General features: G+C 41.0%; 1 protein-coding gene across 1 annotated transcript; it reads left to right on the top strand.

The window, feature by feature from the left end:
• Positions 1-13,579: 13,579 nt before the first annotated feature.
• Stmn2 (stathmin 2) lies at positions 13,580-61,022 on the top strand. Its single transcript, XM_034517512.1, has 5 exons — positions 13,580-14,013; positions 41,056-41,151; positions 44,639-44,811; positions 55,146-55,337; positions 59,665-61,022. The coding sequence occupies exons 1-5, from the start codon at positions 13,995-13,997 to the stop codon at positions 59,722-59,724; spliced, it is 540 nt and encodes a 179-aa protein (XP_034373403.1). The 5' UTR covers positions 13,580-13,994; the 3' UTR covers positions 59,725-61,022.
• Positions 61,023-72,089: the final 11,067 nt, after the last annotated feature.

The raw sequence follows: 72,089 nt of genomic DNA, 5'->3' as shown, positions 1-72,089 counted from the left end.
ACCAACACAATAAGGAAAATTATACCCTAGAAAAAGCAAGAAAGTAATCTTCTTCCAACAAACCCAAAAGAAGATAGCCACACAAACATAATTCCACCTCTAATAACAAAAATAACAGAAAGCAACAATCACTTTTTCTAAATATCTCTTAACATCAATGGACTTAATTCCCCAATAAAAAGACATAGAATCATGGGCTGGATGAGTAAACAGGACCCAACATTTTGTTGCATACAGGAAACGCACCTCATTGACAAAGACAAACACTACCTCGGGATAAAAGGCTGGAAAACAATTTTCCAAGCAAATGGTCCAAAGAAACAAGTTAGAGTAGCCATTCTAATATAGAATAAAATCAACTTTCAACCAGAAGTTATCAAGAAAGATAAGAATGAACACTTCATACTTGTCAAAAAAATAAACCAAGATGAAATCTCAATTCTGAACATCTATGCAACATTTTCAAGGGCACTAACATTCATAAAAGAAACGTTACTAAAGCTCAAAGCACACACTGTATCTCACACAATAATAGTGGGAGACTTCAACACCCCACTCTTGACAATAGACAGATCATAGAAACAGAAACTAAACAGAGACACAGTGAAACAAAGAGAAGTTATAAAGCAGATGGATTTAGCAGATATTTATAGAACATTTCATCCAAAAACAAAAGAATATACCTTCTTCTCAACACCTCATGGTACCTTCTTCAAAATTGACCATATAACTGGTCATGAAACCGGCCTCAACAGATACAAGAAAATTGAAATAATCCCATGCATCCTATCAGATCACCACAGACTAAGGCTGGTCTTCAATAACTACAAAATCAATGGAAAGCCCACATACAGGTGGAAACTGAATAATGTTCTACTCAATGATAAGTTGGTCAGGGAAGAAATAAAGAAAGAAATTAAAGACGTTTTAGAATTTAATGAAAATGAGGATACATCATACCAAAACTTATGGGACACAATGAAAAGAGTGCTAAGAGGAAAACTCATAGCTCTAAGTGCCTGCAAAAACAAACTGGAGAGAGCACACAATAGCAGCTTGATAGCTCACCTGAAAGCTCTAGAACAACAAGAAGCAAATGAACCCAAGAGTAGTAAACAGAACAAAATAATCAAACTTATGGCTGAAATCAAACAAGTAGAAACAAAAAGAACTACACAAAGTATCAACAAAACCAGGAACTGGTTCTTCAAGAAAATCAACAATATAGATAAACCCTTAGCCAGACTAACCAGAGAGTACAGGGACAGTATTCAAATTAATAAAATCAGTACTGAAAAGGGAGACATATCAACAGAAACTGAGGAAATTCAAAAAAATTATCAGATTATACTACAAAAGCCTATACTCAACAAAACCGGAAAATCTGGATGAGATGGACAATTTCCTAGACAGATACTAGGTACCAAAGTTAAATCAGGATCAGATAAACCATCTAAATAGTTCTATAACCCCTAAAGAATAGCAGCAGTCATTAAAAGTCTCCCTAACAAAAAATGCCCAGGACCAGATGGTTTAAGTGAGGAATTCTATCAGACCTTCTAAGAACACCTAATACCAATTCACTATAAACTGTTCCACAAAATAGAAACAGAAGAAACACTACCCAATTTGTTCTATAAAGCCACAATTATGCTCATACCTAAACCACACAAAGACCCAACAATGAAAGAGAACTTCAGATCAATCTCCCTTATAAATATTGATGAAAAAATAATCAATAAAATTCTCTCAAACCAAATACAAGAACATATCAAAATAATCACCCAACATGATCAAGTATGCTTGATCCCAGGAATGCAGGGATGGTTCAATATTCAGAAATCCATCAACTCGAAGGGAAAAAAAAAACATGATCATCTCACTAGAGGCTGAGAAAGCATTTGACAAAATTCAACACCCCTTCATGGTAACATTTGACAAAATTCAACACCCCTTCATGGTAAAAGTCTTGGAAATAACACAAATTCAATGCCCATCCCCACACAGAGTAAAAGCAATATACATCAAACTAGTAGCAAACATCAAACTAAATGGAGAGAAACTTGAAGCAATTCCACTAAAATCAGGGACTAGACGACAATGCCCACTTTCTCCCTACCTATTTGATATCTACTCGAAGTCCTAGCCAGAGCAATTAGACAACAAAAGGAGATCAAAGGGATACAAACTGGAAAGGAAGAAGTGAAATATCACTATTTGCAGATGATATGATAGTATACTTAAGTGACCCCAAAACTTCCACCAGAGAACTCTTAAACCTGATAAGCAACTTTAGCAAAGTGGCTGGATATAAAATTAACTAGAACAAATCAGTAGCCTTCCTCTACTTAACGGATAAGCAGGCTGAGCAAGAAAATAGGGAAACGATATCCTTCACAATAGTCACAAATAATATAAAATACCTCAGTGTGAATCAACTGTGAACCAAGCAAGTGACAGATTTGTATGACAAGAACTTCAAGTCCCTGAAGAAAGAAATCAAAGAAGATCTCAGAAGATGGAAAGATCTCCCATGCTCATGGATTGGCAGGCTTAATATAGCAAAAATGACCATCTTGCCAAGAGAAATCTACAGATTTAATGCAATCCCCATCAAAATTCCAACTCAATTCTTCAAAGAGACAGAAAGAGCAATTCTCAAATTTATTTGGAATAAAAAAAAAAAAAAACAGAATAGCGAAAACTATTCTCAACAATAAAAAAACTTCTGGGGAAATAACCATCCCTGACCTCAAACTGTACTACAGAGCAATAGTGATAAAAACTGCATGGTATTGGTACAGAGACAGGCAGATAGATCAACAAAACAGAACTGAAGACCCAGAAATGAACCCACACACCTATGGTCACTTGATATTTGACAAAGGAGCTAAAACCATTTGGTGGAAAAAAGACAGCATTTTCAACAAATGGTGCTGGTTCAACTAAAGTCAGCATGCAGGAAATGCAAATCGATCCATTCTAACTCTTTATACAAAACTCAAGTCCAAGTGGATCAAGGACCTCCTTATAAAACTGGACACACTGAAACTAATAGAAGAGAAAGTCAGGAAGAGCCTTGAACTCATGGGCACAGAGGAAATGTTCCTGAACAGGACACCAATGGCTTATGCTCTAAGATCAAGAATTGACAAATAGGACCTCATAAAATTTCAAAGCTTCTATAAGGCAGAGGACACTGTCAATAGGACAAAACAGCAACCAAAAGATTGGGAAAATATCTTTAACAATCCTACATCCAATAGAGGGCTAATATCCAATATATACAAAGAACTCAAAAAATTAGACTCCACAAAATCAAATAGCCCTAGTAAAAATGGGATACAGAGCTCAACAAAAAAATTTCAACTGAGGAATATTGAGTGGTCGAGAAGCACCTAAAGAAATGTTTAACATCTTTAGTCATCAGGGAAATGCAAATGAACCCTGAGATTCCACCTTATGCCAGTCAGAATGGCTAAGATTAAAAACTCAGATTACAGCAGATGCTGGCGAGGATGTGGAGAAATATGAACACTCCTCCATTATTGGTGGGATTGAAAGCTGGTACAACCACTCTGGAGTGCAGTCTGGCAGTTCCTCAGAAAACTGGACATAGTATTACCTGTAGATCTAGCAATACCACTCCTGGGCATAAACCCAAAAGATTCTCCAACATATAACAAGGACACATGCTCTACTATGTTCATAGCAGCCTTATTTATAATAGCCAGAAGCTGAAAAGAACCCAGATGTCCTTCAATAGAGGAATGGATACAGAAAATGTGATACATTTACACAATGGAGTATTACTCAGCTATTAAAAACAATGAATTCATGAAAATCTTAGGCAAATGGATGGACTAATGAATTCTCCAACTACATGAAAATCTTCCTTATTACAGAACACAGTGAAGGCTATTTTACAGGGTGCCCATCCTCGACTCTATTCTTCCTTGCACATCTTTTCACCATTCAGCTCTCCACTGTGCTTACAGGTGCTAGAGGCACTGGGTGAGCTGGATGGAGCCGCCATAGTGTCCCAGCCTCACCTGGCACACTTGACTCCTTAATCTAAAAGAAGCCTCACAACTCCTAACCAATACCCTCCACTGTTTAAGCAGCCTTATCCCCACTTCTAGCCTTTTCTGTTGCTAATAGTCAAACACTTCCCAACTTAAATGCAGCTCCCTTGGTTTCTTTTTTTTCCTCCCGATGAAGTCTGTGACAATTTAATAGTTGACTTATCCTAACTTGCCTAATGTTTTCCTACAATCCTCAATGTATCATTGGTTTATAATTCATGTCTTTAACCCACATAATGGTTGTGCCGTATGCCTATTTTCTGTAAGCCATCTTATAAAAGGTTCAAGTTGGCATGACTTGAGAATTTATCACAACAGCTTTGTTGTTGGGTCACCATGATGCAGTGCCTAAGACAGAGTTCTTTGTTGAGGTTTGCAGTGAAATACAATATCTCTAAAAGGAGAAAAATGAAGTAAGATTGCAGAGCATAGTACTGAACTGTGCCATGTCATAAAACAGGACCTCAAACCATACTGTATGGAGCTCTGGAGCTGAGCTGGCCTTTGAGAATTGGGACCCAGCAAGGCTCCAGGTATAGGATTCTCAGATGGGGTGCAGAGGATGGCACACTTTGAACAAAACAACTGGAGATGACTTTTAGAAGTACAGATAACCAGATACTAGATCCTACTATTCAGAAAGGAAATTCAGCATCCATACACAGTTCTACAGGCAAGGCATACAAACAAAGAGGTTGTCTACATTTTTAAAACCCTAAAACAAATTATGAAGAAGATGTAAATCTAATCTTATAAAGTAATAGAGGGCTTCAATGAAAAAATTAATGAAATTTTTTAAAGAAATACAAAAAATACACAATCAAACAGGTAAAAGCCTTTAAAGAGGAAACAAATCCCTTAAAGAAATATAGAAAAAATACAATTAAACAGGTGAAGGATATGAATAAAACAGCCCAAGATCTGAAAGTAGAAATAGAAGCAATAAGGAAATCCTGGAAATGGAAAACCTAGGAAAGAGAACAGGAACATCACCAACAGAATACAATTGATGGAAGAGAAAATCTCAGGCATAGAAGATACAATAGAAGAAAATAATACATCACTCAAAGAAAATGTTAAATATAAAAATTCCTGACACAAAACATCCAGGAAATATAGAATACCATGAAAAGACCTAACCTAAGAATAATAGGAAGAGAAAAAGGTGAAGAGTCCAAGCTCCAAGGACCAGAAAATATTTTTAACAAAATCAGAAGAAAATTTCCTCAACCTAAAGAGACAGAGACAGAAAGAGAGAAAGAGAGAGAGACCTATAATCATACAAGAACCTTATAGAACACCAATTAGACTGGACCAGGAAAAAAATCCTTCTGACACATTATAATGAAACACAAAATCTATAGAACAAAGAAAGAATATTAAAACTGGCAAAGGGAAAAGTCCAGGTGACTTACAAAGGTAGACCTATCAGAATCACACCAGACTTCTCAACAGAGACTTTTAAAACTAGAAGGGCCTGGCAGATGAGTTGCAACCTCTAAAAACCATAGGTGCCAACCTAGACCACTATATCCAGCTAAACTTTCAATCACCATAGATGGAGAAAATAAGATATTTAAAGACAAATTCAAATTTAAACAATATCTATCCAAAAATCCAGACCTACAGAAAATACCAAAAGGAAAACTCCAACCTAAGGAGGATAATTACATCCAAAAAAAACAAAAAACAAAACAAAAACACCATAGGAAACAAGTTATTCCATATCAGCAATAAGCAGGGAAACACACACACACACACACACACACACACACACACACACACGCACTGACACCACCAACATCAAAATGACAGGAAGTAACAATCAGTCATATCTGCCAGCATCAATGGACTCAATTTCTCAATAAAAAGACAAAGGCTCACAGAATGGATGTGTACACAGAATTCATTATTCTGCTGCATAAAAGAAACACACCTCAGCAATAAAGATAGACATTACTTCAGAGTAAAGGGCTGGAAAAAAGTTTTCCAAGCAAACAGACCCAAGAAGCAAGCTCAACTATATTCATAGCAACTTTATTCATAGTAGCCAGAAACTGGAAACAACTTAGATCTTCCTCAACTGAAGAATGGATAAAGAGTATATGATACATCTACACAATGGAGTACAATTCAGCTATTAAATGGACAGAACTTGAGAATATCTTCCTGAGTGAGGTAACCCAGATCCAAAAAGACATGCATGGTACTTATAAGTGAATATTAGCCATAAAGTATGTGATACCCATGATACACTCCATTGACACAAAGAGGATAAACAAAAAGGAAAGCCCAAGTAAAAAGGCTTGAATCTCACTTAGAAGGGCAAATAAAATAGTTGTAGGAGGCAGATGGACAGAGAGAACTGGGTGGGAGAGAGAATGGGAGTAAAGGGAAAGGTCAGGATCAAGTGTGGGGAGAGAGAGAGAGGAGATGGCCAGAAGGCCATGAGAATGAATAGAATCTGCAGTTGGTGCAGGTGAGGGGCATCTGGAGTTTGTGCCAGAGACCTACAATAAGGGAGGCTCTCAAGAATCAATGGGGGTAACCTTCACTGAGACTCCCAGTAGTGGGGGTATAGAACTTGAAGAAGTCACCTCCTGTAGCCAGGCAGGAACCCCAGTGGAGCAATTGGGACACCAACCCACACACAAAACTTTCAACCCAAAATTTATTCTGTCTGCAAGAAATTCAGGGACAGGGATGAAGCAGACTGAGGAAACAGCCAAGCAATAACAGGCCCAACTAGGCACCAGTGCTTGACAGTGCTTGCAGACAGGAGCCTAGCATAACCGTCCTCTGAGGGGCTCCACCCAGCAGCTGACTCAGTCTGATGCAGAGACCCACAAACACTGGATGGAGGTTGGAGATTCTTATAGAAGAGTTGGAGGAAGGATTGAGAGCCCTGAAGAGGATAGGAACGCCACAAAGACCAACAGAATCAACTAACCTGGACCCTTTGGGGCTCTCAGAGACTGAACCCCTAACCAACAAGCACACACGGGCTGGACCTAGGCACCCCACCCCACACATATGTAGCAGATATGCAACTTGGCCTTCAACTGGGTCCCAGAGGGAGTGAGGACTATCCATAAAGCTTTTGTCTGTGGAATCCATTCCCCTATAGTTGACTTGTTTGGCCTCAATGGGAGAAGCCCTACAAAGACTTAATGTGCCAAGATGGGGGAATATGGGAGGAGACTGGGGGAAGTGGGTGGAGGTACACTGATCAGGATGTAAAGTGAATAAATTAAAACTTAATTATTTTTTAGAAGAATCTTATGGGATAAATATATGTCAGCAAGGGCGATCTAATCATAAACTCTATTAAATACCTACAGAAACAAGAAGCTGACAGAAACACATAGACAATTGCTTAGCAGCCAACCTGTCAGCTATGGATTTTTTTATATGGCCCATGTTCTAAAAGTATTAACCTCAGCATATCTAACTCATATACCTCAGCTGGATTCTAGCCTCGCCCCACAGCCACTAATATTATTTATTGATTAAGAGTCTTAAATTCAGCAGGATTCTGTCAGGGTACAGATGGGGAAAGATGACTAATGCTGCAAAATGTGGTCACTGTGTTCCCATCAATCAATCAGTTCAGACGCATCACTTGATTCACTGAAGCTGACCTGACTGCCTGGTCTTTGTAATTAGACCAAAATGCATTCAGTTAGCAACTGATTCCAACTGATGACTGTCTTACCAGTCTCTTAACACACACACACACACACACACACACACACACACACACACACACACACACACACACACAAGTGATCACTTTTCCTACATGATTAGATGCTCTTCCAGGATACTGTCATCAAAATGTGACCTATGCTTTTGGTAAAATCACTCTGCCTTTGCAAGGATTAAAAACAAACCTTCTGTTTCTTATATCTGGAGGAAGACTGTGTGGTGATTTATCAGAAAGGTTTCAAAATACCATATATCTTCTAGAATTTCTTCTTCAGACTGAAATATGTGGTCTACAATTTATAGCAGACTATGACTAAAGACAAAATAAGCCCAGGTTTAGAAATCCAACCACATAAATGTATCAGTTAGAATAGTCTTACTTAATAAAACTGTCTCAGATTATTTATAGACCAACAATCCAATAGCTAACACCCGATCAAAACTTCAAGGAAAGTGAAATTGTTAATTAGAAAGGGAAAAGTCACACACTTATTCAAGGTTGGCCAGACCACTGGCTCTCCTAGTTAGTTCTAGGACAATTGAAAACAAGATACAAATTGGTGTTACAAAGTGTGTGTGTGTGTGTGTGTGTGTGTGTGTGTGTGTGTGTGTGTGTGTGTGTTGAATTTAGAGTTTCATACTATCTAAGGGTCTACCTTAGTGCTTATTTTGGTTTTTTGTTTGTTTTGTTTTGTTTTTGTCGTTTTGTTTTGTTTTGTTTTGTTTTGTTTTGTTTTGTTTTGTTTTAAGACAAGGTTTCTCTGTGCAGCCCTGAACTCACTCCGAAGATCAGGCTGTCCTCAAACTCACAGAGACCTGTTTGCCTCTATCTCTTGGGTGCTGGGATTAAAGGTATGTGCCATCACCACCCAGCTCATTTTACTTTTTATATTGAAAACATTATCACTAAGTTACCCAGGCTGGAGGCTGGTCTTCAGTTTGCTTTCTAGCTCAGTCAGCTCTTGAACTGGAGATCCTCCTGCAAGCCTCCCAAGAAGCTGAGATTAAAGGCTGGCACTGCCAGAGTCAGCTCAGATATTTCTTAATGTTCATATTTCTACTAGAAAATGAAGGTGCTGAAAATCAGTCCACTGCCATTATGCCATGCTGACCACAGCATGGTTTCACTGTGCTGCTATAACAAGTATACCATAAACTGACAGTCCATAAGCATTTAGAATTTGTTTACAACTGTTCTGAAAACTAAGGTGTTAAAGGCCAAGATGCAGATTTCCAGCTGTATCCTCACACATGATAGTCAGGGCAATCTCTTGGGTCTCTTTCCAGAGGCACCAATCCCATTTACAAGGTTCCATTCTCATGATCCAATTACACCCTACTGCTGTCACCTCCTAATTCTGTCAGTGTGGGACTTCATGCTGGAGATATATGTAAGCTTCATTATTCTGCCACAGCAAAAATATTAAGACATCATGGCTCAACTTGCAAACTTTGACCCAAAGAGGACCAAAATCATCATAATCCAAAAATGGTACTCTTCTATTGAGAAATATAAAGGATGTTCATCAGAGAAGCCTAACAGTTTCTGATTCAATGACAGCCACATCTTGAAATAATTCATTACTTTGAGCTGCTTTCAGTCACAATGTTTTTCAGTAAACTCCCTGGTAAATGCCAGGAAGTTTATAGCAAACACCTCCACTAATACGTTTTAACTAATTATCCTGCCCATGAACAAAACTGCATTGTTCTTATGTCTGCAGTGAGCTTTGAGTTACAATTCTTTCCTTAATACCACAATTGACCTTCAGTGCATGTGACTAAATATTGGCTGTGCTTTTAATTAAGATAATCCACCTGAGTCATTCTTTCATAAAATGATCTTGCCTCTAAAACCTCAGTAGTTGGCTCCCATTTACAGAAAACCTTGGGACAAATTAAATGAGCATCGCATTGGATGCAGACAATCACATCCAAATCCTAAGAAGTTTCACTAAAATAATTAGCCTAATTTCTGTAATAAACAAATCTGGAAAAAGCAAAAGAGCTGTATTACAGAATAAAATGATTTTAAGATGTGCAATGTATTCAGATCCTAATTCAAAGAGACTTCTAGAGAATAACACTGTTGAGATAATCACAAGAAGGTGGTTGTGGACTAGGTGTTAGATTGTATTGATAAATTATAATTTGTAGTTATTATATATAATATGTATATGTTGTCATATGTCATGGAGATCCTGAAGGTTTGGTTTTGCAGGACTGGTCCTTTCATGTGTTCTAAAAGTTTATGGATAAGCTAAATGTTGGGGTGGGCCAACTCAAAACCCTAGGTTATAAATTATATAAACCATATAAATATATAGTTTCTAAATTATAATTATGGATAAATTATAATTTGTATCAGAAATGGGGGTATTTTAAGGATACATATTAAAAATTAATTTAAATGGTGTCTGAGTTTTTTTTAAAGATGTCACAAAGAAAAATTATTTGCCATCTTGGCAGCCATTGCTGCAACATTTCCCCTCTCTTTTTGAGTTGCTTTGCAGCTTAAAATCCAAGGAGAATGTTAGCTAGACATTATTGAAGCTAAGAAGTTGGTTTCTCTAGGGATTCCACTCAGCTTTGTAGTCTATAATCCTTGAGTGAGAACACAAGTGTGATGGTTATTAAAATGCATAGAAAAAAATCTGGAAATATGAAACTCTTTTCTCTCACATAGAAGCACTGGTATGAAGATGATGATGTTTAACTAGCATTGTAGGATTTCAGGTCTCAGTTCCAACTTAAAATTGATAGAATCCCACTATACCAGGACACATTCCAGGAGGGGCACATTCCTTAGTCAGAGGACACTTGCTAGATTAACATTCAGAGGAAGAAGGAAGAGGCTGATTAACATTCCTCAGACCATGGGGAAGGAAGCCCACCTGTGGGTGAAGAAGGCCTAGAGCATGTAGACACATTCCAGGAGAGGGGCCCAGGATGGGAGGTGGTCAGGAAGCTGGGCCCTTAACATGGTAAACCTGGGCAAATGGAAGACACTCATTGTCATAAAATAATGTGTGAATCTGAGTCACCTAGAAACCGGACCTGGGAAGGTCAGCCTTTGTGGTTGCCCTCGGTGAACTCTGTATAAGAACTGCTCCCAGCTTTGGCTTGGGGTTCCTCTTGCCTGCATGTGAGGGGGCCCCAGAGCACTGGTTATTATCATTAAACCTCATGTTTTTGCAGAAAATCCCTTGTCTGTGTTTCTGCAGGAGCACATCCCCCAGTTTTGGATCTTTGGGTCCAAAAGCATTAGTCATTAGTTGCCTAAAAATTCCTCTGTGTCTTACAGGGAGAGAAGAAGGAGAACTTAAAGAGAAAAATGACCTTAACCTTAACCCTAAAAGGGTCCCATGGTACTGGCTTTCAGAGAGATTTTCCTGTGAGTCCATTATTAACTCATCCTTTGACCTTTTGAACTCACCCCACCAGGTCTTCCCTAGTCTATTATAGAATAGAATTAAGTTAACAGACATAGGTAGCATTTTGAAAAGCTTCTTGATAAAAAAAAAAAATCAACTCAATAATAACAGAATCTTGAATGAATCTGCAGACCATAGAATCTTACTCTAAACTTCTTTGACTTTTCACATCTTTTAGAACCTTTTCTATTTTTCATTTTTAAGTGTGTGTTAGTTGATTATAAAATATAGCCTATGGTAATGCAGGACACTTACATATGATGGCCTGTCAGCTCATCCAAATCCCTGCATCCCAGCACTTACTGCACAGTGGACTTTTGAGTTACCTACTCTTTAATCTGAGTGGTTACCAATAACCATGAAAAGCACTTGCTTCAGAAAAAATGACTAGAATGAATGCATCCTGTTTTATAGTTACATGAGCCAAGAAATTTCACTTCATTTTCTGAGGCAATGTGTGGTTGTTTTGTTATGGTTATCTCTCTATTATTTGCAAGCAAATGTGGCCTAACTGATTCAAAAGACAGTCATCATCTTCCAAAGTTAATTGCACTTTATTTCAGGAGAAGGTCTATGTTTTTCTTCATTTTATACTTTTTAGGCAATAAAAAGAGGCTTGGCTAAGTTTGTAGTATAAAAAGCTTAAACATCATTAAATAAGTAGCTGTTGAATAAATGAACTAGTTGGAGAAGAAGGCAATGTAATAAATATAAAATAATCTTTTAATTCCTATTTTGCCATAATTTTCCAGAACAAGAAGCACGATAACACATCATGGTGCAAAAGAAAATAAAAGGCATTGATTGCTATAGACCCAGACCTTTTAATCTATCTCATTCTCTTATCAATTGACAATAACTCTTTACTTTAAAAAAAAAAATCATACAGAGCTGTGGTGAAGTGGCTAGAACTCCCAAAAAGCCATAATCGTTTTAAAAGCCACTCATCTGATATTTACCCCTGCACACACTGACCTCCTTCTCACATTCCTGTCTCTCAGGAAGGAATACTCACTAGAGAGTAAAAAATGAGGACAGTAGAAGCTGTGTTGTGTTTTGTGTTCACAGGTGCAATAGATCTCATTGAATTGCCAATTGTAGCTGGTAAAGACATTGTGTCATGACTAAAGGTCCTGTCCTCCAAAGAGGTTGAAGAATGTATACAAATGACACACAGCCTGGGAAGAAGGGTGTGGTGGGGGGGAATATTAGTCACACAGGCGTGCTGAAGATTCCTCATCTTGTGACTGCTAACTAGCCCTACTGAGAAGAAAGAAGCTCTCACAGTTACGCTGGAAAATATCTTTTGGAAAGAAGAAAATGATCATTTATTTCCAAACCCTGCCAATTTCCATACAGTACTCTATCTGTATCATAGCCATGGGTGTGTTCAATGACAGAAACAATAATTTCTCATCTTCCTGCTCAAGGAATAATTTTATTGATCTTCCCTCTATTTTATTTTTTTATTTTTCCAGTGATTCAGCAGGTCAGGATTGCTCCCGTTCCAGTAACTTCCTGCCATTAAGCAAGTCATCCAGAGTGTGAAGATGCCTTCGCAAAGTAACCCGGAAGTGCAGATCCATTTCAGCACCACGGAGAGCTCTTCAGCTTTTCTTCTACCACAGACATTTGCAGTTCATACTGTGGAGGATAATAAAAAGAAATTTTAAAATGTAACTTAGTAACTACCAAACAATTTACCAATGGGCAAAATCTTAATTTTTGATACCTTTAAAAATAGACAGTGTTTCATACATGTTCATGACTGTGCACATGCTCAGTAAATATATGAATTGAGAAAGAATGGATATTTGCTACATGTTTTTTAAAAGTGAATGAATGAATGAATGCCTTGTTTTAATTTGTTTCAAAGTTTGTTGCACTTCATATGGCTTAATTGGACTGTGAATGCAGGAAAATCATTCCTAGTCCAGGTTCGCTTGCATCATGTCCTTAGATGGAAGGTGCCCAGGTAGCCAACAGTTCTCTCCTCTATGCTAAAGAGAGGTAAGGCCAGGCCACCCTCCCTTTGCTTATGAGACCCCCTGAGATCATGGACTCTGGAGCCCAGCTATGCTAGAAGGAAAAACCAGTAGCTCTGGCCATTTCTGAGCTGTCACCACAGCCAGACATGGGCTGGTTTGGGAATTCGATCATCTATTAGGGAGGCCAGGATCCACCAAGGACAGGGCCAAAGGTGAAAGAGAAAACAAGAAATAGTAATAACACAAGCTTTAAACAGACTTTCTGACACTCAGCACACTGGGGTGAGTTCTCAGACCCCTGAGTCTATTCATTCTCTTTGCCAATCTATGCAATGACACATGTTTGAGCAAAGTATAACCTCCTGGGTACAGGTAAGCACAGCCCAGTCCTTAGCTCCTAGGAGGCTTCCAGGCTAAGACACCACTCCACTTGGACTGTACTATCGGGCTCCAAAATGGGGGGGAGCTTCCAGGCAAGAGCTGATTTCCATTTCAAACTGCATTCTGGTACTTTGTACTCCAGCACCATTGGCCGATCAATATTTAATGCTTGGAGATTCTGACTCTGCGGGAGTCATGTCAGGGGACTCTGAGAGCCAATCTGCTTGAGCTTCTGCGTGATAATTATTCATGGGCTCCTGCCTCTTGCTCTTTCTCTAGCACGGTCCCACTCTGCAGACTCAGTGCCTTACTCAGACTCCTCTCTCGCTCTCTCCGAGGCTACAGCCGGACCCTTCTCCTTTGCCTTCGCCACCGCTCCCTGCGTGCACATCCCTACAATGGCTAAAACAGCAATGGGTAAGAATCGCGCTTCGCTCCCCACAGGCTCTATCTGGAGCCAATCTCTCCATTTCTCTCTCGGTGTTCTGAAGACACTAAAAGATATTTTATAAACGGAAAGACATTCATCACACAGGAGCTGGGAAGGTCGGAGGGAGCCCTGAGAGTAGATAAGAGACCAAAGGGGGAGAGGGGTCTTTGAAAAACTCAGGCAAACGGTTTCTTTTTAAAAGATAGACGCAGGTAAGTTTTCCTCCGATGGATAAGAATTTTATTCTGCTTCCATATTTAAAATTAAAGTGCCATCGGAGGGATGGGGGCCACCTTAACGATCTGCCTTTAGTGAGGGACATTTTGGAAAGTGGTTTGGAACGTCCTATATTTATTCTGTAGGTTAAAAAGAAAATAGGGACGGGGAAGGGGTGATGTTGGAATAAAAGAGAAAATGCCAAGTCAAAGCGGTCCCATCCGGGCGGTTTGAGAGATGGGTGGGAACGGGGGAGGGGAGTGGGCACATTTAATGGTATTGTCTATCTTGGAAAAACCGCTAGTCTTGGGGCGCGGTGCTGGGAGGTAAGGCGGCCGGAGGGGTGGGGTAGGACCTTAGCTCCTTTGTTTTAGGGAGAAGGAGGGGAAACAGGAGGAGGGCGTGGAGGGCGCGGGTGGGCAGCTGCAGGGGCGGGGAAGCCTGCTCGGCGGGGAGGGGTAGAGGGACCTGGTTTCCCAAGGCGCCTGGGTGGGGTTTCTTTGTGTGTGAAGCTATGGTGGGGGGCAGGGGGGACCTGCAGCTCTGGGCACACTATGCGGACCGCCCCACCCTGTGCGAAGTCAAGCGGTCCCCACCCGACCCAGCTCCGCACCCTTAGTAGAAAGGGGGCTGAATGGGGAACCCAGCACAACACTGAAGAACCCAACCCTGGGGGAACACCGAGCCACGCCACGCCCCACTCACTCACTAGCAGCCTGCTTGCCCGAGACTTGAGACTTGACCGTTAACCTCAGCCGCCCCACCCTGGCCTTTGTTCTTCGTAGGGCGAGCGGAGAGTGGGCTAACATATTTTTCAGACCCACGTTAAATAGGATATTTAGACATAGTAGCAAAAGAAAAAAATCAGAAAGGGGAAAGAAGCGGCGGGGGGGGGGCAGCTATTCTGAACTCCTTAGATCATTTCGGAGGGAGGGGAGGGGACGTTTAGGGAACCTAGAAGGGTATACAGAAAAATAATAAAGATAAAGATGTGTAAGGATGCTATAGCGCAAAAGAGGTCAAGGTCTTTAAGATGAGCCACGTGCAATTTCAATTTTGTGGGTCAAACGGAGCCAAATCTTTTGGGCTATGTAAAACCGCAAGAAAGTCAAGTCCAGATCCAGGGCCTTCGGTTCTGCAAAGGTCTGTCCTTCTCCTTACCCTGGAGTGGACAGACTGGGAGGGGCCTGCACTGGGGAAGAGGTTGGAAGCCCCCCTCCCCTAGACCGGGGATGCAGAGCAGGGAAAAGGATATGGACTGGCTCCACCCTGCCCTGCCCCACCCGGTCTGCGGAGCCCTGGAGACTCAGGTTCCAGGCTAGCTCCCACGAACTTGGGTGGGGCTGCTGAACAGTCTGCAGTCCCGGCACCCCTCTTTCTAGCCCCGCCTTCTAAAACAGCCCGGAACTCCTCAGGGTGTGCAGACACCTGGCCTGGCTCAGGGTCCTCTCCCAGCGGATAGATGGCTGTGCAGAAAGGCGAGCCCCGCCCGACCACACAAAGCCGCAGCCGCGCCCTGCCGGGCCCCTGGACCACAGAGATGACCCCTTCCCTGTGGTTCAGGAAGATGTGCTTACCCATGCAGAACCCAAGGACCTTTTTCCAAGCCCAAGCCCATTTTTCCGGGATAGAGAGACCTCACTAAGGGTCCTCCAATGGGGCGTGGCTCGGCCCCAACACTCACTGCTAGAACCAAAGCAGTGAGCTTAGCGAGCGCGCACGTGGCGATCGTGCGCGTGGACCAGGGCCAGCTCTGCAGCTCTAGCCTTCCTCTCAGAACTCGGCTCTCGCCCCCGCAGGAGTATCCCAGGGCCCCCGCAGAGCCCAGTGTCCTGAGCTACTCTCTTGCCACAGTTTGCTATCAATCCGCTTGTCCGGAAAGGTTCTGATGGGGGTTGGGGAGATTTTCCTGCTCTCTCTGTACTCCCACGGAGAGGTTTCAGCTGCAGTGACTGGCTAGTTACTCCTCATCACCAGAATTGTGATTCCTTGGAAATCATCGTGATTATTAGTCCAAGACTCACTTATCTCCTAAATCTCATTTGTTCAAAAAGGATGCTGGTCCCTTTTGGTACAGATTAACCCCTTGCCACTAATCTTCCTGATCATCTTCGCCAACCTCCACCTTCTTCCCATACCCAACCCAAAGACGATTCTGTCTGCGGCTATTCATTTAAACTTCTATAAAGCAAATACATTTTGACTTCCTGTCGCTGTTATGTCTGTTCGTGTGACTGGGGTGCTGGTACTTGCTAAGAGTAGCCTGCGTACCAGATGATCGCTGGAAAATTCTCCAGAGAATTGTTTTAACGGGCAAAAATTATATATAACTGAGATGTTATTCCCCTCCACAAGAAGATATATATACAGATTTTTTTATTGTTTTTCCCCAAAACTCCTCTTCCAAGTGCTTTTTGATACAGTCTCAATTCTACCCAGAAACAAGAATCGTGAAATGGTAACTGCCAACCAATGAAACTCCCACAGATGACAGGTGCAAAGGTCCCTCCTGCCGTAATTACACTGCACTTGCGAACGTTAGACCAGACATTACCTCCACAGTGAAAAGAGGGCAGTTTTGGGTTTTGGTTTTTTATAACATCCTATTGCAACGAGCAATCAATTAATCTGTCAGGGAAATGCTTTTCTCCATATTCATTAGACAATCCAGCGTGTTTGCCCTAAGTACATATTGTATTGCCCATTATCCTCTCAGATTGGGGCACAGTATAAACTGAAGCATAAACAACTAGAAATAAAAAGCTGAAGATTTTATCAGGATTTCAGGGGGAAAAATAAAGAAATAAACGGAGCTTGGTCGATCAATTGCAAATATTAAGTCATACTAGTTGGGGGTGGCAGTAAGCAAAGCTACGCCCGGGGAAGCACAATGTCAGTCGCCAGCACAATGATATGTATCAATGGATCTGTGGTGTTTGTCTGCACATGTTAAAAGTCTAGGAGGAAACGCATGTTTTAAAATGATCGTTAAGACTGAGTGCTTTGTAGCTTTAAAAAAATTAAATTCTAGACCTCTGTTTCATCAAAATTTCTAATGGTTTTGCACTGACTTACAAACAGACCTGTGGTAAATGTTTCTATGCTAGGAGGAGGAAGATGTGTTTGTTTGTTCGTTTGTTTGTTTGATTGTTTTTATGCGAGCTGTTGCTTCTTCATTAGACATTTTTTTCAGGATTTTACTTCTTGCATATAAAAGAGTTACCATTACTTTTTATTTAAATTTTTAATTGCTTATGGATAATTCGTGACTTGGAAAATTAGCATTCGGTCATTCAATCTCTGTCAGTAGCAAAAAAAAATGCTGCAAGAAGTTGAATTTTGTGTAGGCTCGGGACATGCCCTCCCAGGATGCCATAAAGCCGGTTCATTTAATAAAAGTTGTTTTCTGTAATTTAGAATCAAAATAGTTATTTAGTTCTGTAATTATTTGATATCTGTCAAGCAATATTTTTGCATAAAACCCAAATGACTAACTATAAAATGGAAGATGAATCCATATTGAATGTCTTTTCATTCGATGCAGTACATCTTTAGGGAAATTGCTGTTATTCTGTCCACTGATGTTTTTATTCTTTTAACTAAGGTGAAGTGTATGTTCTTGTCATTCCAGTAGCTAGTTGCTTGCAAGGGGCTAGATAAAATTAGTCTCAAAGCATGTGGCAGCTAACTGCACAAACCAGACCTGGGTGTGGTCAGCCCCACACGGATAGTTAATCCCCAGCTCCCACCAGTTTTCTTTAGTTTGTGGAAAAACACTCACTGTTGTTGCCATGCAATCTGTGACATTGCATGAATGAGCTGGTCCACAAGAAAACACTCAATAGTTAGTGACCCAAATGCTTCCAGAACCGAAGCTATTAGCTTCCTGGTTCTTGCAGTTGGGAGACCATGGAGTCAGCACTATCTTTTCACCCCACTAGAGGGCAATCAGTTTCTCTATGATTGATTTAAACCTGGCTTCAAACACTAACTGCTCAAAAAAAATTTTCTTTTATTGGAATTATTTTATTGTTGATTTAATGGAATAATGCCATGCTTTGCTCTCTTGAATGAGAAGGACATGCACATCTCTACAGTGGGATGAGCGATTGTAATCTACAAGTTGGCAGAACCCCAGTAATTAGTCCCTCATGATCGTTCTTTCCAGTTTTGTTATAGCATAATTATTATATCGTTAATGTTACTTCTGGGGTTGTATGGTGCATAGATGGTAGACGATGTCAGCAGTAATAATAAAATTATTTAGGAACAGATGCTTTGATTTGTAAGTAAAGGCATAAATTAAAATCATTGTTTACTGATTCATTTATTTAAATATGTCCCATGCTAGGGGCAGCTCTAATGTCAGAGGTTTCCTTAAAGGAAACTTCATGACAACAAAAAGTGAGTAAAGCAGGCAGGAAAACGTGGTCCTGAGAGGTGTGGCCAGACCAACACAACTGCTCCCCGCTTCCCCTATTCCCTAAAGATAACTTTTCAAACCAAATCTAATGGGAGTTCCACACAATTTTTGTGCATGTTCAACAATTATTATTTATGCATAATATATTTATAAATATATACACTTATACTCGAAAACTGCTAAAAATGAGAAAAAAAATAGCCTTAAAACTTTGGAATAGTTTTATTGGTCTGGTAGATAATTGATACCCATTTTTTAAAAAGAAGAAATATATGAGTATAAATTAATTTTGATGATTATCAAAGAAAATTATTTCAATGTTCAATAGAAGGAAAATTCTTTTATATATATATTTTACATAACAATAATTTACCTTTAATGTATTTAATACTATCACATCAATGTGTTTCTCAAACTTTAGTTGTCATTGCAGTATAGATTCTCTGGGGTAAGACTGAGCAAAGATGAGCCTTCGACTCTGACAACCTGCACACTGATGTCAATTCTGGCCATCAAGTCATCACTGTTAGAATAGAGTTATGATGTGCATGAGGCCCTCATAGGAAGTTCCAGTGTTATGACTTAAGATTTTTAAATCTGTGGCAATGGATTACAGAATATTTCACTCCCAAACTCATATGCGTAGGGATTTAATTCCTCTGAGGATATGAAGTCTGTGCTATCACTCTCTCTTAATTAGATTGTTTAAAATATATTTATATTACAGGACTCAACAGAAGACCTTCAAAAAAAACCGTGGGAGAAATAAGTCTGGCTCTGTGCGGGGGTGAGGAGGTATCTGTGAAAAGAATATAACTCATAGCTCAGTTAATAAGGGATAATAAATCATATTATATTACTGTTATTTACAAATAATATGCAGAAGAGAAGTTAAAACAGAACCTTTTATATGTAAGATAGTAAAACAGATTAAAACCATACTGAAGTTACTGTATGTGCATCAATATTACTTATCGAGAGATTCTAACAAAGCATTTCATCCTGGATGTTGCATGAAAAAAGTATTAAGAACTCATTGGGTGAGGCAGGCAGATTTCTGAGTTCGAGGCCAGCCTGGTCTACAGAGTGAGTTCCAGGACAGCCAGGGCTACACAGAGAAACCCTGTCTCAAAAAACCAAAAAAAAAAAAAAAAAAAAAAAAACTCATTGAATTATAAGGAATTCATTAGGTATGACCCTAATTTGGAAAACAGATTAGGTTTGGTATGGTGCTGGCTCATGCCTATAAATCCAATCACTCAGGACCTTAAGGTAAGAGGGTTTTAGATTCAAGGCCAACCTGGGCTACACTGTGAGAACCTAATTTATGCCAAATAAGTAAATAATTTTCTCTGCTTTCTTAAGTCAATAAAGAGCCTCCATTATTCAATATTACTCCTCTAAGAAAGTTTGCCTAGAAGGGGAATAAATAAGTCTTCAAGGAATATCATTAAAAAGATCATGTATCAGTTTCCCTGTGCAGTGAGTAGCAGGGCAGGGACATGCTGCACTTCTGGAAACTCTGTCCTGCAACAATGGTACTAAACACACAATGTCTCAAAGACAGCATTAAAACCATGATCCCAAATAACAGTTGTCGCAGGTGGTAGAATAGAGCCACAGCCCAGAACTGAGTAAGGTTATCTTTCATTTGTTATTGTTTTCAATGGTCTCTCCAGGCCTCTGGAAGCTTAAAAACTTTAGAGCGGTAGTTCTCAACCTTCTTAGTGCTTCCACCCTTTAATACAGTTCCTCACATTGTTGTGGGCCCCAATCATAAAATTATTTCATAGTTTTGCTACTATTATGAATCATAGCATAAATATCTGATATGCAGTATATCCAATATGTAACCTCCCCTCCAAGGGGTGGTGACCCACAGGTCGAGAATTGCTATTTTAGATTGTTGTAGTTGCTAATGTGTTGTTTGGTTTGCTTGTTGTTTTTGTTGTTGTTGTTGTTGTTGTTTTATTTTTAAGAAAGGAATGCTAAGACAGCATGACAGAGGTCGTGTGTGAATGGTTAATCTTGGCAATTTTAGAAATAACATTTGGAGATGATACAAATTTAAGTTGAACACGTGAACAAGAAAATGCTAGTCCCTTAATAACAATTTTACTGCAGTGTTGCTTTAAGAATCATTTTTATGGTACAGATAAACTGCATCTTTCAATTCTTGCATGGACCCCAGGTATTTAATTTTAACCTTTAGTTTATGAAAGAAATTTAAATCTAAAAGAAATACAGCCCAGACATCTACATTTAATAAAACTATATATTTTTTCAAGATCATCTTACCAGTTCAAAAGCAAACGGGCAGGAGAGAATTGTGGGAAGGCTCTGACTCCCTTGTGGAAATATTTTAATTATCTTTAATAAAAGAATTCAGCCCTGTCATTTTTCAAGGAGACATTTGCAGCAATAAAGCCTGTGTTTATAATATCCCATTTTCATTAGTCATGATTAAAGATAACATTTTGTGTACATTTGTTCTCACAAAACACTTTTATGTCAACATAAAGGTTAATTAATGCATCTCGGCACTCCTCATACTAGAACCTGGAAATAGCATGTCTAGGATTTGTGTCTGAGAGAAGGTTATTTTGTAATGCTATTTTGTAAAACAGAATAAAACCCTTAGTAATTTTTTTTTATTTACAATTTTGTTTACCTTAGGGAAATTATAAATTCCAAAATCTGTCTTTTGATAAGAAGTAGATAATTAACGTTCCCAAGTAACACACTGAGGCTGATTTGTTTCCATGGTACATTGTCTGGGTTTCCCTATTTGCTGGGTCATACTGCAGTGCCTTCAGGAGTCCTCACTTAGTAACTGTCCTTCTGCAACAGTTACACTTGGGGTCTGGATGTCTGTGCTGTTTTCTCTGTTGTCCAAGGATTTAGGAAACAAGAGATTGTGAGTTTGTCAGTCCATTTAATGTCCTTGTATCAAGATGAAGATAATTAGATGCAATCTCTTTGAATCTTATCCTCAAAATACATTTTACAATAAATATTCTGACATCTACAATAAATTTTGATTAGTAATCACCTTACTTTTTTTAAAAAAAAATTTCTCTATATTAACATCAACCATAAAATTTAATTTCTATCAAATAAAATTGCTCACAGTAAACCTAATTGTTTTCCAGTTGCATTCCTTAGTTAACAGAAACCTAACTTCCATGGGGGGAAAACCTAACTAGTAATATATATTGACTTAGAAATTTGAGACCAGGAAACCCCACCTCTGGTATCAGGGAGCACCAGACCTCTCCTGTAGTTGACTGGTGGCAGCCCCAGGAACCCACCTCAGGACACAGTTCAACAGGCAGCGATCTCTTTTACTCCCAACATAAATACCTATCACATCTGTAACTCTGATAGCAACATTCCAGCTGACATTCTTCCTGAGAACCACCATGCAAACGTGAAAATTACCACAGTCAATTCAAGTCTCTGTGGCAGATCACAAAACCCACACTCTGTCTCTTGAAAAATTGTCTCTCCGTTCTCCTTCAGTCAGGGAAAAATTCTTCCTTTTATAATTTTTAGAAAAAGGCAGATAAGCACAGAAGATTGGAAATTGTTTGGGTTTTGCTTGTTTTGTTTGTTTTTAACAGATGTCTCATCAGTTAAGAGCACTGGTTGCACTTCCCAGAACCCACATGAAGACTAACAACTGCAGTACCAGGGATCCAATGTCCTCTTCTGGCCTCTGCAGACACTAGACACACAGGTGGGACACAGACTAACATGCGTACAAAACACCCATACACAGAAACCAAATATCTTTTTTTTAATTAGGCAGTATAATTTCTACATGAGAAAACATTTCAAAAAACATTCACTTGTTCCAAACATCCTTTTTTAAAATCTTCATGTAATGCCTGTGCTTTGGACATAGTATAGAAGTCATCTATTAAGGACTTAGAAGAATTTACTCAGTCAAGTGTAGAGCAAGAAAGCCCAGGTACCCAAGGCAGACATACATCCATCTCATATAGATTACATGCAGATACAAAACTAATCACAATTAGCACTTAGTCTTCTGTCCTGAAATCGAACATGCATGAAGAGGAAAACTATGTGCTAGGTGTATTTGTCTGCAGTTCAAAATCATTGATAGCTAATGTCACTAAGAATGACATTTAAGAGCCCTTACATTAAAAAAAAAATACTTATTTTAAATGTTGGGAGCCGACTTTTAGCAGAAAGCGGCTAGATTATCTTTGCAGCCATCTGGAACCATATACCCTGATAAGAGATTTGGTTTTCAATAGCCTACAACAGCTGAAGCACACTCTGATATCCCACATATTTTGTTTTGCTGTTTACTGCCCCCAGCTGCAAGGCGCACGTGGTAGCCACGCCTGCAAGGCATGCAGTTCAAGTGCTGTCCACGCGCTATCCATGCCATACATGCCTGTAAGGCACACGTGGTATCCACGCCTGCAAGGCGCACGGTGCACGTGCTGTCCACGCTATAGATGCCTGTAAGGCTTACGTCATATCAACACCTACAAGGCGCGTGGCAAAAGCGTATAAATACCTCAGAATTCCCTTCAATAAAAGAGACTTAATATGAGACTTGAGACTTGAGAAAAGAGACTAGAGACTTGAGCACTTAGCCCCAAAGCGTTGAGGAAGAGTAAAGGCCGCAACATTTAAATATGTGAATGCCAACTCTGTTCAGAAGCCTGAGGTTTGTATTCTAAGAATATAAATGAATCTGCTCCTCGCTCTTGGGTAATTTGCTATTTTGAAGATACCAAGATCTTATACCTTCTAACAAAATAGAAAAGCAATAGCAAGAGTTAACTGCATAGGAGGCTTCTCCCCTTTCCCAGTTCTTTATACACCCAAACTCTCTGACCAGTTGGTGCATAATAACAACACCAGCTAGGCAGGACTGGGATTACCAACTGCTGCAAGCCGTTTGGAATCCTTTGGTTAAAATGTTTCTCAGGTCTTACTGAGCACTGGAAAGTTTCTGTCCTGAGGCTCTGAAGCTGGCCCCAGGAATTTTCATGCCTAACAAGTTCCCTAACTATCTGCCTTGTTTGAACCAGAAAGTGATTGTAAGTCAATGTGAATGGGATTGGTGTCTATCAAGTAACTGCATAAATACAAGAGCTTGTGTTCTCTTATCATTAGATATAATAGCTCACTCTGTGTGTCTGTCGCTGTGTGTATATTTCAGGTTCTGTCTCTCTCACTGTGTTTCTGTCTCTATTTCTCTCACTAAGTCTGTCTCTCTCTCTTTCTCTCTCTAGAGACTTAGAAGAATATATATTCTTCTAAGAATATATATATATATATTCTTCTAAGAATATATATATGTTCTTCTAAGAACATATATATATATATATATATATATATATATAGAGAGAGAGAGAGAGAGAGAGAGAGAGAGAGAGAGAGAGAGTTTGAGACAATGTTCTCATTCTATAGCCCAGACTGACCTCAAATGTGACCATCCTTCAAGCTTCCGTTTTCCAACTGCTGGGATTACATGTGTAGACCACTATACTTGGTTAAGGGGATGGGGGTGGGTAGGGAATTTGAGGGCGTGTCATGTGTAAATGCCAATGAGCATGTATTTAAAAGGAAAACAAGAAGCACAGCCTGAATCTTTAGTCATTCACTTTTGAAAGATACATTCAAAATAATGAAAACTGAGCTAAAATGGTGATTGAATCCCTCAGGCAACAGCAGGGACTACTTTCCGCTGAATAAAAGAACCCTGCTGAACAGCCTTGAGCCTTCTTTCTGAAAAGTAGCAATAAACTCACTCAAAGGTCCATCCCCTCTCCACCTAACCTTCCCAAACGTAAACTTCTTCAGTGGAAGGAGTGGTCAAGAGAGCACTCATCGTCTGAGGCAATCTCTGGACCCAGAGCGGTACCCCAGGAAGCAGGCAGAAACCATGAAAGGGACGAGAAGAAACAGACGGAGCTGGACTGTTTAGCCTTCTGTCTCACGGTTCCCCTGCAGGAATCAACTTGACTTGCTACCTCTGAGTCAGTCAAATCAAATCCTAATCAGAGAAAATACCCAGGCCCAATGGCTACATATACTGAAAACTTTCTTAAAATCTACTTTTCAGAGAGCTAACAGAAAGACAAAGCTCCATGTAATATAGAGAGAACAGATCAGCGCACCAGATGCCAAGCACTGCAGAAAAGGAAACGCAGCACATCAGTTCCCCAAAAGTGCTGTGGCTGGACCTACCTGTTCCAGGTGGGAAAGAGCTGGTGCCCAGTGTGGCTGGGGCGCAGATTGCACAAGTGCAGCTTTGACCCTGCTCTGCTCACAGCCTAAGAATCCCTGAGCAAATTGCTGATCAATTCTACGGTAGTAATACTGCAAACAAACATAAAGTAATTATGAATGGGGAAAGTTGTTGGGGAAAACAGTGGTTCACTAAGTAGTTCAGTGAAGGGATAATGGAAAGGAAACAATCAAAGTGCACACACCTATTTTAAAAAGTAGTAAAAGAACATTTTTTAAAGAATAGGAGTTGTAAGAATTAAATTTCCGCATACTTAGTATCCTTTTCTTCTTTTGCTGTAATAAAACACCTCTTTACAAACAATCCTGAGGAGGAAAGGGCTTGTTTAGTTTGTTCACAACTCCGCATCACAATTCACCATTGAGGGATGTCAGGAAAGGAACTTGGAAGCAGGAGCTGCTGAAGGACCATGAAAGAATGCAGCTCACTGGCTTGCTTCTCATGGCTTGCTCAGCCTGCCGTCATAGACCATCGGGAACCACCCACCTAGGGGTTTCACCACCTCCACTGAGATAACCCACATTGATCATTAGTCAGGAAAGTACTCCTACAGGCTTCTCCACAAAGCAATCTGATAGAGACATTTTCTCACTTGAGGTCCCCTCCCAAGTGACTCTGGCTTGTGGCAAGTTGACATAAAGCCAGTCAGCACATTTAGCTATAGCCCCTTAAAGTGTCAGAACATAAAGATCAACTTGGTGATGATTAGTTTTTATTAGTGATATGTCAACAGTTCAGTCTCAACATATCACATCATCCACTACAATAATATTCGATCCCCATTTGTAGACAAACTCATGTTCAGAATTTATAATGTTATCTTAGATTGACAAGTTCAGAAACCCAGTTCAGAAAGTATTTTGTGTTAACTAAGATCGACAAACCCATTCTTAGAAGGTATAAAATGTCATCTTAGATTGGTTAGATCCAGAACTGGAACACAAGTCTTGAGTTCCAGTTCATATTTTCTTCATTACTCTAGAGGACTATCTCTTCACCTCTAGTTATTATTGAGGGCAGAAGCAAGAGAACATATAAATAAACAAGAGAAGAAATATTTATATGTCTCCTTGGCACAATCAGTTGGCTGCTCTAAGAGGAGGTCACAGCAAAGATTCCAGCATGATACATAGCTCATGAATGCCAAGGGAAGAAGCCAACTCCGCCATGCTATTTGTTACCTCTAGGCTATTAACCTCCAACTCAACTCAGTTTCTCAGACAACTGACAAACTTAACATCTATCGATTACTCATGAGTGACAGCCCCTCCCTGCTCGGCAATCAAAGGATAAGCACTTGTAGACATCTGTTAACTGCTAAACCAATGTTGGGGGAGGGGGAGATATGTGTAGGGGAATACAGAATACATTAGGAGAGACACCTTCTGCACTCTCAAAAATGCAGGGGTGAAAAAAATTAGTAAACAAAGCAGAGGAAAACAGGGCTACTTGGTGGGGAACAAGCCAGGAAAGGGACTCTTTCCTCAAAAAGACAAAGGTACTGCAAAGCCTTTGCAATAGGAGCCTTGAAGTTTGAGTGAAATACATACTTAGCTTTGAAAACTGCACTACGTTTACAAGTGGTCACTACATCCTACTTGATAGATCTTCTGTCCACTGAGCCTATTATAACATGGCTGAACTTCAAAACTGTGAGCAATATTCCGATGAAAACCTTACTTTTGTGAAAAAAAATTAGCATAAATAAATCCAGAGTGAATAGAATGTAAAGAAAAACAAACATTGTATCCTTGGGTTTGTGCATCCCCAACTGGTGATATTTTTATAATAGCACATTACCATGCCAAGTTTCAATTCACACTTGTATATGCAAATCAAATGCTTGATTCTATTTTTTATTGTGTTTTTAACCAATGAATAGAGTATTTGCTGCCACAAATAGAGTAAAATCCATAGGCCACCCCAATCTCTCCACCTAGTTACACCAGCATGGGTTCTTCATAGCATAAGAATGACTGTCGAGAGAGTTCCAGATGGCATGCTTATGTTTTATGGATCACTTTCTGCCTGTGAGTAAGAATATTTGAAGCCAAAAATAGATGTTTCCTGAAGCATTAGGAAAGGTGGAAATTTGCTCTGAGAATTTAACAACTTGAAATCAGAGATATGGGTTGCTTCCTGAAACATTTGTTGCATTAGATAACATTCACACTGTCACACACACACAGCTGTTGTGAAACACAAAGATCCAGAAAGAAGAAAACATTGTAAGACAGAAATACGAACATAGAACTTATGGTTCCTTTAATATGAGGTAAAATAGTTTGTCTAACATAAGGTAGATAAAGAATGTTTTTACTTCAGAAAACATCAAATGTATGCAATGGGGAAAATTACTCCACCTTAAAATCTTTTGAATATTTTAAAACCAACTGTAAGGACAGCCAGAAGTATCTAGAGAGGTGGAATGATATGTTCAAAGTCTGCAGACCTTTAGATGCAGTCTAGTGGTAGAGAGCTTGATCCCAAGAAAAAGAAAGAGGGTGGGGGAAGATAAGGGATTTGAAGCCATGAAAACTTCCTAAGGCTCACTTAAGACAGTCTCCACTTCATAGTTTATTCTCCTATCTGTAACAAGAAATCAATTCATACCAATAATGCATGGGAGAGACATACTGTCACGGGAAAGAAAATCAATCCATACCGATAGTAACAGCATAATGTCACGTGAAAGAGTAGGAAACTCATTCTACATATGGACAAGATGAAAGAGAAATGCCGTTTTCGGCAAAGTTGTATGACTAAAGACCATGTAGAGTTAGGAAGTGTGTGCGGATGTGATCGCGGGTAGATGCAGCAGTGAGCAGCTGCACACTTCCGGATCCATCCTCCAGAGCTTATGTCAAGGAAGGCTCTCACCTTCACCTCAGAGGGTCCCTTCACAGACAGATGAACTGCAACACGTGACTCCCTTGAAAGTTTGTCCCCAGTCCCCTGGAGGAGATTATTGACTACAGGCATCTGCCACTAAGAAAAGAAATCATTTTTTATTATTTGACACCAAAAACATATAATCAAGTTTTAAAACAGGTGAGTCAAATATCAAATAAGAACAAAGAATACTTTCAAAAGCTTACCATCTCTCTGTTCATTACGTCTCTCCCACTTGTTTTCCACCCTGTTCCTGCCGCCCTCACTGCCTTCCACCCCCAAAGAAAGAGAGAGAGGTGCTTACCTGAGCAACAAATGGTACCAGGTCTAATTTCTTTATCTGTGAGAACATCTTTAGGGAATTTCTTCTGTTACTTTGAAGTCCAAGGTGCTATGACTGGGGATTCTTTTTATTTCCCCATGATTTTTTTTTATTGATTCTTTGTGAATTTCACATCATAAACTCCAATTCCATTCCTTTCCCAATCCTTCCATATTCACCATCCACCCTGTAACCTACCCCCAAATAAAACAGAAAATAAAAATTAAAAGAAGTCCAGCCATGGAAGCTTTAGTGCATCGTGGTGTGCCACACAATAGATCATTTTGTCCAAACAGCTTTACTTGCAAATGCTTACAGCACTGAATCAGTAATGACTGAGGACTGTAACTGCATGAAGACAAGTGCCAAACTGTCAATAACCTGTGCTTCTCTACACAGTGCCTTGAAAGTAACTGTTTGCAGTGAATACTTGCCAACCAGATGCAACCAGTTCTTTTAAAAAGAGAAAAATTAAAATGCAATAACCATAAAACTCCATACAACATGGAAAGAACCTGATCTTTCAGTAATCCTTATGGTTGTCCTTAAGGTTAACTGTGCTGAGAAAACCACTCCTAAATCTTTTCAGTTCTCCTGCATTGCATAGCTGATTATTTCAGGTAAATCAATCCAGTCCTCCACAGCACTGTCTTCCCAATGTCACATGCAATGTTTACAAACAAGGGCATAGAGGTGAGAGTTAGCTGTTGAAATAATAGCAATCTTATATTTATCATAGTATAAGCATGCGAAGCCTACCTGCGGACAAAATTGCCCCTTTCTTTAATTTTAAATTGTATTTTTCTCAACTTAATTAATATATGATTAGAAAACAAAAATGCGTGTGTAAATGTGTGATTAACACTTTTGGACACTGAAATGGTAAAAATAACAACTGCAAAGACTACTAAATATTTCCTCCAGCCCAAGCTTACCTTCTGTGGGTGTGCCGAGAACATTGACAATCTACCGCAGATTGCCACGTATATAATACCCTATAATAAAAATGCCTAAAATTGTTTGTAAAACAAGATAGTCCTAACTTTTGACTGCATCCCTTTTTCTCTGCTTGTGTTTGTTCATGTGTGCTTTCACTCTTGAAACACAAAGTAGCAATAAAGTGTAAGTGTAACTGTAACTCATAGAACTTGCTTTCTTTCAGAAGAATCTTTCCAGGCTGCTTCTTATACATAACTGTTTGCATAAACATAGCATACATGCATAGACACTTGATGCACACTTCTTCAATCGTTAGAGCACTAACTCTAATGAGTGTCACTTGGAAATGCAGCAGCTGGGACACTACTGAGTAAGTCTGTGTACGGGGCATTTTATATAGTGTCAATGGAGACTTTAGTATTTCTCTTATGTTTGGAGAAACGGGAAATGCAGCGCCCATGTGAACCTCCTGGGGCTCATGCCTGAGATGGTTTTACCTAATGACTAGTAAGCAAACCACTGTGGTTACAACTTAAATACAACTACCAAAAACAAGAATTCTATTTGCTGCAAGTGTCACAGGTATTATTTGGCAGTAATAGTAAATAAACTATTTTGTATTCACAGTTGATATTAACACTATTATCCAGGGCATGTATCTTTTTTATATTGAGATAGATCTCACTATGTTACCCTAGCAGGCTTGGAACTCTCTACACAGACCAGGCTGGCCTGGAACTAACAAAAGTCTACCTGCCTCTGCCTCCAAGCACTAGGATTAAGATGCACCACCATTCCTAGATACAGCGTGGATTGTGTTTTCCAAATAAGGATTTCAAACTATAGACACATACAGAAATTTGTGCATTAAATGCCCAACCCCAAAGAAAATAATCACAAAGTGATTTTTTTCTATCAGGGAAAAAAACCTGAGGAGTGCTAGTCTATCTACAGCCAATCTGCTCTCTTGTCTTTCTCTTAGTGACTTTGAAGAACATATCTCAAGGCATGAATTATTTTTAAAGATATACTCAGAACTAAAGTAGTGACACGAGGCCATTCAGATTCGGTGACATTTTATACCAGTTCAAGTGGAAGCTTGCATGCAAGCACTTCTAGAACTTTCAGGGAGCTTTTAGAACCATAGAGGAGATAACTCCTCTTGGAATGGGACTGCAGACACCCACAGCAAGAGCACAGGCAGCTGGGAGCCTTCTTTAACTCTGTGTTTCTTCCCAATCTTCTATCAAACTTGGCTGCCATTTATCAAGGGATTAAGGAGAAAGGAACCTTTCAGTGCTCACAATAAGGCCTGGTGATAAAGTCTTGACACGTAAGCAAAATAGAGCACTTCTAAGGTTTCTTTAAATCATAGTGCATCTTGGCCTCCGTGGACCTTAATACCTTTCACTGGGGGAGTTTTAAAGGACAACTCCCCTCACCCCACAGCCCCATACAAATTTTTCATTAAACACTGCAGAAGCTGTAAAAGAGTCAAGAGACACAGTGTGAGTTTCCCAAGTGATACAATTTACTGCTACTGCAGTGTGGATCAGAACCAACTCACAACAGACCACTTCCTTCCCTTGTCACTATTGCTGGAGCCAAGAATCCACTAAACTGACATTTAAAGGGTTCAGATAATTTTGTAAGACCCAGTAATGGGTCTTGCTGCTTTGACTCTCTTAAATGCCCCTTTGTTTGATGTGAGAGTTTTAACCTACAAAGAATACTGGAACACATTGACTGGTCAAGATGTGACTCTTCCAAAGCCTCTCTGGCTTTGGGGACCATAATCTCTGTGGGTAGAAGTAAGCAGGATGAAAGTGGGCTGAATCTAATCTTACACTAAGCTAATTAACATTACATCATCCGAGCAGAACTATCTAGAAACATTACCTCATATCAGCGGTTTTCTAAGATAATAAAATAGGCCTTTAACTTGAGGTTATTTGGTTTTCTTTTCCAGAGATAAATGTTCAGTTACATATTCATCAATAAAGTACTTTAATTCTCTCAATTTAGATTAATGTTGTATGTAGAAAATATTTAAGCAAATTCATACTAGCCTTTTTCTTGGTGTGTGTGGCGTCGGGTGGTATATGTACCTGTTAGAGCGGTGGGTGTTAGTGCACCTGTGCATGTAGGTATGCATGCACATGTGTGCACATGCATGTGGAAGCCAGCAGTCGATGTCAAGTGTCTTTTCTTGATTACTTCCAACACTTATTTCTAAGACAAAGCCTCTCTGTGAAGCTGAAGCTCATCACTTGGGCTCTGCCCCCTGGCTGAGTCGGCTCCACGGCTCCACCGGTCTTTGTCCCTTGCCTCCCAACATCGCTGAGTGGTGGATTTTACAGGTGTAAGAGCTGAGGATCTAACTAGGGTCCTCAAGCCTGCATAGCAGGCGTGTAGTTGGTGGGGCATCCTCAGCCCCAACTACTTCATTTTAAAACACAACAGGGAGCTTCTAGGTCGTTTTACACAAGGGACTGAGCATGTAGCTGAGTGGTACAGTCCTTACTTCTCCCAAATTAAGCTGTGTATTGGATCCCCAATACCACGAAATCTGTACGTGGTGGCACATGCCTACAATCCTGGCATTTGAAAGACAGGGGCAAGAGGATAAAAGGTTCAACATTATCGTTGGTTACAAAGCCAGTTCAAGGGATGCCTAAGACACATGAGGCTCTGCCTTAAAAATAAAAATAAATATAAATAAACAAATAATAAATAGTAAGTTCTTAGATGAAATAACACATCTGAGTGAAGAGTAAATAAATTGACCTAAAATAATGTGAAATAGTGGACCACTGTGCAGCGTACTGAATAAGTCCACAGCATGTCAGAGTGTAGTTACAATAAGCAGCGGGAGTCGAAATATGCAAAATGTAAACATTTTAAAAGAGTCAAAAACTTACCAACAAGTAGCTGACAGGATCCTACCTATGAGAAGGCCTGAGTGTGGGAAGGGACAGGCTATTAGGAACAGGTGTGCAGCCTGTCTTATTAGTCAGAGCTGTTAGTCTCAGATCTTTCCAGAACCAGCAAGCAGGGGCCAGCACTTGTCATATTTTCTGTCATCATGAGTTGGCTGTCATGACACACACCTTTCATTTCAGCACTCTGGAGGCAGAGAGGCAGGTAGATCTCTGAGACAAGCTTGATCTACATAGTGATTTCAGGCCAGCTAGCTTTATATAGTGAGACCTCACCTTAAAGAAAAATAGTAAGATAAAATATCTTTGGAAGAAGCTACGGACTGCTGGGAAAACAGGGTCCCTAGTTAAGCACTAAAGCTTCTTTTGCCTGGAAATGACAGAGTCCTTTTTATTTTTATTTTATTTTATTTATTTATTTATTTATTTTGTTTTGTTTTGTTTTTCGAGACAGGCTTTCTCTGTGTAGTCCTGGCTGTCCTGGAACTCACTGACAGAGTCCTTTTTAAACAGCAGTGCTTATCACTGTTTGCACTAATTATAAGTCTTGGTCAAAGAATTTTGTTCTATTAAAAAGAAACCAGAACATTGCTATAAAACCATGTGCACGAGACCTTGATTTTGCATTCTGCAGTGTCTTGTTTTGTCCTTTGTCCCCGAGACCTTCCTAAAGAAGTGCAAGTTGACTCCATATGAACTGTTTAGGACTTGCCAGGAAACTCTCCCTACTAAACCAACATAATCACACCTGAAACCTTCACAAGGAATAGCCAAAAAATAGGCAGGATGTCCCTAGGTTGGCCACAGGTCAGCTCCGGGCTGACTCAGGATGAGCTCCAGCCAGTCTAGAGGCAAGGCCTGCTAGCCCTCTGTGCGAATGTGCCTTTACTATCAGTAAGAACAAAGAGTAAAAAACAGCGACTTCAGGTTCTGGTCTCTGCCTCTCCCTAACTCAAAGCTGAGTTTCCTTTCTGGATCTCATTTCAAACCCTTAAAAATCACACCTTCCTCTCTGTCTATGCTTGCCACAGAGGAAAAAGTGGGTTTTTTTTTTTTTTTTTTTTTTGTTTGAAAATTTACCCATTTTATTGATGCATTGCAATCGCTCTACTTTTTACCACATTTTGTAGAAAATACTGAAAATACAAGCTACTTTGTAAAACCAAAGACAGCGACGAATCCAAAGATAAACTATGTTTTACACAATTTGTTTTTAAGTTGTGCTTTGAACTTTTATCAAATGACCCAATAGCTTTTGTGGTTTTGTAAACTAAATTCTTACAAGGCAAGTCATCATTAAAAATAAAATGCTGGCTATCCATATACTGAACCTGATGGCATCTATATGTTCCATAGTTATTGCAAAACAATCTATCAATAAAATGATGGTTATGGAGTGGGGAATGAATACCAGTGTGCCAGGACACAGACAAACATCCCAGTCAACAAAAGCAAATAAACATTTTTTTCTCATTCATTGTCAAAATTATTTCATCTCAATTGGCAGAGTTGTCCCACCTTTGATCATTCAATTCCCAGATAAAAGACACTCAGCTTTTATCATTATAACAAGCCTTAATCAGCACTAGAGCTGGGCAGGTATTTACCCTCTATGCTACTAGAATCTATCTCCCCATTAATAACCCCAAGTTATAATTTGTATGTTCTATGTGGGCAGCCCTTAACTCCAATGGGCCAGCCCTCTGGCTCTGTTTTCATGATGCACCTACCTCATGGCAGCTTTGTCGTCCTCTCTCCACCTTCTTCTCTTCCTCGTGGTCTCCTTAGACCCCAAGCCTGGGAACCCCAAGCCCCACCTATCTCAATTCTGCCCAGCTATAGGCTATAGGCATCTTTATTCACCAGTCAGGGATAACTGGGGAAGAGGGGAGGGTCACATAGTGCAATCAGGTCTTGAGGGCCAGATATTTAGCATTAGGATACATGGCAAAAGACCAAACCCCAAAACTCATTCTTCTAAGCATTTATCACAAATTCTGAACTCTAAGCTCACACTTTTAAATACATCATATGTATGTGTATATCACACACACACACACACACACACACATATATATATATATATATATATATATATATATATATATATGTGCGTATGTATGTATATAGTATATATGTGTATACATGTATGTATTATATATACACATATATGTCTATACATATATATGGGGTATATTTATACATGGCTCAGCTACCTAGCTGAATCAGCTTCATGGATCCACTTGTCTGTGTCTCTCTTAAAAAACACCCCTGAGTGTTAGAGTTACAGGTGTAAGAGCTTTTAAAAAGAAATATGTTAAAGGAAATGGTTTCTACTAAAGTAGTATGTTAACATGTGACATTTCCAGAATGTCTTCTGTACTGTTCTTCACATGTTAGCAGGAAGTATAATACATATTACTCCTTTACACACTGAATATCAACCAAAAGAAAAAAACTGAGATACAATTTTGCCCAGGATGAATAACCAGAAGGAATTTCTATAAGGCTGCCAATTCCAAATTAAATAACAACAAAATGAGATATATGAAATGTCATATTAATGATTGCTCTCACATAAGCCAAATGAAGTGGAAAATTGAAAAATTTTAAGCCATTTACTTCTAATTGTTTGGGTCTTTAAAAAATAATGGAGTATAACATCGTGAATAATGTATATTCTTTTCTACTTAAAGCAAGGCACATGCAGTTAAGATGTACTTGAAAGCTTGAGTAAAGCTCAGAGCCTGTGCTGTATACATTTACATGAATGGGAGACGTCTTCATATGTTCACGTTTTGTTTTCTAAAGTAAATTAATCTCCATGATGCTTTAATCTAAAATAAAATCTTAACTGATCATTAAATCCATATATTCTTCTGAGAAATGGTTTCTGGAGTTTCCACTGTTTCTATATCAGTATTTACCTTTAGAACTTACCTAGGAGGAAGATGCACAAAAACAAAGAAGCTAAACACGGATAATTGGCAAATACTACACCCTTTCTTTAAGGGGCTTGAAAATCCACAGATTCTCATGTCTGCGGAAGGTTCCAAAGCTTGTCCCCCATGCATATGAGGGATAACCTTATCTGTAGCTGTGTAATCAATGGCTTGTGTGTGGGAAGTAAGGGAGAAAATGTCAAAGAGCAATGGTTTATGAGTTTTACTTTATTAGTTTCCTATTGGAAAAGTGAACAGTGAAATTAGAGCAAATCACATAAAAATTTGCTGGAAAGGAGACAGGTAAAATTCAGTGGTGAAGTTCTTGCCTTGCATCTGCAGAGTTGGCTCAACACTAGCACCAGGTAGGGAGGGAGAGAGAGAGAGAGAGAGAGAGAGAGAGAGAGAGAGAGAGAGAAGACAGAGAGAGGAGAGAGAGAAGAGACAGAGAGAGGAGAGAGAGGAGAGAGAGAGGAGAGAGAGAAGAGGAGACAGAAAGAGAGGAGAGAGAAAGAGAGAAAGAGAGGGGGGAAAGAGAGAGACACCTGGGAAGCAACTGACAAGGAGGTGAAGCTGCATTAAAGCATCAACCACCATTAAAGGATGGGAAAGAGTCAGACAGACCTATATGAAAACTAAGTGTTTCACTTTAGAAACCATCAGGAAATGCAGAACGTATCCCACATCTCTGAGTCTCTTCATCCCCTACAAACATGGGCCTTTCTCAGCACTATTGAGACAGTTAAACAAGAAAGTGTCTACCAATGCCTTAGGTCATTGTTTGTGCTCAACAGAGAGCAGCTAGCACCATTATTCACAATTTATTGTGGCTATCTGAAAAAAAAATGAAGAAAGCTCAATTAGTGTTCATACATCATTAGGTTAAGAGACTATTACTATATAATTACTATACTCTGTGTGGGTTGAATTCTAAATGTATTCACGAGACAAATGCACCTATTTGTAAACATTAGTAGTTAATAGCAAAGTCAATCAACCCACCACTGCAACGAAATATAAGAAATTATCTATTAATTCCCACATTCTTGCAAAGATGCATTCGATTTTACCTGGTCTTGAAATATGGTAAAAATATTAACATACATTGATTCCAAATGCAAAATTCATGATTGTCAATGAAAGTAATACCACCAGAAAATAAGCACATTTCTCATGGTACTTCATCTTTTCTGGCAAATCGTTTTTGCTACTTTTAAAAGCATTCAAATTATTTGTATTCCAGTACATCAACCCACACCTAATTCTCTAATCAAACTCACCCTGCAAGCCTCAGCTTAGTTACATTTTGCATGGAAAAGCTCCTTTTTAGAGCCCTATTCAGAGAGACCTTTTACCTTTCTTTTTGTTATTAGAAACCTCTGTCCCAAACCCAGTTATTTTCTAGCAATTCACTCATAAAGTTTTGTGTGCCTTCTTTGTTCCCTTTGTACTGCATCCTCCTAAACCACGCCATACCACATAGTCTCCTGAACTTCCAGTATCTGTTTCTTGAGGTCTCCTTCACAAAAGAGCAATGAAGCAGTATTGACGGAGACAGTCCTAGAGAAATGACTTTGTAGGTAGAAGTGTTTCTTGTGCAAGTTCAAGGACCTGAGTCCAAAACCCCATACATTCATAATCCCAGTTCTCCTGTGGAGAACTAGGAGATTACCAGGAGTCTCATAGACACTCAGGCCAGCTCTCCTGGCATAGTCAGTGGGAAAAAAACTAAGAAATCCCATCTCAAACAAGCTGGAAGGTGACTGTCTTCTGACCTCCATGTCTACATCATGATGTGCACACTGGCATTCACACAAAACAAGAACAGAAGGAAGGAAGGAAGGAAGGAAGGAAGGAAGGAAGGAAGGAAGGAAGGAAGGAAGGAAGGAAGGGGAGAAAGAAAGAGAGGGAGGGGAAGAAGGAAGGGAGAGGGGGAGTTACAAAATAACTTCCTTCAGTGTGTTTTGCAGCTCCCTACTTCTAAATTGATAATGAAGACTAACCTGGGAGGTTTTTAACACTGAAAAGGGCCCTTACCAATGAGCATGAACTGGAGCTGTGGGGACAAACCAGGACTTAGGGCCAGCATACACATTATCACCCTATATGCTTCTCTAAGTCTTTCACAAGGGCAAGAGTTGGCTTAACGATTAAGAACGATCACTGATCTTCTCAGGGCCAACATCAGGGGCTCACAACTATCTAGAACTCCAAGGGATCTGATACATCTGGCCTCCTCAGCCACCTGCACTCACATGTACATACTTATGAGAGGATACACATATCTACATATAATTAAAACTAACTATCTTAAAATCTATCACAGAAGATTCCTAAGGATAACCTGAAGACTGAATTCCCAGGCTTAAAATTCTTTCAGTTTGCCAGCTAATTCATGGTATTCTGATGCTCGACACAATGTTCACAATGTTCTTCACATAAGCATCGCGCACGAAGCAAGCAAAAGTCCAAACGTCTGACCCAAAATCCCTGAGCAAAATTAACACCCAGGAAGCCATACTCTCAGACGTCTTAAGGCCCAATTGAGTCTGCCTATAAAAAGGCTGACCCTAGAGTTCAGCGAACGCCCTTCAAAGTGCAAGAGGAGAGAGAATGCCAGTTCTCATGTACTCCTACACAGAAATGTTTCCTCTGTCGTCTCTTTAGAAGCAAGTCTCGTGTCAACAAAAATAAATACATCCTCTCTGCTTTGTTCTCTTAAACACTATGCAGTCACTTTTAGCAGAAAGGGGAGATGGTGGAGACCGGGTATCACAGGCTGGCCTCAACACATGGCAATCGTTCTCCCTCAGGCTCCTGGGAGCTGAGCTACAGGCATGGGCACCCACAGCTGATCAGTCCGTGCAATCTTTGTAGGCTCTCTGCATTGTTCCTGGTTGCCTACAAAATCCAAGACACACACTTAAAGAAGACTTTCAGAAAAACATCCTGTGCACACACTGGATGATGCCTTGTTTGAACCTTATCTGAGTGCCTGCGTTCTTATTGTCCGAAGTCTGGTGATCCTGCGCTGAAGCTCTTCCTTACGACTCACCTCACGGCCGCAGGCCAGCCATCCTTCACGGTTTCTCTACACCATGTCTGTGTCCATCTGATGTTTCCTGTCCCCACCTGTCTTAGTCACTCTCTATCCACACCCTGCCTCTCTAACTGAGAAGCAGCAGTGTTCTCTTGTATCTGCATACTTCGATAACGCCTCACAGAAACACCTGCCCATACATGGTGATCTCACGTACTTGTAATGGAAATTGAGTTCAATTCACAGACCAAAGACAACTGCAGTTTATTAAGCAATCTCTTTATGATCTCTCCAGAATTATTCTGCAAATTGTTTCATCAATCAGTAAGATACAATGTGTACCTTCAAAGAATGCATAGTTTAATGTAAATTATATATATTAAAAAACAGTATCAAAGACTCCAAACTGTATATAAATGAGCTAGCATAAGCCCACTGCCTAAATATCACCAAATTAGAAGTTAAAGCTCCCCTCTGAATTTTGGGATAGAGGATAAAAGACATTCAGTTATTAGTATAACATAGGTCTCCTCCCAGTGTGTCAGCCTCAAGCAATCTGCATACCCTTCTCTTCACTAGCTGACAGACCTTCCTGAAAATTATTAAAGCCCATTACCAAGTCACTAGTGACAGATATGAAGAGTGGTCAGTAGAAATCTATTTCTTCTATAGTTTTCACTTTATATTTCTTTATGAGTTATGAAATTTTATACATGTGTGTTTACACTACTTCTTAGTAAATTTTTAATCTACTTTAATCTAATATTTGTACAGTGTGCAGTCATCTCATCCTTAAGTGTGCAAGGAAATTGGTTCCATGGTCCCCTGAAAATATAAAATTTGCAGATGTCCAAGTCCCTTATTTTAAAGGATATAGTATTTGCATATAACTTATGCCCTGTCCTATGGAAGACATCTATTGATTACCCAAGGCAACGTAAATGATGAAAATGGCCACTATACTATATCTTTAAGGAATAAGAGAATATATATATATATATATATATATATATATATATATATATATATGTGTGTGTGTGTGTGTGTGTGTGTTATTCTGTACAAAACAATTTTGAATAATACTAGTCTGATATTGATTTCATGGATGGTATGTGCCATTTCAGAAGCCGTTTTTATTTCAAATATGTTTGATCTGAGGCTTGTTGGATTGGCCTTAGAACCTGAAGATGTGGAGAGCGAGCTGTATGTATCATTTCACAAAATGCTCTGTGTATCCTACTGTATTCACTTACCAAAAAGAAAGTCAACAGTCCTAACATACAAAGCCTTCTTACATTGTTTTCAGTTTGTTTGTAGAATTAAATGTGTTAAGACATCAAATATACTATCCTCTGATAGAAATTATGATTCACACTGAACATACATGTGAAAACTTTCTTAGCTATATGTAAGTTACTAGTCAAGTAAAGAAGCAAGCCAAAGAAAAATGGTTCGGCCTTCTGAAATTGAAAAATTAATAAAATTACTCAGAACGAACATTGTCAAAAATGTCCATGGCACAGAAAAAAAAAAAAAAAAACCACTGTGCTTTTCATTTTTAGGAAATAAGCAGATGTTCCTTCAGCAGGTCATAGTTCAGCTAATTGAACTGTGTGAAATTGACAGTATTGACCTTTGCATGTTCTTGTATCATATTCTCAGATGCTCAGCCCTCTGGCCACTGGACTTTATTCTAAAGTAGAGTAAGATGACCCTTGGCAGCTTTGAACAGATTGTCTTACTGCTTTTTACCCAGAAGCTTTGTCTTTGTCATCAGTCATATGTGACTTTGGCCTCTGTGAGACTTGGCTTCGTGACTTACAAAACTAGTAACTGAGTAGGTTGACTATAGATTTAAAAATCTCTTAGAAGCTTCTTAGTTTAACATTCCTTGTCAACCTCTTGACATTATAGCATGTCACCTGCAAAAGTAGGACTCAGGAAACACACAGTTGAGTTACAAAAAAGATATAAATCTCATGCCACTTTAAGTACATTAACAATTTTGTGCTGGGCTATCCTCAGCTACATATGACCCACAGTTCGTGTGTTAAACATGCCAAAACATCTGTTGGATCTGTTATCCTGCTAACCAGCAAAAAAAGAAAAAGAAAATCTGTCAATAATGTCCAAATTCATCTTCTAGGAATTTCTTCTTTTCCCAAGGTCTAAACACTGTCCCTTGGGTTACAGTGATGAACCAAAGATCCTGCCAACACACAGGTGCTACATCGATAGGCCATAGATGTCCATTTACCATTTAATATACTCATCATTTTCTCCAATTTTCTTTAATTAATCTCACTAATTAAATGAGCAACAAATGGGAAGTGTCCCACCCTTTCTTCCCAATCCTGTTGTCTGGAGGCACTTGTCCTAGTGACGGCCATGGGATGCTCACCAGGTCTACTTGGGCAGGCACATAAGAGGAAGGAGAGCATGCAGTGAAGAGGAGGAAGGAAGGGTTGGGACCAGGGCACTCTGATCTACAGCTTCTCTGTGAGGCTGGTACCCAGACTATGAGTCAGAGAGAGGGCGATCCTGTTCAGCTCTCAGTGCAGTGCACGTGGGCGAGATAAGAAAATGCACTCAGAGATTATGGGCAAACAGCAACAAAGTTCCCTGGAGGGGACAGCTGCTTAACAACCCTCCCGTGAGCTCTGTGACTATCCCCAAATGAATGGCGGTGATGCGCGGTGTACCCCTGAGAATCTTAACATGTGCAGAAGACCCACACGGGCAGTAATTAGAATGCGCATGCGCCTGCTTCTGCCAATGCTTCTGTTTCCTTTTTCACCGTTCTCACTGTTTTCCTCTTCCTGCTGGATCTCAAGGCCTTTTTTCTTTAATCTAACTCACTTTCATTTTTTACCTAACCTATGCATCAGAGTTGTTTCTGTCTCTCATTCATTGGGAAAGCACACCAAGCACCCTGCCTTCTTCAGAGGGCTATAATTTACATAGTCATTAAAGAGAAAATTCTAAAAATGATGCACCCTAATCTTGAATCTTCCCTTTCAGCCTACAAGGAAAAAATGAAGGAGCTGTCTATGCTGTCACTGATCTGCTCCTGCTTCTACCCGGAGCCTCGCAACATCAACATCTACACCTACGATGGTGAGTCTCCTGCAGCAGAGACACCTCTAGCTGCGTAATCTGCAGAAGTTGGATATACGAGCTTCCCTCTCAGAGCTCCTAAGGTGACTAGATGAGTGTCCTCTAGAGCTCAGTGTTGGTAGGCTGTGTCCAGACATCAGGTCTTACTGATCACCTATTGCTCACAACAGTCTGGAGTTGCTGCTAATAACAGCACATGATGTCGTTTAAGAAGCATGCTGGCCTCAGCAGCAGCCTCATCAGCACATCACAATCCACAGGAAGGCTAAGGTTTCTCTTTTCAAACGATGAGTCAAACTAAACTATTACACTAGATTCTAATTTGCATGAAATTCTTTTTCTACCTAGACCACTCAAGGAAGAAAAAAATCTACCATTATTGCTATAGTCCCACATTTTGAGGGTAAATGTAAACAAGCTGATAATAATCAAATTCATCAATAAAATTGACTGAGGTCATAAGCAAAGAGGGATTAACAAGAAAATAACAATACCACCCATGATGGTAAAATTCCAGCACTCAGAAGTCTGAAGCAAGAGGGTTGCAAGTTCAAGGTTAACCTAGAGAACTTAAAACCTTGTTGAAGAAGCTAAATAACACTCTGCAGTTGGCACAACAGTTGACTTTATTTGCTGTTTTTGTTTGTTTTGTTGGCTGTTCTTTTTGTTGCTGCTGTTGTTTTGTTTTGTTTTGTTTTGTTTTGTTTTGTTTTTGAGACAGGGTCTCTCTATATAGTCCTGTCTGTCCTGGAACTCACTGTACACAACACGTTGGCTTCAAATTCAAGAGATCCTCAGGACTTTGCCTTCCAAGTGCTAGGATTAAAGGCATGCATCACTGCGCCAGGCTACCACCTTGCTTTACTAAAGTGCTGGGTTTTAGGTTTGCTTTATCCCAATTCTGGCGCCTAGGTTAGTTTGGCCTGGTTTCTGGATCTTCCCCTGTGTGGAGGCCCTCAGGCAAGAGGATACGTAACCTCCTGGAACATCATTTATTCTCTCCTCCTAGGGATGTTGTGCAGAGAGTAGTACATGTCTTAGCCTGATGCCTAAGAGGTACCCAGTTATTGTTCTGTCCTTTTCAACACTGTTAGAATCAACCTCACCTAATTCAGCCAATGTCATCAAAATAGAGCCACCATTTGTATCAACCCTACCTGAGGCATTTTGGTGCATGATAGGTCCACAGTTATTCTGCCTTCCCACATATGTAAAGATTCTGTAAAGAACAGTAAAGAACAAGCTCCCAGCCTTACGTGTCATAAAGTGAGAACTCAGAGTCACTCTTCCTGCAGCTCAGTTCTCATGGCACAAGCATCAGAGGGGCTGATCATCTTTGCAGATGCACCCAGCTCTGTGTACAGGTAAGTAATCTGTCTGCAACCAAACTTCCACTGGAAAGCATGCCCACATCCTGGAAGTACATCGAGCCAACAAATCAACTACGTAGGTCCTCACTGTCTGTCAGATATTGCTATTAGTAGGAATCTGGCTGTTTCTTATAAGACTCTAAAATCTGTGCTGTCGCTGAGACCCACTGATGAATTCAGATGGTCCTTGCCTTCCTGGGACTCAGAGCTCTGTAGATGAGTCTTAAACCATAAATGATCCCCAAAGAGAACACCAAATGCCTGGAACCCAAGGGATGGGATAGCTTCTGATGCACTGGGACTAAGAGGAGCAGAAAAGCAAATCTGTGTGAGCTGTTTGAAGCTTAAGAGACAACTCCACATCACTCACCTACCACTTCTAAAAACTCAATAGAGACACTCAGATTTTGAAAGTGTTCACTTGGCCTTGCATTTCTGTCTGGATAGTAATTATCTGAGCGATGTAGGGACCATGGGAAGAGCTCTTTCTGGAGCTCAAATAAAAAAGCACCACCATGTATTTCAGTAAGAGATTTGGTCATTGAGTGTTTGGGAATCCTCTGGGGATCTTGTAACCACCCTGGAAGGTACCAGGAAACACCTACACTTGAAATATTAGTAACATGTAGCAGTGGCTTGATCCCAAGAAGCTTCTGGTTGCAAACAAAGATCAGTAGGCTAAGACCAGAGGGCTATAGCATGAGGCTCAAAGCAGAGCACTCAGCTGTAACTGAAGACTGAAGGAAGTTTTCAAGAAATCAGCACCGTTTCCTGCACATGAGCTATGAAGTCATAAATGTCCTCCAAGTTACTACCTATCTATTACTTTTCATTTTATAAATTATTTCAGATTATAAATGATAGTACAGGATTAAAATATGAAAGTCTGACAGTCAGCTTATTAATGATACTATGTATGATTAAAATGTGAAGGTCTGGTGATCTATTTGTGGTCAGTACATAAGCCAATTATAAACACAGCTAGTGATTTTCTCGTTTTTGTTTAATTGACAATTAAAATTAAATGTGTGTACAATGTGTATGTTTTGAAATACAATATACATTGATAATAGCTAAATCAAGTTAGCTAACACATGTTTACCTCATGTGTTATCATGTATTTGTGTAAGAATCCAGTCAGAGAAAGTAGATTTTAAAAAGTTCTTAGACTACTGATAAAATGGAGTTTTAGTTTACATTAAAAGAAAATTGTCATTTGCAAGAACGGATAGAACTGAAGGTCACTTTATTAGCAAGGTAAATCAGATTCAGAGAGACACATATCTTCTTTCACATGTTTTCATATATATTTAAATACTATATAAGTAATAATGATGTGAAAGTAGGAGGAGAAACATTTGGGAAGAAGGAGACTAGGAGGAGAGAGGCAGAGAAAGTCAAGGGAGGGAAATGGAGTATGAATTCAGGCAAAGCACTAGATAAGAGGGTTAGAAAATATCATAGCCACGCCCACCACGTTGTACAATGAGCATATGCTAATAATTTTTAAACACAAGCATAACACAGCACTGGCACCTGCATATGTCTATGGGCATTTTCTTGACTGATATGGGAATGTTCACCCACCTGTGGGTGGTGCTGTCCCTGGTCTTGGACTGTATGAAAAAGCAAGCTGGACAAGGCACAGAAAGGAAGCTGGTAAGCAGTTGCCTCCATGGTCTCTGCTTCAGTGTCAGCCTCTGGGTTTCTGCTGAAGTCTGTGCCCTGGCTTCCCTCCATGATGGACTGTGAAGTGGAAGTGGAAGCCAAACACACTCTTTCCTCCCAAGTTGTTTTTTGTCATGGTGTTTTGTCACAGTGACAGAAAGCAACCTAGGACACTCATATTTTAATTGTCTAGATGAAATTTTATACTATCTAGCCAGCATCTACCCAGAATCCCTCATTACACTCTGCACTTCTGAGAACAGGAAAGCTGTCTTTCTGTTCCTGTCTTTCTCTTACTGCAATGCACTCTAGGTTTATCTACATAGCCACAAATGACAATTTTCTAAATTTATGTTCAAAAGCATTTATGCAATTGCTGGACTCCACAGCATAAAAACAGTTGCATGATTTAGCTGCCGACTTAACACTCTCCACTGTTCCTTCCACAGACATGGAGGTGAAGCAGATCAACAAGCGTGCCTCCGGCCAAGCTTTCGAGCTGATCTTAAAGCCACCATCTCCCATCTCAGAAGCTCCACGAACTCTAGCTTCTCCAAAGAAGAAAGACCTGTCTCTGGAGGAAATCCAGAAAAAGCTGGAAGCTGCAGAGGAACGAAGAAAGGTAACTTTCTCCATGGAGTTTGTTGTCATGGTTGTTCTTGTTGTTCTTGTTTGGTTTGATCTGGTCTGGTCTGGTCTGATCTGGTCTGGTCTGGTCTGGTCTGGTCTGGACTGGTCTGGTCTGGTCTGGACTGGACTGGTCTGGTCTGGTCTGGTCTGATCTGGTCTGGTCTGGTTTGGTTTGGTGTTTCTTTTGGTTTCCTGAGACAGGATTCCCCTGTGTAGCACTGGGTGTCCTTGAACCTGTTCTGTAGACCAGGCTGGACTCAAATTCATAGAGGTTTTTAAGGTCTCTCCTCTCTTCCTTTCATTTACATAGACACACACAAGAGAGGGGGAGGAAGGGAGGAAGACATAGAGGGAGAGGGAGAGGGAGAGGGAGAGGGAGAGGGAGAGGGAGAGGGAGAGGGAGAGGGAGAGGGAGAGGGAGAGGGAGAGGGAGAGGGAGAGGGAGAGGGAGAGGGAGAGGGAGAGGGAGAGGGAGAGGGAGAGGGAGAGGGAGAGGGAGGAGAAAGAAATTCAATCAGAGATTCCAAGAGACAATGATACCTGAATGAACTGCACTATCTGAACTATCTTCAGTTTTCTACAGTAGGATACTAGGAAAACTATGAACATTAAGACTAGAGGACAGGGGCAGGAGAGCTCAGTAGTTAAGAGCACTTACTGCTCTTACAGAGGACCCAAGTTCCATTCCAAGTATCCACTTCAAGGGACTCACCTCTGGCTTCCACAGGAAGCTTACACTTGCACATACCATCCCCACTACACACACATATAATTAAAAATAAATATTTTGAAAATTTGAGATCAGTAAGATAAGATATGCTGGCAAACCTATGAATTTAAAGTGTCCTGTCTAGATGTACCTTCCCCAGCAGGCTGCATTTTCCTGTCAGGCATCTTTTACATAATCCTTCTTTGCACTGTATTTCCCATTTGCTTTATCATGATGTATTTTAGACTCATGAAGTCACTATGAGTATCCTGCACACACAGGCCTATTATGTGAATTATATAAGTTATATAATTTATGATATGAATTATAAAATATAAATATATTTATTACATGAATGAAGCTCCCATTTTAATATTTATTTTTTATGTTGTCTACAAAAAGTCTGCCAATATATTAAACACTATAATTTATTAATATTTTTATAAAGTCAGATGTAAGATGGAGAAACTGAGCTATTAACTCAGGTAAATGCACAAGATTTAATTTTTTTGTTGCCTCTAGTTGCTTCCTGATTATAATTATATATAATTATTATATATAATATATATATATATTTATATATAATTTATATATAATTATATATATACTATGTATAAATATATAATTATATATAATTATTATAAGACATAATCAACTGTCTTCTCTAAAGTGCTGAAGTGCCTACTGCACCCTGGGCAATTTAAGTTCTCACTCACTAGGCAGAGGCACCTTCTAAGGGCACAGAACATCCAGGAAGATCTACACATGGAGCACACATATACACAGGCATACAGGCACAGAGACACATGGACACACAGACACACAGACACACAGACACACAGACACACAGACACACAGATACACAGACACACAGGCACACAGACACACAGACACACAGACACACAGATACACAGACACACAGGCACACAGACACACAGACACACGTTCAAACTTGACATGGAGCTTATAATACAAAATCAGTGTCTGGTCCAAAGTTAAAATTCAGAAAGGAGACTTGAGCTTCAAGGATTAGTACACTAATGGCATTTGCAGCTACTGTACTTAATTAACAGAAAATGGCCAAAGAAAAAAGAACACAGAGATAATAAAAATTAACTAGATGTTAATTTATAAAACTTATAAAACTCCCTGAGGCAACTAATTAATGGTTCTTGTAAAACTCCTACATCCTGACAGCAGTAAACTATTATTAACAGTTACTTAAACAATTAAACTGGGAAAAAAATCAAACTGGAAATTGACTGTGTAGCTAATGGACATTGACCAAAAGAATCAGCTGACATTTTGATATTCAGAAAATAAATATTTTTTGGAACCTTTTTTTAAATGGTGTATTTCATTAAATTATTGTGCAATTTGGAAAGTTTTCAATGGAGAAATCACCATGTGGATTATGTTCTGGTAGTAGAGTTGTAATTAGGAAAAAGGACAGCTAATTAAGAGAAAGAACCAACTTAAACATTCAGCCATTGATTTTGTTTCTCTATTGGATTGTACTAACTTAATTAGCACTCGTGTGAAAAACTGTTGATTCGCTTTAAAAAGTCATCAGCGAGTGTACATATCTCAGGAACTATCAAGCACACACAGACAAGGACATGCAGATAACCCTCACTCAGCTTTTCATACTGTTTTGAGTAGACAGGGTGGTTTACCCCTGCGGTAACTTTCAGTCCATTTTATCCCTCTGTGGCTAGTAGCCATTCAAGCCATGAGGTTAGAGAGGATTTGGAACTAAACAGTCAAGGGGTAGCTACAGAAGCGATGATAGCTGAATTTACATTATGATGCATTATCATCAGGGAAACTGTGTGCATGGCAACACTTCATCTCTAATTGGTTTCACTTCCAGGGGAGTTCAGTTGCCCTCAGTGCCCAACCACTTTGTAACAGCACAGCAGTTCTGGCAGCAACAGAACTTCTCTTTCTTTTATTTTTTTCTTTTTTTATTGGATATTTTATTTATTTACATTTCAGATGTCATCCCCTTTGCCACCCCTGACAGAAACCCCCTTTCCCAACCTTCCTCCTCCTTATTGCTTTTATACCATTTTAGTTACATGCAAGTACTAAGATCAGTTCTAGGCTGAGGAACTAGCAATACAATAGATGCAAATAGTCAAGGAACAAGCAAGACAATAAACACAAATAGTCAAAGAACAAGCAAGGCAGTAAACAACGGCCTGTAAACACTCCTGTGATCACTGTTTCTAAGGGCTCATCAGGATGACCAAAATATCTGAGCCGACTTCCCTGTCCTAGCCCAAAATCAAGCCTGAAGCCTACTCCTTGTTGTAGCCTAAGGTTTAGATTCCTGCCGGAAATTACTTCTTTGTTCTAGCCTAAGATTTAGATTCCTGCCGGAAATTACTTCTTTGTTCTAGCCTAATGTCAGATTCCTGCTTGAAGCCCATTTCCTTGTCCTTGGCCAATGACAGATTCCTGCTAAGCAGCCCCAAAAGCTCTCCACATTTCCCCCCTTTTTATTTCATATACAATACAGTCTGTCTTAGGTTGCTCTGAAAAGAATGCCTTCCTTACACATCATGGTTGTTTTATTGCCCTAAGTATTACAGAATCTTGGTTTTCAGATAAAAGCTTGAAAGTACTAAAAGTGAGTTAGGCTTTAAGCAGAAGCAAGAGGGTAGTGGGCTTTATTGTTGCTGGTATAACAACTTTACTTACATTAATTGCTAGCACCACTGCTTCTGCAATTGCTTTGATACAAGAACTTACTACTTTTGTTAATCATTTTGAAAATGTTACTAATGTTTTGAGTATATAAAAGGATTTAGATAGGCATTTGGAACATCAGATTGATGCTCTTTATCTTATTCAAATTATTGGAAAGAGGTTCAGAGTTTAACAGTAAGGCACCATCTCGAGTATCATGCCAAATATCAATGGAGTTATGTTACTTCTAAAATTTACAATGATAGTCATTATAATTAGGAAAAAGTTTAAAGACACTCACAGGGTATTTGGTATAATTCTAATACCACTCTAGATGTTTTAACTTTGCATAGTGAGATTATGAATTTAAAGAATACTGCTCTGCTGAGCGTTGAAGTGGCTGATACTGCTGATAAAATTATCCATGGCTTGAGGTCAGTATTTCCATTTTGGTCAAGCTTCAAGAATGGCATATATAGCTTGATCATGCTAGCCCTTTTGTCCTGGAAATACTTTTATTCATATCCATGTTGTTAAACCTTGTCTTTAACAACGTCAGCATGTTGGCAGCCAAAGTACAGGACTTGAAACTGAAAATGGACCCCCAGACAGAGTTATTAATTTAATAGGCTGGCAAGCCAAGAATGGGTAAGATTCTGCACAAAGCCTTACTAACCTAAGACATAAGTGCATTGCTTTTGATAATGCATATTCCACAACTGGTAAGGAAGGCATTCTTGTCAGAACTTCTCTTTCTTGAAAGCAGGTTGCAGCCATGGTACCCAGGCTAAAGAAATGCAGGAGTGCAATGCTCAGTCCTGGGCTGATCACCCACCACTGCCCAGAAATGACCAGGCAGAATCTGGGAGTGAGACAAAAAAAAATTAAGGTGACTCAGCAAAAAAAAAAAAAAAAAGTAAGAGTGGAGCTTAGAGACACAAAATCACAGGTATGGTCACTCTAACACCTGGGACATTACTTAGCTCACATGCTATTCAATGTGTGCTTATTTGCCTGCTGACATCCTATTTTGCAGTTTTTATCTAAATGGAAAGCAAAAGGCTGTGTGTGCATGCCATTGCATAAAACTGCATTGCTGCTTAGAAATGCAGTAAACTATATACACACTTAAATTTTTAGTGAACAGATAAAAACAGAAATATATTAAAGTAATTTTATTAATACTTTAAGTTATTCATACTCAAAACATTGTATCAATTTGTGATCAATAAAGAACTACTAATAAGAGAGAGAGATTTTTTTTTTCATACTGTTTTAAGTATACAGTGTGGTTTACCCCTTCGGTGACTTCAATTCATACTATCCCTCTGCGGCCAGTAGCCACTCAAGTGAACAGACCTACGGGCTACTAGATCAAACAACTTTTATAAGGAATGGAAAAACTTAGCATCTGCTTTTTGAATTGATACCAAATAATTACTCAGAGTCAACATTTTTAAATATATCACCGCTATGCGTTACCTCTGCATAGGAGTTTAGAAAGTAGAGAACTGTCCCTTGCTGTGTTATCAGGGCTAGCACAGGACAGATTTAGGACCTATGGCCTGCCCACTCTCTTCCTGGCTTCCTGTCGTCTCTGTTCACATACTGTCCCTGTGACTTACCAGGAGTGTCCTCCCTTACTCTCTGCTCTCCAGCTTTACCTTCTCAGAAAGTGGCATGATTAGGAAGAATATATTTATTTGCATTACTACTTATTTAACCATTGTCTCCACTAAACTTCATGAAAGCAGAGATGTGTGTTAACAGTTCTTGGCTATATCACTACAAATTTTACTCTTTTAGGTGAATAAAAAATTTAAAATTTAAAAAATTAAAATTCCCATGTTAAACTAACAATATGTAAGCTTTATAAACATTGTATTCCATGCTATCACCCCAAAGAAAAATTATAGGCAGTAAGTTTCCAAAGGACCTCTGCTGACGTTGAAATCACACAGTTGACATATATTTAGGACCTGCTCCTCACCCTAACTCTAGGAACTGGGCTTCCTCTCACTAAGGGACCAATAGCCAATCATAAGCATGCCATGACATATAACACAAAGTCAAGCATGATTGAGGAAACAAAACATGAGGGTAGTGTGTTCAAGTGGTAAGAGCGGAAGGTGCAGAGGCTCTGGGGTTGGAAGGTTCTGGTGTGTTTGAGAAACACCATGAAGGCCTGAGAGACAGAAGCAGTGAGCACAGGAGGCGAGTGAAGTTGCCAGCAGCAGAGCTTGAAAGGCTTGCAGTTCAGGTGAACGAAGGGAAAAAGAAAACCATGTCAGTTCTTGGCGTGACCCAGAACACAGTTTTGAAGAAAATTCTATTTTTAAAGGGGAAAAAGGAGAGCCAGGCACTGGTGGTGCATGCCTTTAATCCCAGCACTCAGGAGGCAGAAACAGGAGGTCTCTGAATTTGAGGCCACCCTGGTGTACAAAGAAAGATCCAGGACAGTCAGGACTACACAGAAAAACCCTTTCTGGAAACAAACAAACAAGATAAACTAGAAAAATGGTGTTAGAAAAATAGGGAAAATGGGAAATTGTGATAGAAAAAAATCAAACAAATGGTTTCAAAACTAAGGTTATTCAGAAACAAATATAACGAACACGTGTTTTGAAGGCTGTGGTTTCACACTAGCGGACAGGCAAGTTGGGAGAGAACGCTAGGCCAGAGCCTACTCTCTATGTAGTAAAGAGATATTAAAATTTTTTTTACATAGAACAAATGCTTCTAGACCTTAAAAATAAATAAATGAAAGTTTTTAAAACTGCTGAAAACCAAGGCACAGGATTCAGCCATCATCACACATCTCAATGCCCTCCTCAGACATGACAAAGTTTTAAAGATTCTGCCCAGAAATCACACAACATCTACATGTGCGTTAATAATACTTTTGCTGTTGTTATAAACAAAGTCAATTGTTACTGCCAATCAATATCCCTGGTTATCTTAAGGTAGTAAGCATTTTTCTTGTTAAACTGCCATAATCCTAATTCCACATAAGGACAGGGGTAGACTTGGGCAGGGGTGTAACGTATGATTTTTGTTAGGACTTTATAAACACAATCCCACTTATTAGGGTCTGTCGCTGGGAACCCAAAAGCCCTCTGTGGGCCTGGGGTCCAAGTTGTGCAGACAGGGCTCTCCGAAGTCAGGGCTGGAAGGCAGCTGAGCAAGTATGTCCACGGGCATCAGATGTGCTGGGTATTAAAGATCCTGGCAGTTTCCCAAACTCCCTAGGCCACTTGCACACACTGCGGTAGCACTGACCATCTGGTGCTGAGCTTGGATGGACTTCACAGGCTCCTTCCAGCCAGGACCAATGCTGAGAAAAATGCTTATTCTAAAAAGAATGTAACACTTTTCTTGCTTTTTCTCCTTCATTAAAGTATCTCTGGTAAATGAGTGTCTATTTTTTGAAATTAAACTCTTCATCTTGCAACTGACCACATTTGGGAAATGACACTGACACTTTGGCTGGCCAGGCACGGTGCCCATTCATTCATCATCCGCACAGCAAGAGGCTACAGAATGAGGCTTGCACACATCCCCAGTGTGCTTGCATACGTCCTAGTGCATGCCTCCAACACTGTGCTGGGCCAGCCTCATGACTAGTGGCTTCTCTTTCCCTCATGCCCCAGTGCAGGCAACCTGTGGTCTCATTATCTGCAGCAGAATACAGAGTCTTTCAAATCATCCCAGACCATGTGATTATTAGAATGTCTGCAATTGAACCTATCTCTCCACTTAACAGCTAATGCCTTTGGGCAAGTCATCTAAAGTCTGTCTTCTCTTACCCATGATCCTAGCCCCCCACACCTCCATGGCTGTGATGAATGCCATGACCAAAAGCAACTTGGGAAGGAAGGGGCCTGTTTGACTTAGACTTCCAAGTAACAATCCCTCCCTGAGAGAAGTCAGGCCAGGAACTCAAGGTGGAACCTGGAGCAGAGATCAAGGAGGAATATCACCTGCAGGCTTGCTTACTCTGCTTTCTTATACAGCCCAAGCCCACCTGCCCCAGGGTGGTCCCACCACAGTGAGCTGGGCTCTTCTATATAAATCATTAGTAAAGAAAAGGCCCACACATGTGCTCACGGCCAATCTGATGGTGGCAATTCCTCCACGGAGACCTCCTCTTCCCAAGCTGACAAAAAATGAACCAGCACACTCACTTATTCAAAGGACTTGTGTCACACAAGGGAGGCATTACTCTCTGCAGACAGATAAGGAGCAGCATAAGGGGTGGGCTACCCCTCGACTGAAATGCACCCAGCTCTGGCCGTGCAAGGATTATGGTCCAGCAAATGATTTTACAAAGGAAAGCAGTTCTGATTAACAGTGCAGCCACATAGTAATTTACACATGTTTTAAATATAAATTAGTCTTTATCCTAATACATAGAATAAGCAGCTTGATGAATAATAGATTCATACATAGGTTGGGCCAATTAAAACTGGCTTAAAACATTGATATTATTAAAAATGGTGTAAATTTAATGACACTTTATAAGCTTGATAAAACTGTACACTAAAATTGATTGAATTGAAAGGCTCTCCACTCAAACCAGTCCAACGGGACTTAATTCATGTATTAACATCACTTCACGGTGAGTTCTAATAACCTATGATGAACCTCCCTCTGAAAGAGAAGGGAGCTCCTTACTCCAAATGTAACACTGTACAGGGGACTCATTAACAGCCAAACCTGGTCACCTCGGCTTTTCCATCTGTACCTCTAAAGCTTTAGCAGGGCCTGTCTCATTCCTTCTCCTTGAGAAGCTGTGCATTTGTCAAGCCATGGCCTCTGTGGGGTCAGAACTGGGTGCAGCTTACACAGTCACCAAACTTCTCATGCTGCTGGCTCTCAGTCTTTATGGGAAGGAGCCTCTACTTCCTACAATAACTCTAGGATACATGACCTTCTCCCCCAGTGACAGGCTGTAACCACACAAAAGTACAAATCTCTCCTCAAAGCGGGAGTAATGAGGGTTTAATCTTGAGTCAACTATGAGCAACTATGTCCTGGGAACACAGTTCTGATTTCCTCCAATACCAGGTCAAAATATGGTAACAGTTTCATTATGATTTATATTACAGAACAAAAGGAATAATAAACCAAGACACTCTTCAAATAGCTGGTGGAAACATACAATAGGCAGGTCACAGCCAAGCACAGAAACCTCCATTATAGGCCTCACTGCTGGGTGAGGCTTTGGGCTTGGTGAAACCTCATGTAGCAGCAGGAGAATGTGTATTTCAAAAGTCATGGAAAACCAGTGCATCTAAAGTGTAGTCTTAAATCCTTTAGTATAAAAGGGAAGTGAGTTTTATAGACCAGTTAACTCAGATTTATCATCCAATTCATTTGTGCAGTAATTAAACTCTTAGACTCAGTGGCATAAGAGACACTAATTAACCTCTTTGCAAAATGTTCGAGCATTCCTACATGGACAATAACTCTCCTGCCTGTCTCATCACTGTGCCTTCATGGGCCTCTCACGGAGTCTTTACAGTGATCCCCAGTTCTTTATGAGGATGTGCACAAAAGATGTCCACCAGCAATCTGCCTCCATTTCTCAAACAGTGAGCTAGAATAACATCTCCCAGGATGTTACATTTGAGTGGCTCTATCTTCCTTGACGTACTTCTGCATCCTATCAGCTGGCCACGATCTTGCCCAAGTCTCCATTTCAATTCTCGGAGACGTTCTGTGTCAGAAGCACACTCTGAGCCAGGCCCCTCGAGGCCAAACTCTTACCTTTGGACATTCAGTGCAGCAGCTTTGGGCAGGTTCCATCCTTCAAAGCCACACCTGTATGGCATGCAGTGAGAATGTTACTCCACATGAAAATAGGAACGTGCTTCCACTTAGATCATGTGTTGTCACTGTTCCGCCTTCATGCTCATTTTATGCCATGTCTTTGTATAATTCGCTGGACTTAGTGCTTATTTGCTCACTGATATAAATACTGGAATCAAAGCCAGTCTTCTTCCTGGGTAGTACAAGTGCAAGGATAAGCCATATTTATTTTTCTCCAAGGAATAACACCAGAACTGTTATAGGCAGAAAGAACTTGTCAGTGAGCTGCAATAAGGACCTCAGTGAGGAGAGACAGCCACAACTATGGCTTTCTTCTTTTTTGGCCAAAAGGTCACTAAATTTGAATAAATGTTTTCAAGTCTCTACAAATAATTTATTTTATGTGTGGGGTGCTTTGTCTACATGTTTGTCTGTATACTGTGTGCATGCCTGGTATCTGAGGAGCCAGAGGAAAGCATTGGATTTCCTAGAACTGGAGTTGAAGACAGTTGTATGTTGCCATGTGGGTGCTGGATAGCAAGCCTCAGTCTCCTTCAGGAGCAGCAAGTGCCCTTTACCACTGAGCCATGTCTCCAGCTTGAGAGAATTTATTATAGCTCCTGGGAAAAGGGAAGGACAGGAGTGTAAGAAAAAGAAAACGTGAATTTGATGAACAAAAGTTGAGCAGCTCCTATAGGGCCCACCCTACACTTAGTCAGAAATAGTGGGGTAGAGAGAAAGGCAGAAGAGAAAGAAAATCCAGCCCCAGGCCTTTCCCATTTTCTTCAGGCTCCCACAGAAAGCTGTGGTCCACTGAATCATTCTAACGCTGCATGTTGCATAAATCCTTAGCAACATCTTATATTTTTAAAAAATGAAAGAAAAGACTGACCACGTAGTCTACAAAATGGCTCCTTAATGAGAGCTAATATTATTTCTAAGACGCTCTGTCCAAAAATTTTAGGGAGCCATGTCTCCACTGAGGTATTCCGGAAGTGCTGAAGTCTACAGGCTGCGCAGGGTAAAGAGTGTCGTTCACAGCTGCGGCACTGGATCCAGCACTTAGCTAAGTCGGCATCCGGAGAAGTATAACTGATGTGTTTCCTCCCCAGTCTCAGGAGGCTCAGGTGCTGAAGCAGTTGGCAGAGAAGAGGGAGCACGAGCGAGAGGTCCTCCAGAAGGCTTTGGAGGAGAACAACAACTTCAGCAAGATGGCGGAGGAGAAGCTGATCCTGAAAATGGAACAAATTAAGGAAAACCGTGAGGCTAATCTAGCTGCTATCATCGAACGTCTGCAGGAAAAGGTAAGGGCGGAGAGTGGAGTGGGGACATACAGGTGCAGCACAGCGTGGGAGCCGTGAGTGGGCTGGGGACCAAGGCAGGACAGCCAGCCTCAGGTTGCTGCTCGCCATGGAGCTTGTCCCTGTGGCCTGACCCCGGAGTGGAATAAAGGAACCCTTGTCAAACACTCAGGAAAGGAAGGCTGGTTTCAAATGTGTATGCGTCTTTACAAATCGTATTGGAAAAATAGTAACTTGTACATATTTAATATTTACCTGATCATATTAACGCTATACTACTTAATCTTAATATAAAATTAACAACTATTATTTATTTAAAGTAATATATATTTAATCCAAAGACTAAATTTAAAATATGTATTGATCATAAGCCCATTTTCTTCATGTAACAAAATCTACAAGGAAATCTGGAGCATGGGAAACATCACAGAGGTCATCACCATGTTCTGGAGTCCTCAGGCCTTTTTTATTAACCCTCTGTACATGTGCACATATGCACATGCACACACACACGCACACGCGCGCACACGCACACACAAACACACATTTCATCTCCCAAAAGCTTGCCTTTGGGGGAAAAATGCACATTGTAGCTGTGAATAGCTTTCCTTTTCCATTTCCAGAAATTGGATTGAGCTTGAAAAATAGGAAAGATGCACCGACACAGCTCACCTCCCTGCCTGCTCTGGTGGCCCTTTTGTATCAGGCACTGTAGGTGTGAGAGACACGGCCATTGTCTTCTAAGGACTGAGAGTTTACACTCATGCTCATAATCCTCCTGCCTCAGACTCAGAGCTCAGATTGCAGGCATGCGCCATAGTATCCAGCTACAGTCTTTTTAAAAAATATTATTTCCCAGAGGTCTTTTAGATGGAATGTGTTCTTCCTGAGATTTTTGAGGTCTCTGCCCAGAAAAATGCTGTAGGCTCCAATACAGAAAATAAAACACTGAGGTCCTTAAAGATTTGTGAGCACATCCTAGAGAGGTGGGCAGAAGCCAGGAGAGCCAACTTTAGATTAACTTTTTAAAATTTATAAACAGGTGTGCCCTTGCTCTTCAGAACAACATCCTGTCTCCCCCAATGTCTCAAGTCAGACTTTGGCTCTCTACAGGTCACAGGTGGTGGCACCAAAGCAGGTGCTTCACTGAGATCCAGGACAGCCAAGCTTCCTTTGTCTTTATCTCCTCCCCTCTTCCTCGGTTTACCAGTTTTTTCTGAAGAGCTCCTAGCCTCCACCTTGCAGCATAAGCCCAGAAAAAATTCAGTGAAGTTGCCAGGGATGCACTCTGCTGATCTCACTCTAAGCCAGCCTCACCTTGGGTATCCACACTGTCACTAGCTGTCCAGGAGAGCCACTGGTTTGGAATTATATGTATGCAAACCTATAGCTTGTCCCTCTTGATGTTATTTGTAAAGTAATTCATAAAGTTGGCATACCTCACAAGAGCAAGACAAAAATCAAAGGAGTGTCCAGCAAAGCTCACACAACCAGGTTTACCTCACCAACTAGAACTGTAGAACTCAGGAAGGAAGAGACCTGATCTCTGCATAGTGAGCAGTCTTGTGTCTCATAAACCAACCAGCATCAAGTATATGTGTCATAGCCATTACTTAAGTGACAACAGCAATACACAGTATGATTTGGCTTAAAGTGAAAATATTTTCCCTTAAGAGAACAAGATTCTTGTCCTGTGAGGCAATTTTGATAATATATAAGTGTAGATTTTAATCATTATGGAGTCACATGTGTTTTTACCTTGCATTCTTCTCCTCTGACTTATATTCATTTTCTTGTTGTTCTGATTCACAAATGCCACTGGTGTGACCAGTTACTAATGAATGTGTCTGATGAATAATAATGAAGGGGGAAGGGGTGATACCCAGCCATTACTGATTGCTCAATATAGGACGGGCACTTTTGCATGTATTATCATGTTTAATCCAAATAGCCAGGATACCAAAAAAATATTGCTATTCCATTCCACATCTAAAGAACCTGTTCCTAAGGAGACTACATTTGGCCATGATTGTAGAGCAAGCAGAGGAAAGAATGTAGAACGCAAGTCTTTCTCAGACCAAAGTGTGTTGTGAGCTGAACTGATACTCTTTTCAGTCATTGAGCACTGACCGTAAGCATTAGAAGTCATACTCCATGGTTTCCTTCATCCCATGTCCTCCAGCATCTTAATGTATGACAGCAGGACTTTCATGAGCTCTTCCAACTTATTTCTGACCTTTCTTTTATACCATTGGCTCATAACCATTAATAAGAAGAAAGGAACCTGACAGCGCCATCATCATCTTGCATTTAAATAAACTTAAAAAATTAGATTTCATAGAATTATTACCAGAGGTCATATAGTACCTGTTCTTATTATCCTTGATATCTGCAGCCATTAAAGAGGCATTAAGAGATAAAGGAAGAACAAGAAATGACCTCACACTTCTTGGCTTCCAAAACAACATCTGTAAATCACATATTTTAGAGGACTTTCTGAAATCACCCTTCAAAGATGTCTTATTTTAAAAGTACTGTGTACAGTGTCAAAATACTATTACATTTCCCCTGAGAAGAGGTGGCAGAAAAACTGAAGATTCTTTTGTGAATTTAGATATGCATGGGCCGAGCTACTACAGATTCAGGACCTCTAAGTATACCTGAAAAATTAAGTATGAGATCCATAATGAAGTAGACATTACTAAAGAAGCAAGTCCTCAGAGAACTTTGTAGATATTGTCATTAGTGAATTTCATAGACATTATTCTTATGAACTTCATAGGTATTGTCTTTAGTGAACTTCATAATGTTCTGAATGAACTCCATAGACAATATCCTCAGTGAAACTCTGTAGACAAAGTCCTTATGAAAGCCATAGACAAAGTTCTCCTTAGAGAACTTTATAGACAATATTCTTAGAGAACTTCATAGACAATGTCCTTAGTGAATTTCACAGACGTTATCCTTATGAACTAACGTCCTTAGTGAACTCTGTATACAGTGTCTATACTGAACTTCATAGCCAAAACCTCACTGCTACCTTGGCAGCTCTCAGCTGGAATTTTCTGGTCACTGGGCAGTTTTCTGGTGAGATTACTGTGCAGGCCTACCCTTGCTTACACAGCATTTTCACATCAACACATCAGGAGTGTGCATTTCCCATTGTGGCTGTAAAGTTTGTCTAAATCTCCTTTTGAAGTTATCTGGAACTCAGACGACGTCGTTGAATGCCTTTGGCAAGCCTATAGCTTTACTGATTCGAGTGAGAAGTGAAGTAAGCTAGCAACGCTAGTTGCAGTGCTCACCCTTGCGGAGCTGCCATTCCTCCTTGAAGCTCCGTCGTGTCCAAGGTAGGGAAGGTGTCAGCATCTTCCCAGTTTTCATACAAGCCCAGCATTCACTAATGACTCTATCTGTGAGAGAAAGGGACACCACTGCAGTTTTTCTTCATAATAACGGAACAAAAGAAAAATTGGCTGCATCTGTTCTGATTTCCTCACATTTCCAAACAAAATTTGATTTCTCTACATATGCCTTTTTCCCTTCTCTTCATTGTATATGAAAGGCTCACTTAAACCAATTAAATTACATTACTTTGAAAATCTTTCTCCAGAGTCAACTTCCTGATTCCTCAAAATTTTTAGCTTTGAGGGAAGTACAGGATATGTGATACTTTTTCCCGTTCCTACCCCATCAACCTGAGAGGCAAGAAGCATTTTCACATTTATATATATATATATATATATATATATATATATATATATATATATGTGTGTGTGTGTGTGTGTGTGTGTGTGTGTGTGTGTGTATGTGTGTATATATATGTATGTGTATATATACACATATATGTACATGTATGTGTATATATATACACATATATATGTATATATGCATACATATATATACGTATATACATATATAAGTATAACTAATGTTGAATATAACCACCTGCTAGCTGTATGAACTTGGAAAAGTTACTCAGCCTTTCTATGCCTTGGTTTCTTTCTTTGTAAAAATGGATATAACGTTAGGGTACAGTTCCACATTAAAAAGCTTGCCTGTCATTTACTTGGCTCCAGGGTTGATCACCAGCCAGGGAAGGGCTGTTTAGGATAATAAAGACACTATATGTCTTGTAGTCTTCTCTACTGTGATGTCTCTTAGGCCCACATTTTCCTTGTGAAGAGAAGAAAATTCTTTTAGAAATTCTTATCTTTAGGTAGACACCACCCTGGGTTATTTTGGGCCAAACATGTCCAGCAACAGATAAGGTGGCTCTGTGAATTCTTGGGATCACGTGGGCTGACCCCTCTGCTCTTGCTGTTTCTAGGAGAGGCATGCCGCAGAGGTGCGCAGGAACAAGGAACTGCAGGTTGAGCTGTCTGGCTGAAGCAATGGCGGGTATGGCACGCCCCTCCCCTAGTAAATCCCCCTGCCTATATTATAATGGATCATGCGATATCAGTATGGGAAATGTATGACATGGTTTAAAAAGAACTCATTATGAAAAACAAAACAAAAAAAACAGAATCAAAAATAAAATAAAAATCAATGCGGTCTCTTTGCAGAATGTTTTGCTTGATGTTTAAAAAAGTACCTTGGATCTTATTTTGTAAATATTTACATTTTTGTTAAAAAATACAAGTATTGCATTATGCAAGCTATTTCATAATCTTACATGTCCTGTAACAGGCTTTTGATGTTGTGTCTTTCCACTCAAATGAATTTGCTAGGTCTGTTCTTTTGGAAGCTCCCCATGTTGAACTCAGTCCCTGCCCTTTTCATTCCAACTGAAAAATGAGGTCAGTAGACAGTCTATGGTGCTAGAAACCCACCATTGCCTAATGACCTAGATGACTCCATAATCTCTGAGCTTGACCAAGACCACACCTAGATCGTGGGTACTGTGTGTCCATGTGAACCTCTCCACATTTGCTCATAATCTGCTTCCTGCCTAGAAACCACAAAGCCAGGCTAAGGGTATCCATCAGTCATAGCACCCACTTCTGCTCCTCGTGGACTATGTGCTACACACGGGTTTGGGCTTTAGAAACAAACAGATACATGGGAAGACAGATCTGAGCGCAATCAAGGTAGAAGCCAAAGGCTGAACCTTCTAACGTGCTGATCACGAATGCAAAGCCAGAGGGTTCAAGCACCCGTGAAATTGGTCTTCATGAACTGGGCTTACTTCTCTTGTTTCAGTTATTATGGTGGAGTGAATTAATTAACATGTCGGGGTGGCTTATCTGTGGGTGCCATGAGTGATGATGTTCATTTTAACCTTTTGCCTGTAGTACAAGCACATAATGCTACTGAATATTTTTCCACTTGGAGACTGTGGGCTGGTTGTTGCATTAAAAACTCAAACAAAATCACAAACACTGTGGACTTTTACTCAAGCTGGTCTTTCTTCCCCAGTGTAGGGCAATCCTGCCTATAAACAAGACCAAATCACTCCATCTGTGATGCTGACGCAGTTAAGGGAGCTAGGCAGGGCGTTTGTGCCAAGTATAAGAATCAGCAGAGACCCAGCATACGTACCTATTGCAGTTTTGAAGTTGTTTCTCCCCAACTCCCAACTCCTGACGGTTGCTGCCTGCATATTTACTCCTCGTCAGTGCTATCTTCTTGTATGTCATTGTGAGCAAGCTGTGGTGAATAAAGAATTGGAGTTCTGTGAACTAATACCGGTTTGGTCTGGTCTCTTGACCCTGGTGCTGAGGTAGGAGGGATGCTGGATTGGGCAGTCTTGGGAGCATAGAGGCAGTAAAGAGTTTGGAGGAGGCCAACTGCCTGCTGGCTGGCTTCCCTTGTGAAGCAGCCGGCCACTTCTTTTCCTGCTTCCTTGGACAGGCTGACACAGTGGGGAAGGCCTTCAAACTGTTCCCCTAGCAACAGGCACAGTGAAGGAGAAACTGAAGGCCCAGGCTAGCAGTCCTGAGCAACCAAGCCTCATTCTGGGCATTGTGGGGTTCCTGGCACCACCTCGAGTTCTCTCATGCTGCCCACAGGACACCCCCAGCCTGGGCCGTCTGTTAAGATGTGACTTCCCTACCATACTGCCAAACTGTGTCCTGCCAACAAGCACACTGCACACATGGACACGGCAGGGTCCTGCCAGGGACCCAGATGGGTATTACACGACCAGACAAACAGCATCCAGTTTGAGCAGAAAGTCAGAACTAATTGGAACAAAGCAGATTTATGAATAAGTAAATTGGGCTGTCACAAGATCACTGGCTAAGTTTAAGCCAGTGAAACAGTGTCTCCTATGTCGCTTTGATGAGACTAGAACTCTCTATGTAGACCGGGTTGGCCTTAAACTCATTGTCTGTCTCTGCCTCCTAAGTACTGGGATTTCAAGACTACATAGTGAAGACTTGTCTTTATTTTTTTAATTAAATATATATATATATATATATATATATATATATATATATACAAATTCTTTTTTAAAAACTTTTAGGTTCTGTTTTTTGTTTGTTTGTTTATTTTTTATTTAGATTTGGTCTGTCGAGTATTGTGTACATGGCTGTATGTATGCGATGGCTGAGGAGGCCAGAAGAGGGCATCAGATCTCCTGGGATTACAGTTAGGACATGATGGTCAATGCTCTGGATGAGCGGCCAGTGCTAGTAAGTGGAGGGCGTCTCTCCAGCCCTACCAACGCGCTCTGAAACACTGCAGCCCGATCAGTACAGAGCGAGCTCTGTTTTCATACCAGTTTACATAGGTCAGTAGGAAAGCGTGGCCATGAATGACCACAAGCACAAAGCTTAATTTGGCGCCAGCACAGTAAGTGATGTTAGTCCATTCAGTGTGTTGAAGGGAAACGTCATTCCTGCGAGGCTTTCTGAGTATTAAAATGGTTGGCACTGCCTCACACTACAGTGTGTCCCTCCATAAACAGGAATCACAGCCCAGTCCTACTACCTAATATTTAAAAAAAAAAAAAAAGAAGAAGAAGAAAGAAAGAAAGAAAATAAAAGAAAGAAAAGGAAAGCAAACTCAGGCCACAGAGAGGTGACCGACTCACCCCAGCCCAATGCCTGTCTCCCACATCTTACCTCAGTACTAGTCATTCTTCAGCAAATCCCATTTCTCTGGTGAAGACAGACGATGTCTGAGAAGTTATCCTAGACCAGCAGTTCTCCAGGTCGTCTTGAGGGCTTCTTAACAGAAGACGGCTCATTTGCCCAATGTGCCCTGGGTTTGATCTCCAGCACTGGAAAATAAAGGAAAACAAAACCAGGATTGCTGGCCTCCACCTCCAGAACTTATCCCCGAGCCCTGTACCCTGAAGCCAAGATGCTCATCGCTGCCACATTTGCCCGCAGCCTCACTGTAAACACACTGCCCCAGATGTGTGGAGCAGCCCCAGAGGCTGCTGTGCAGAGGGGATCGGAATCCATTGTGGTATATTCCGTGAAGATCGGGGGATGAAGGAAGCTTGTGTAATCCTGTTCAAACGATGGGTGAGAGTGGAAAGGAAGCCGGGGAGGAAGAAATGAAGTCCTGCTTTCTGGGTAATGGAAGTGTAGAGGAAAGAGCTGCCTAGGCCTGGAGAGAGGCAGGAAAGGCCAATAGACAGCACCTTGGCATCTCATGCTGCGCGTTGTTTCAGAAAGGCTTACAACCTCTGAGGTTTCTCCAGCCCCATCACAAATGAACTAAGAGCTATTTGTGGGAGTGATGCCATTTAGTGAAGCACCCTGTGCATAGCCTGAATCCACTTATAGATTTTCTTTAACACACCCTTGGTCTGGTGAGTGTTATGATTACATTGTGTAAATGCCAATGCCGCTGAAATGTTCTGTGAAAATTCACAAAATCCCATTGATCTGATGAGTCACTCCTCTCTCCTGTGTCTTCTACAACCAAAAATGAACGGAACAATCACATATCAGCAAACACTGCTCTCTCCTCCAGAGCCTGGTGTGTCAGAAAAGCTACCAGAACTGTACAAACACCTAGGACAGTCAAGAAAGAGGTTTTGTTTTCATGGTCTTGTTCAATTCCTTTATGCTAGGGCCAGTGGTAAAGCAGCATATAACAGTAGCTATGTATGACAGAACAGTATTGCTCACCTAGGGAGGGAAGGAAGGAGGGAGAGAGGGAAGGAGGGAGGGAAGGAGGGAGGGAGGGAGGGAGGGAGGGAGGGAGGGAGGGAGGGAGGGGCAGGGAGGAAAAAGAAAGGGAGATCTCACCTGGCCCAATTTGTGTTAGGACCAAGCTTTTAACACAAAGAACCCTGGGGGATAATTCAGGCTCAAACTTAAGTATCTGCCTATGGGTTCTTCACAACATTGTTCACATGTCAGCAGAGAAAACAGTGTAAAACGCACCAGCAGGCATGACTGCACCATCCACTAATCTGCTGAGGAAGACAACATGGAATCCTCGGCTTGAACAACCAGCGCAAACATCCCAGACCATTTGCTGGAAAATGCAAGGCAAACGCAGAGTGCAAAACACACCCTGCAAACCTCACAGCTACCTGGGATTCTCTCTGTGCCCATTAACATCTCCGAGTTACCAGCAAGTAACATCAGTTAGCAGTCATGTCATCTCTCATTCTGTGCTCCTCTTACGTAGGTAATGGCCACCCTGTCCTCTCAGACCCTTACCTCCACCTCTTGTCACACCTCTGCTCCAGTCTGCAGCCACCTCTGCACAGCAATCTGGTCTGTCTGCCACTCCACTCCTCTCCCTGTGCAGACCTCACATGTACAGGGTGACACTAAAGTGTTCCATGAGTCCCTCTTTCCTCCAGAATACCAGTCCCTTGCCCAGTACTGTGCACTTTGACACATGAGATGTGGTCTTCCAGGCCCCTATGCCCACGCCATGGTCTGCATAGAATATGTTCACTACAACTCAAGCCGTGAGACTCTAGGTCAGGCTGTGATCTTACAATGTTTTTTATCACCATGAATTAAAACCACAGTATTTTATGTGCTACCCCTGTGACATACCTAACACGGGTTGCCATGGACTTACATCTGTGCCATTTCTCACTATGAAGTCAAAGGCAAACGGAGCTGACTTCGCTGGTCACTGTAGACAAGGGAAATTGCAAGTATGCCTTCTCCATCTCTGGCTATTGTAAATCTTCCACTCTGAAGTAGCACAGACTGCACAGAGGGCTGTGAGCCCATCAACATCACGCAGCCAAGAAGGCTCACCCATCATCATCTCAGGAAGAAACCCCAGGATGTTCAGTGAGCTGCATCAGTGACCACCACCCTGCTGGTCACCAAATGTCCAACTCCTCATGCACCCAGGTGTCAACTAGAAAACCACCAAGTCCCACTTAGTCATGCGTCAAGCTCAATATACAGACCCCATAGCCCCGCCCGCTTCTTACCTCCGTTTATACATGAGTCCCAGTGACAGCCTGCCTTTGGTTTCAGTTCAATTGCATTTAGAATGACCTAGGAAACACACCTTTGGGTGTGTCTGTGAGGTTGTCTCCAGAGAGGCTTGATCCAGGCTTGATACAAGCAACATCACCATGGGGCCTGGCCTCCCAGACTAGACAGAAGTGAGGGAAGGAGAAAAGAGACTGAGCCTTCTGCCTGCTTCCTAACTACAGGTGCAAGACAACCAGCAGCTGCCTGCTCTGGCCCCAGGCCTGTCCCCCCTTGAAGTCTTCCTTCCTTTCTTCCTTCCTTGCTTAGTTTGGCTATTTTGCTACACCAATGAGAAAAGTGACTAACAGAGTTCTCTTGACCAAAACAAATATAAAAATCAAGTTACCATCCCCCACACATAATAACACGTAATACCCAATGGCTGAGTGGGTGAAACTGAGCAGGACGTGCAGACAGCCGTGCTCGCTCTAAAGGGAAGAGATGCACAGCATCCGATCATCCAGAGATCCTGCCATCCCCACTGGCCAGACCTTGGGAAGGTTGGGAACGGAAACATTGTTTGATTCCATCCCCATCTTATTCCCAGAGCAGAGAGATCTGTATGTACGTGCATGTTCCTATGTGTGCGTACAGACACCTGTGTTGTCATGTATAAATAGTGCATGTATGGAGGTCACAGGAAAATCTCACATGTCTCTGTCTTTCTTTCATTTGTTGGAAGTAGGATCTCTTGTTAGCTATGCTAGCTGACCTCTGAACTTACAGAGAGTCTCCTGCCTCCTTCCCCTATCTTGTCTCAGGATGCTGTGATTACAGGTGACCTGGGGATCTGAACTCCAGGCCTCATACTTGCATAGCAAGAGCCTTATCCACTGAGCTATCTCCCCAACTCCCTGCTCCACCCTCTTAACTAGTTTTCCTAGACTCTTCCTGGCCCTCTATGCCCCCATGGCTATACCTACAGGGGCATCAAGAAATATGCCCCACTTGGCATCACTGTAACTATTTCTGCCCATTTGCTACCCACCAGGCTTGAGTATCCAAGTATCATTATGTTTTTATCAATTGTCATATTAGCACAGATTCCAGCAGGAGACAGAAAGCAGATAGCACCTTACAATGGCTCAGTTAGGAAAAGTTGATGACAGTTCTATTAGAGGTAAGTGAGCAAACTAAGAAAAACAAGTACAGGCTATTGAAGGATCTGGGAAATACGAGTAGCAAGAAACCTTCCCCAGCCGAATCTAAAGACCTAGGAGTTCTGTTCTACAAACGGGCAGACTGTGGCAAAGAAACACCGGATAGACTTCCTCGCTGCTTCAGTCTAACCACAACCTCAATGTTGGCCAAATGCAGCCAAACCACAGAGAACAAGGAAGCCTGTGGGTACCCTGTGGAGAGCTCAGCTTTTGAGGCTGTGCAGGATGAAGGCAGGCAGAGAACACAGAGAAACAGAGCATGCTTTCCGCAAGACAGACCGCAGACTTTCTCAGCGGCCACCACGAATGACAACGGATCCTTTCCCACTAGGCTGCCACCAGTGCTGGGGCCTGAACAGCTCTCAGTTGGGTTATTTCCAGATTGTGCTTGCCCTGCACCTGAAGGAAGATATGATTTATGACTCAATTTCTTGAAATAGAGGTGGCGTTGACGGAGCACAGCCCCATCTGCAGGACACAGTCGGCATGACCAAGAAGTGAGCTCTGTGTTTTACTATGGGCTAAGAAATATGATGGCATTTTCTCACCATCTTAGATGTTTCTTGGTCAACTACATCATCCCCAGTCTGAAAGCTCACATAGAAAGGGGTAGGAATCGTTTCTCTGACTTTTTCAACAGCTTTCAAATGGTTTACATATCTTCCATTTTCTCAAAGCCTAAATTTCAAAGAAACTAGTCAAACATGATATAAGGAGGAGACCTGAGCTAACTAAGTGAACCATTGAATCCAGAGGCTACAGGGCAGGCTGGACTTCTTCCATGCTTAGTTTGATGGTGGCTACAATCACCAGCCTTCCTTTAAAGGGGAGCAGGGAAATAAAGGAATAGGGAAACTTCACGTGAACTCTTAGACACAAAAGCTTCACCTGCAGGATGAATCTGCACCTCTGTGCATACAGCTTCCTAACACATCAAGTCCCGTGGGGAGCCCAGCGGGTGCCATCCCAGAAAGTGAATCCAGTGGAGAGATAAGAATGATAACCCCATGCAGACTGACTTTGCCATCCTGGATCAGACTTCAGGGAGTCTAACAACACGCCTTTTATTCCCAGTGTATTTAATCCCAGCATAAGTTGGAAAAACGTTTCCTGGTGTGATACAATCCCCATCGCACAAGGAAATGCAATTACATGGAGACTTAACTCAACAGGTCATTTCTTCCGGAAGATGGGTTCTACAGATCGGCTACCAGTACTAGCTTAAAGGCCTAAGGGTCTGACCTGGTCTCGAGCATACAGATAGTATACAGGTCATTTGGGCTGTTAGCCACCTCTGGTCCTGGTTTCGGACGCTTGAAGGAGCCTCTGGCTCTGACGATTATTTAGATTCCTAGACAACTTCAGTCCCGGTTATAAAAGCTTGTTATGCCCTGACTCAATAGATAATGCAGGTCACCAGGCTATTAACCACTACCAATTCTCAGCTTTCTGGGTGGAAGAGCAGGTTTTTCATCTTTCAATCCTGTGCAGCTAACTAACATTCCTGGTTTCTCTGGAGATCTGTGGGCACAAGGACCTTTGTGCTGTGCTTCCCAACAATTTCCCACAGCTAAAAGCTCAGTCCACTAACTTACCACTAACCTGGGCTACCAGGGAAGGGTCATTTCCCTTCATGGGTAAAAGCAATCTTTTCAAACTTGTTCATGATAAGGCTTACCTCAAACACTAAATATCACTTAGATAAATGTATCAAACTCAGTGACAGGTGAAGCCAGACCACAGTCACTCAATGTTGACCCTTTAAAACTGTCCCTGCTTCCTTATTTTGTGTTCTATTCAACTCTCCACTCTTTATCCCCCACCCCACCCCCCGCCTCTCTACTTAAGTCTATCTGTACCAAGAAACAAGGATGAAGGATCTGCTGGGGGCCAAATCCAATCCCAGCAGCACCTGTCTACTAAACACGGGCGCGATGGAGTTTGACTTGTGACTTGTTCACTTCCTTTCCTTGATTGGCATATACTCCATTATTGACCAAAAGGGTGGGTTAATTAAGATGCTCCCACATAAATCTTGTCATGGACTTTGACGTCTCCATTACTCTCCTCTGCTCCCTTCCCTCTTCCATTAGTGTCTCCTCTTCCCAAATAATTCTTTAATTTCAACTCTTGTTTTCTTCCTAGTCCACAGTCTACAAATGATACCAAATATGACATTTGTCTTTCTGGACATTGGCTTCACACAGTGACCTCTGGGTCCATTCATTTTTCATACAAATAACATCAGTTTTCTTCTTTCTAAGAGCTGAATGAGAGTCCATTGCAGCTGCCACATTGTCTGCATTCCTCTGTAAGCAGGCATCTGTACTGGGTCTATAATTATGACCAGGAGCCAATAAGCATCAATGTACATTGATTGGACTGGAGTGTTCTGGGTAGTAATTGTCACAAGGGTTTAGCAACAAAAATGGAACCTGAACAATGGAACTATATCTCCTGAAACAGTGTTCAAATAGGAGAATTTAATTCAAAGTACAGTAACAGGCAATGTATGTAAAATGTAAAAACTAAGAAAGACCAAGTGTGATGAACCATGCCTTTAATCCCAGAGCTGAGGAGGCTGAATCAGGCAGATCTCTACAGGCTCAAAACCAGCCTCATTGGGCCGGCATTGTCTTGGTGGTGTAGCTGGAAGTTTAGCTTTAAATTTCCAGCTAAGGAGTCATATACAGCTGGGTGGTAGAGATTTCTACATTTCACAGAAGCTTATTTTTCCTATAATTTAAAATAGTTCTTTGTGGGATAGAGAGAGGGCTCTGTGGATAAGAGCATTTTTTTTTCTTGCAGAGAGGACTCAGGCTCAATTCCCAGCACTCACATGGTGGCTTACATAACTCTATAGCTCCAATTCCAGAAGAGCCACCGCCCACCCCCACCCCAAGGCAGCAAGGATGGACATGGTACACAGACATGCTTGCAGGCAGAACACTCATATACACGTAAAACTAAATAAATTTTAAAAATAATCCTTTTGTATGCTGTGAAGGTTGAACAGTGTAAAAGCAAGCATCCACTCTCAGACTGTGGAGAAATGAGAGAAGATGGGGACTCGTGGCCAACTATCTGTAGTCAGGTGCCATACTGAGTATTTCTTAAATACATTAATTCATTTTCCCCATTTGTTACTCCATATGGAATGTCTGTATGTACTGAACACTTGCTAAATGGTAGGAACTGAGCAAGAAGCTGGAGACTGCGTCTCAGAGGAGATTACAGTTCAATGAATAAGAGCGGCTCAGCAAACAGAAACTATACCAGTGCCAATAGGTACCAACTGTTTCTTATGTACTGGATGCTTCTGGGTCCTGGTACACCAGCCCAGGTAATCTTCTCTGCAGTCTTTGTCAACGTTATGTGACTCATCTAAACAGATATTCCCTTTCTGGAATATTTTCCTGTGAGAATCAGCACGTCCAGGAGGAGGAAGTGCTCATGAGAAGTCATCTAGAAAAGGATTTTCTCAGGGTCAGCCACCCAGGCACCCTGTGTCTCTTGTAGATGAGGTCTTAGAGGGAGCCAGCTATCAGCTGAGCCGGTGTAACCCATGACATCATCCACATACACAATGTTGGAGCTGCAAGATCATGGAAGCGTCCACTCAGCTTCCTAAGGAAAGTCCGAGAGGCCACACAGTGTGGAGCAGAGCGAGATTCCAAGATTTTTATCCCCTGAGGTGGTGAGCATCCCCTGAGTCGGTGATGCACAAATCCTTGAAAGATGCAGTGGAGACCTAAAAGACTAAGAGACGACAGGAACAGAATGTCTGACAACGACAGCAGCAGGCAGCGAGAGGGATCAGTTTAATGAGAGGCCATAAGTGCTGCATCTAATTACACTGGAGGGTAGGGTCATTGAAGGACTCTTCTTCCTGGTTCACTGGAGAAATGAAGCAATTGTTTCCTAAGACTCTCATCTTAGTTCATTTTGTGCTGCTGTAAATACTGGGTAACTTACAACAATATTTACTTGGCCCACGATCCTGGTGGCTGGAGGATCTAGGCACCTCAGTGTTGGCCTGCTGCCTACATTAAAATAAGGCGGAGAAACGCAAAGGGAACTGCCCTTTTGCAGAAGAAATCAAGCACATTGTTCGGCCCCAGCTTATGACACACTCCGTGGAGTGGAGATCTAATCCAGTCACATGAACCCTAACCTGCTCCTGTGAGCTTGGAATTAACCACTTCCAAGGGTGGTGTCCCCAGAACCTAACTATCTTCCATTAGCCTGCCACCTAGTTCACTTCAACACTTGAATATGATTTCCTAAGGGACAGAAGTTTCAGATTTTGAACCTTCAGGGGATATCTTTGAAATGTTAAACCACGTGTAAACCATCATACCTATCGAGTACCAACCACTCATATGCTCTGTCTTTGGCCTTCTGCTGCAGATGAGGTATGCACAGAGTTTTACTTCTGTTCTCCAGCAGCCAGCTCCTCTCAGCAACTCAGACAGTCTGGTCCAGGGGCTCCCCTCCTTTCCAGAAGTTCGCCATGCTATTCTTTCTTCTTTAGGAGAATTAATTTTCCACACAAGCTCATTTGCAGCAATACTTCTACAGCCCTGACTCTACTCACACTCTGACATTTCTCCGTTTTCTTCTTTTATCATATCCCCACAATAAGGTTTTTACCCCTGTTCTACTAAAGCGGTCAAGTTCTGGTCAAGTCACCAGTGACCCCCATGGAGCAACACCCAGTGGAGGATTCTCAGTGCTCATTCCACTTAGCCTGTGGTTTGACACCGCCAAGAACTCCATGTTCTCAGTCTCTAACCCCTGTTCTCCTGGCTTTCTCTCAGCTTCACTGTCTCCTTTGAGGAACCCTCTTCACGCCAACATCTACAGTCCTTGAGCCGCTTCCTTGCCTGTCTACTGTCACTCCCTTGGAGAACTATGCCAGGCCTAGAATTCCAACAGTGTCCACATGCTAGCAGTTCTAAATCTATCCCTCTGTCTCTCACCTGAGCTGTGGTCTCCTGGAGCCAACTGGCGGCTCACCGTCTCTGTGTAGATAACATAGTAGGACATCACACACAAAACTCCCACACTCCTTCCCAAACCTGCCTCACTCCACAGCCTCTCATCCTTTTAACTGCTCAGCCCAAATCCTTGTCTTCATCTCGGGTTTGTCCTTTACTCTTTAGGCAAATACCAGGCATCTAGGTTATTCTCAAGCCCTGTCCGATGCAGACGTGTGCATTCTCTGTAATCGTTGCCTGGTCTTCCGCTCTCAAGGGTCTGGATTCTGGAAACAGATTCTGACTTCTACAAAGGCAGGTGTGCTAGGCAAGAATAAAGACATCTGAGCTGAATGGCTCAGTTCAAACTCCATCACTGCCAGTTAGCAATCATGCACCAATAAACAGAATACTTGGCATCTCTTGTCTATCTCCTCGGTCATAAACTGCATGGTCAGCATGATACTCATCTTATTAAATTGTAATAAAAAATAAATGAGGGGCTAGGAATGCTACTTCATTGGCAGCAGGCTTACCTAACACAAGCAAAATCTGAGTTCAATTCCCAGAACTGCATGAACCAGGGTAGCAGTGGCTCATGCCTGTGGTCCTAGAACTTAGGAGGAAAAGGCAGGAGGATAAGAAATTGAAGGCTATATATCAACTTCAAGGACAGCCTGAAATAAGTGAGACCTTCTAAAAATGAAAAGGAAGGAAGGGAGAAGGAAAAGGAAGGAAGGAAGGTATGAAGGGAGGGAGGGAGGAAAGAAGGGAGAAAGGGAGGAAGAGAGGAAAAGAAGGAAGGGAGGAAGTAGGGGGAAGGAGAGAAGGAGGGAGGAGGGGGAGGGAGGGAAGGAGGGAGAGAAGGATAGAAGGAAGGAAAGAGGGAGGGGAGGAGGGAGAGAAAGAAGAGAGAGGAGGGAACAAAAGAATGAGTCAGAGCACTAGGAAGCGTGGATGACCTCAGTAAGTGGCACAAACTCCTTTAAAGCAAGGAATTGGTTATCATTTTATCATTTTTATCTAGAAGAAATGGAGGTGAATGCTTTCGTCTCATGAACTTTATGTTGAATTTATCCCAAATAGCTTTCTGAGTGTGTATGTGTGTGTGTGTATGTGTGTGTGTGAGTATGTGTGTGTGTATGTGTGTGTGTATGTGTGTGTGTGAGTATGTGTGTGTATGTGTGTGTGTGAGTATGT

The sequence above is a fragment of the Arvicanthis niloticus genome, chromosome 13 (genome assembly GCF_011762505.2).
Source record: "Arvicanthis niloticus isolate mArvNil1 chromosome 13, mArvNil1.pat.X, whole genome shotgun sequence".
Taxonomy (NCBI): Eukaryota; Metazoa; Chordata; class Mammalia; order Rodentia; family Muridae; genus Arvicanthis; species Arvicanthis niloticus.
The sequence above is the reverse complement of the archived record's forward strand: the minus strand, read 5'-3'. Positions and strand labels throughout refer to the sequence as shown.

Excerpts from the sequence above, each read along its gene's own strand:
- Stmn2 (XM_034517512.1), top strand. Across the intron at positions 41,152-44,638 it reads CAACATCTACACCTACGATG|ACATGGAGGTGAAGCAGATC; the intron begins GTGAGTCTCCTG and ends TTCCTTCCACAG. Across the intron at positions 44,812-55,145 it reads CTGCAGAGGAACGAAGAAAG|TCTCAGGAGGCTCAGGTGCT; the intron begins GTAACTTTCTCC and ends TTTCCTCCCCAG.